The sequence below is a fragment of the Lontra canadensis genome, unplaced genomic scaffold (assembly GCF_010015895.1).
Source record: "Lontra canadensis isolate GAN:19392208 unplaced genomic scaffold, GSC_riverotter_1.0 scaffold22, whole genome shotgun sequence".
NCBI lineage: Eukaryota > Metazoa > Chordata > Mammalia > Carnivora > Mustelidae > Lontra > Lontra canadensis.
In genome coordinates this window covers 2,343,581-2,413,867 of record NW_022631016.1, presented here as the reverse complement: position 1 = coordinate 2,413,867, position 70,287 = coordinate 2,343,581, and the positions used below count along the sequence as shown (strand labels likewise).

Here is a 70,287-nt window from a genome sequence, read left to right as displayed (position 1 = left end):
TTTGGGGACATGGGGAGAGCCAAGGATGGGACCCAGCCAATGAGCCCTCCGTCTTCCACCTGTATCGCATGGCTCAGAGCGTGACACGTGACAGCGTTGGGACACGTTTGTTAAATAAGTGGGTCCTAGGTCATGCGTTGCCTTCTTTTCTCCTGACCTTGCTTTTGGTCCCCGTCTCCTTACTAAACCATAGTGTGAGTGTGTTTGCTTCTCCTGCCCACGCTCCTGACGGTCCAGGCATCCTTTACGAAACTTGTGGTAGCTCTGCTTTTCCTGCGAGCCTCAAGACCATTTCTCCAATCGATGGGAACAAGGAAATAAACTCACTCGAGCAAATGCAGGCTTCAGACATGACATTAGGCTTCGTGTAGGCAGAAGTCAAGCCTGTAGCTTTATTCTTTACCGTGGCTGACTGTGTTCTTTGATTGCTGCGGTGTGACGTGCACTGCAGAGCTTCTCAGAAAACACCACCTGTCTGGGCTCTGAGAGGTTCTGAACCAATCTTGTCCTTCCCCAGGTTTTCCTGCAACTCGTGCCTCCCTCCACCCGCAGGAGAAGAAACCTTGCCCCAGACAGCTCTGGTGTCATCCCAGAGGACAGAGGCTCGATCTCCCCAGGAAAGAGAGAGCCAGATCAGGGTCCTGGGGAGCTGGTGGCTGGGACTCTGTGTAAATGTGTTAGGAGAGTGAAGATGAAAACATTTCCAGGAAATGAACCTCATCAGACGCTCAGGGCTACTCCTTAGCCTTGTTAACACACATTTCAGAGGGGGAGAAAATGAGTCGTTTAGCAAGTTGAGAAAGAAATCATCTCTTCTGGATAAAGGCGTTTTTAAACAGTATTGAGAAACCATCCAAGTGAAGAAACGGTCCTTGCAATGACGGAAAAGCCAGATGTGGCTGCAAGCCAGGGTGCAGGGTCTGAGCGTAGAGAGGAAGCGTCTCAGTGGCGCAGCCGCGGGAGTCTGAGGGAGGCCGGTTGGCTTCGGAGCCGCTCAGACCGGGTGTCACATCAGCACGTTGATAAGAGCTGGGGAAGGGAAGGGGGCATCTTCCGTGGCTTCTGTCTGTAAGACGACATGCCTGCATGCGCGAGGAAGCCTTATACCTCAGAGATGTTCATCTCCAGGGCGCCCACAGGGAGCAGAGGGAGGGAAGCCTTGGTCCCTCGAATCTCCACTGGCTCCCAAAAAAAGTCCCAAATAAAACTAACTACATAAAAACTCTGGGCATGGAAACAGTTTCCAGAGAAACCCCAGTCCTATTCGACCCATAATGTCAGCCCTGGACCCCAGCATGAAAACCCCAGAATAACTGGAGATGGACGCCCCACCTCTCGGAGGAGCCAGAGGTCTGGTAGCCCAGGAAAATGCGACCAAGATTCCGGCCGCGCTCTGCCATCAACACCGGCATCAGGAAGGCACATGGGCTCTGGCGAGCCCGGGGACTGAACAGCCGTCCACCTTACATTCAGAGCTGCCTTTCGGCTATGGCTTTTCATGTTATTTATGTCTTGTTTATGCCAAGACCACAAGGATAGCCTGCAACCATGACCCATTTGCAGGTATAGAGAAGCCGGCTTCATGCGGACTGGGTGAGCTCGCTAATTAATCCCCACATCCTCAACTGGACGGTGGGGACTACGCCAAGCCGCTTGCAGCTGGCCGCAGTGGACACGGCACATGAAGCTTTGTGATCTTAAAGCACTCCGCCATCGATGCAACAATGACATTGTGGATGGAAAATCAATTTTTTCCCTTCCCTCCTGTTAACCTCTGGAGCCATCTCCTCACCTTCCCCGGACTCAGATAACATAACTCACCATGAAAGCCAGACAGAAACGGCCTTGGGCATGACCACAGGAAACTCAAGGCCGTCTCATCAGCAGAAGGCTGGTTTCCTCCAGCAAAGGGCACTTTACCCAATGACCAAATCACCCCTTTCAACTCTATTTATGAATCCTCAAAAATTCCCCAGGAAAAGGGGCGAGTTGTTTCTGTGCAGAACGCAAGCAGAACACAATCTTGTTACACAGGTGCCCAGCCCTGCCTGGGCACAAACTCTTGAGCACAGGCTGGCAGGTGGAGGGAAGTGAGCCCATAGCAGCCACAGGCACTTGGTGGACAGAGAGCATTTTCTTCTTCCAATACTGACCCATGTGGAGCCTGTGTGCTCAGCGTGGGGGTGGCGTGAAGGTTCCAAATCCAGCAGCCTGGGATCCCCAGTGGACACAGAAATGTGTTGCTCAGGGGCCCCGTGAGGACCGGAGGACCTGCCCCAGCCACAGAGTCCTGTCCACGGGAGTAGGCTGGCTGCCTCCAAGGTCATACTCCTTCCTTAGGGTCCCATCCTCAGTGGCAGGAGAGGACAAGACCCGGCCCTCGCCTCATCTGTATGAGCCCCCAGGGGCAGGCTGCTCCCCACCATAGACGTTCATCTGTGCGGCTCCCCCTGCTACGCTTCCCGCCTGCTCATCTCTGTCCAGGGTCTTCTCCCTGGACACGGGCTACACAGCTTCCACATGGAGTCACCGCATCCCTGACTCCATCTTCCCACACCGGGAGCTCGTGGGGCCTCCCAACCTCAGTGTCCTCATCTGAAAGGTGGGTTAATAGCAACGCCTACCTTGGAGCTCTTCCCGCCACACCGGGACTGAACTGGTTAGCAGTTGGTGGTTACTGCACACGAGATCCCGTGACGACGTGAGCGGGTTATAGCCAGAACACGGGACATTTTTCCCCATTTATCAAATGGACACTTCATGTTCTCTCTTGAGAACCATACTGGAGAGAGAGAGTGTGTGTGTGTGTGTGTGTGTGTGTGTTGTTTTTGGCAAGGGACAGAGATTGGGAGCACATAGTAATCAGAATTAGGTGACATGTGATAAGAATTGCATTTTATTTATTTATTTTTATTTAATCAATCAGTTTTTATTTAGATTTACCCAGGTGAGACATTGGCTCATCATGTCTTTTTTTTTTAAAATAATATGGTTGTTATTTATATAGTATTTACAGTATGCTGAGGAAACTTGATTTATGGAAAGTATATTTATGAAGGTACAATTATAGACAAAACACAAAATTATATATAGCATTATATTGCTATTTCATAACTTATAGGACAAATACAGGAAATTTCAAATGCTTTGTATTTTCCCTATACATTCTATAGATTCAATATTTGTAGTTGGTAATTCTATTATAAAATGTTTTGTTGGCATGCAAAGGCATTATTGATATAAATAACCTCTAATTTTACACTGTAATACAAAGTTTTTTTATAACTTAGTAAGGTATAGTGATCTAAGAATTTCATTTTAAAGCCCTCTCTCGTGGTCTTTACCATCAAGAGCAAGACAAGAGGAGAGACTGGAAGACTTTTCCAGTAATCCAGGCGGGAGCAGGTGGAGGTTGAGGGAAGGACCAGGAGGGGTGGGATCCCGTAATCCAGGTGGGAGCAGGTGTCAGACGGGGCTGGGAGAGGTGGGATTAGGGAGAGGTGCGGGGGGCAATGCCACACTTGGCTGACGTACAGCCCACGAGATGACAGAAAAAGACAGCCCTTGTTTCCCTCCTGAGCACCTGGAGAAGGGTGGTCCAGGTCATTTCCAAGGTACGGAGAGAGTGTGGAGCAGGTCTGAGGTGCAGGAGACCAAGGACCCCTCTAGACATGGGGTTGGCAGTGCCCATGGGGCACCACACAGGCAGCCCTGCAGGGGAGGTCCGTGGGCCCCGGGCCACTGAGCAGGCGACCACCTGCCGTCATCTGATCGCTGGTTCTATTCAGAGTCATCAGGCGGACCCAGAGGCCTGGGGGAAGTTCAAGAAGGTACCCCTGACTCGCCCCAGAGCTCATGGCCAGGAGGGACCAGTAGAAATGACAGGAAAGAGATGGCCAGTGAGCAGCGAGGACAACAGGGGGTGGGGGGTATCCGTTATGCCAGCAGCCACACTGGAAGGGGTTCTCCAGCCAGCAGCCCCGCAGCGCCCACAGCAGACAGGTGGAGAAAACACTCCCGGCGCCCGCGGGACAGAGGGGTCTGCTGGTCTTGGAGGGAGCTGAGGGGACCGAGAGGAGAGGCACACATCTTCTCCGAGGCAACTCAGCACAGAAGAAGCAGGATGGGGCGATCATTGAGACCATTGGACTCAACAGGGACATAACACCAAGATGGTAGGATTTGCTGCTTAGAATATGTTCGAACACAAATGAAAATAATCCATCAGCCAGTGAACGGTGCACCTACTAATGCAGAAGGGGAAGGCCGTGCGCGACCAAGCAGACACTTTTGCACAAGCATGCATACATGCAAGAAGGCGGCATGTGGCCTCCGCGTGGGGACCCTTCCTCCCCGTCACAGGAGGGGGCAGATCAGGGGGCTCCAGCACGGCATTAGGAGGCTGAGGGGGCTCCTGTTGGACTCTAGCCATCAGTGGGAGTGGGGTGCTTGGGCTGCAGGGCGGAGAAGGGTGCAGGGGTGCAGTCATGAGAGAGCACGTGCAGGGCTGTGGTCGTGAGAGAGCACATCCACGGGCACAGACAATGGGCTCCCCATGGCTGACCATGGGTGTTGAGGGCCTCTGTGCAGGAGCGGACCCACCGTGTCTGGTCCTGCCCCGCGTGTCTGCGGTTGTGGTGACTGAACTCCCAGACACGGGTAGGCTCACAGGAGATGTGGACTCTTTGTCGAACGTACTGTCGATGTGCTATCTAACCCGCCTCCCAGAGTCCCGCGGACGCAGGGACCGTGGGCTCATGCTCTAACACTTACCTCACCCCTGCACCTGTCGCTGTGCCCCCGCCCCAGGACACGCACTCCTTCCTTGCAGACGGAGCCCTCTGGCCACCCCACGGTCTTGAAGAACAAGAGGCTTTTGCCTTCCTGGTGTCTGACAACCTTCCACTGGCATGGGCTCCAGTCCGGGCCAGGCTGACCCAAAGAATGGCCTGCTCTCAGGCTTCTGGAAAAGCTTTCCCTTGCTTATAAAAAGTCAAGAGTTGGGACTCTTGGGTGGCGCAGTCAGTTAAGTGTCAGAGTTATGATTTTGGCTCAGGTCATGATCTCAGGGTGAGGAGATTAAGCCCCAAGTCAGGTTCTACATGGGGTCCTCCCCATCCTTGTTACGCTTGCTTTCTCTCTCTCCTTTCTCTCTAAAATAAATAAATTAATCTTAAAAAAAAAAGTCAACCAGAGAGAGTCAATTATCATACGGTTTCACTTATTTGTGGAGCATAAAAAATAGCATGGAGGACAAGGGGAGATGGAGAGGAGAAGGGAGTTGAGGGAAATTGGAAGGGGAGGTGAACCATGAGAGACCATGGACTCTGAAAAACAATCTGAGGGGTTTGAAGGGGTGGGAGGTGGGAAGTTGGGGGAACCAGGGGGTGGGTATTGGAGAGGGCATGGATTGCATGGAGCACTGGGTGTGGTGCGAAAACAATGAATACTGTTACGCTGAAAATAAATTTAAAAAATTTAAAAAAATGTTATCTCCCCCCTTTCCCTCTGCCCCTCCACATCTCCCTTTTTAAATAAATAAATAAATTGAAGGGATGGAGAAGCATCTTTCATGCCAATGGGCCTTAAAAGAAGGCTGGGGTAGCGATTCTCATATCAGATAAATTAGATTTTAAACTAAAGACTGTAGTCAGAGATACAGAAGGACACTACATTATTCTTAAAGGGACTATCCACCAAGATGATCTAACAATGGTAAATATCTATGCCCCCAATATGGGAGCAGCCAATTACATAAGAAAACTGTTAATCAAGATAAAGAGTCATATTGATATGAATACATTAATAGTAGGAGATCTTAACACGCCTCTCTCGGAAATAGACAGATCATCGAAGCAGAAAATCAGTAAAGAAACAAGAGCATTGAATGACACATTGGACCAGATGGACCTCATAGATATATACAGAACATTCCACCCTAAAACAACAGAGTACTCATTCTTCTCAAGTGTGCATGGAACCTTCTCCAGAATAGACCACATACTGGGTCACAAATCAGGACTCAACCGATACCAAAAGACTGAGATTATTCCCTGCATATTCTCAGATCACAATGCTTTGAAACTGGAGCTCAATAACAAGGAAAAGTTCAGAAGGAACTCAAACACCTGGAAGCTAAAGACCACCTTGCTTAAGAATGCTTGGATCAACCAGGAGATCAAAGAAGAACTGAAACAATTCATGGAAACCGATGAGAATGAAGACACTTCAGTCCAAAACCTATGGGATGCAGCAAAGGCGGTCCTAAGGGGGAAATACATAGACATCCAAGCCTCCCTCAAAAAATTGAAAAATCCAGAACACACCAGCTGTCTCTACACCTTAAAGAACTGGAGAATCAACAACAAATCAAACCAACTCCACACATAAGAAGGGAAATCATCAAGATTAGAGCTGAGATCAATGAGGTAGAAACCAGAGATACAGTAGAACATATCAATGAAACTAGAAGCTGGTTTTTTGAAAGAATCAATAAGATCGATAAACCATTGGCCACACTAATCCAAAAGAAAAGAGAGAAAGCCCAAATTAATAAAATTATGAATGAAAAGGGAGAGATCACAACTAACACCAAGGAAGTAGAAACAATCATCAGAAGTTATTATCAACAGTTATATGCCAATAAGTTAAGCAACCTAGAGGAAATGGATGCATTCCTGGAACACTATAAACTCCCAAAATTGAACCAGGAAGAAATCGACAACCTAAATAGACCGATATCTAGTAACGAGATTGAAGCAGTGATCAAAAACCTCCCAAAAAACAAGAGCCCAGGACGTGACGGATTCCCTGGGGAATTCTACCAAACTTTCAAAGAGGAAATAACACCTATTCTCCTGAAGCTGTTTCAAAAAATTGAAGCAGAAGGAAAACTTCCAGACTCTTTCTATGAATCCAGCATTACCCTGATCCCCAAACCAGGCAAAGACCCTACCAAAAAGGAGAATTTCAGACCAATATCACTGATGAATATGGATGCTAAGATTCTCAACAAGATCCTAGCAAACAGGATCCAACAACACATTAAAAAGATTATCCACCATGACCAGGTGGGATTCATTCCTGGGCTACAAGGATGGTTCAACATTTGCAAATCAATCAATGTGATAGAACAAATTAATAAGAGAAGAGAGAAGAACCACATGGTCCACTCAATTGATGCAGAAAAAGCATTTGACAAAATCCAGCATCCATTCCTGATTAAAACACTTCAAAGTATAGGGATAGAGGGAACATTCCTGAACTTCATCAAATCTATCTATGAAAGACCCACAGCAAATATCATCCTCAATGGGAAAAAGCTTGCAGCCTTCCCGTTGAGATCAGGAACATGACAAGGATGCCCACTCTCACCACTCTTGTTCAACATAGTATTAGAAGTCCTAGCAACAGCAATCAGACAATAAAGAGAAATAAAGGGTATCCAAATTGGCAATGAAGAAGTCAAACTCTCTCTTCGAAGATGACATGATTCTTTATATGGAAAACCCAAAAGACTCCACCCCCAAACTACTAGAACTCATACAACAATTCAGTAACGTGGCAGGATACAAAGTCAATGTACAGAAATCAGTGGCTTTCTTATACACTAATAATGAAAATACAGAAAGGGAAATCAGAGAATCGATTCCATCTACTATAGCACCAAGAACCATAAGATACCTGGGAATAAACCTAACCAAAGAGGTAAAGGATCTGTACTCGAGGAACTACAGAACACTCATGAAAGAAATTGAAGAAGACACAAAAAGATGGAAGACCATTCCATGCTCTTGGATCAGAAGAATAAACATTGTTAAAATGTCTATACTGCCTAGAGCAATCTATACTTTTAATGCCATTCCAATCAAAATTCCACCGGTATTCTTCAAAGAGCTGGAGCATATAACCCAAAAATTTGTATGGAACCAGAAGAGACCCCGAATCGCTAAGGAAATGTTGAAAAACAAAAATAAAACTGGGGGCATCACGTTACCTGATTTCAAGCTTTACAAAAGCTGTGATCACCAAGACAGCATGGTACTGGCATAAAAACAGACACATAGACCAGTGGAACAGAGTAGAGAGCCCAGATATGGACCCTCAACTCTATGGTCAGTTAATCTTCGACAAAACAGGAAAAAATATACAGTGGGAAAAAGACAGTCTCTTCAATAAATGGTGCTGGGAAAACTGGACAGCTATATGCAGAAGAATGAAACTCGACCATTCTCTTACACCATACACAAAGATAAACTCAAAATGGATAAAAGACCTCAACGTGAGACAGGAATCCATCAGAATCCTAGAGGAGAACATAGGCAGTAATCTCTTTGATATCAGCCACAGCAACTTCTTTCAAGACTTATTTGTGGAACATAACAAATAGCATGGAGGACATGGGGAGTTAGGAGAAGGCATTTGGGGGAAATTGGAAGGTGAGGTGAGCAATGAGAGACTATGGACTCTGAAAAACAATCTGAAGGGTTTGAAGAGGTGGGGGTTGGGAGGTTGGGGGAACCACATGGAGGGTATTAGAGAGGGCACGGACTGCATGGAGCACTGCGTGTGGTACAAAAACAATGAATACTGTTATGTTGAAAATAAAATTAAAAAAAAAAGATTAAAAAATAAAAATAAAAAAAAATTAAAAAAAGATATGTCTCCAAAGGCAAAGGAAACAAAAGCAAAAATGAACTTTTGGGACTTCATCAAAATCAAAAGCTTCTGCACAGCAAAGGAAACAGTCAAGAAAACAAAGAGGCAACCCATGGAATGGGAGAAGATATTTGCAAATGACAGTGCAGACAAAAGGTTGATACCCAGGATCTATAAAGAACTCCTCCAACTCAACACACACAAAACAGATAATCATATCAAAAAATGGGCAGACGATATGAACAGACACTTCTCCAATGAAGACATACAAATGGCTATCAGACATATAAAAAAATGTTCATCATCACTAGCCATCAGGGAGATTCAAATTAAAACCACATTGAGATACCACCTTACACCAGTTAGAATGGCCAAAATTAGCAAGACAGGAAACAACATGTGTTGGAGGGGATGTGGAGAAAGGAGAACCCTCTTACACTGTTAGTGGGAATGCAAGTTGGTGCAGCCTCTTTGGAGAACAGTGTGGAGATTCCTCAAGAAATTAAAAATAGAACTTCCCTATGACCCTGCAACTGCACTACTGAGTATTTACCCCAAAGATACAGATGTAGTGAAAAGAAGGGCCATCTGTACCCCAATGTTTATAGCAGCAATGGCCACGGTCACAAAACTGTGGAAAGAACCAGGATGCCTTTCAACGGACGAATGGATAAGGAAGATGTGGTCCATATACACTATGGAGTATGATGCCTCCATCAGAAAGGATGAATCCCCAACTTTTGTAGCAACATGGACGGGACTGGAAGAGATGATGCTGAGTGAAATAAGTCAAGCAGAGAGAGTCAATTATCATATGGTTTTGCTTATTTGTGGAGCATAACAAATAGCATGGAGTACATGGGGAGTTAGGAGAAGGGAGTTGGGGGAAATTGGAAGGGGAGGTGAACAATGAGAGACATGGACTCTGAAAAACTATCTGAAGGGTTTGAAGAGGTGGGGGAGTGGGAGGTTGGGGGAACCAGGTGGTGGGTATTGGAGAGGGCACAGACTGCATGGAGCACTGGGTGTGGGACAAAAACAATGAATACTGTTATGCTGAAAATAAATTTAAAAAAAAATGAGAAAAAAATTTAAAAAAAAGTTTCTCTCCCCCCTTTCCCTCTGCCCCTCCCCATCTCCCTTTTTAAATCAATCAATCAATCAATCAATCAATCAAGAGAGGGCCCTGCGTGTCTCAGTTGGTTAAGGATCCAGCTCTTGGTTTCTTTCAGCTCAGGTCATGATCTCAGGGTCGTGGGAACACGCACTCAACGTGGACTTTACTGGAGATTCTCTTCCTTTTTCTCCCTCCACCCCTCCCCCATCCACACTCTAAACAAACAAACAAATAAATAAAATCTTAAAAAAAAAAAAAAAGAAAGAAAGAAAGAGTTCAAGAGAGCAGGTCTGTGTTCTTGAAGGTTGAGGTCATAGGCATGGGAGCCTGGCAGCAACCCAGAGCTGCCCACCAAGCCACAGTGCCACAGGAAACGGAGTGTCCTCAGAACACCAGCCACATGGAGTTGAACCTCTCCTTACTGTCTAGGAAATGTGCTAAGTGCTGTGATCACGGCAGCATTGACCTGTCCTCGTGTTACCTGTCAGAGGGGTCCGACCAGAAAGGCAGATACACAGGCGCTTGCTGGGACACAGAACATGGCACAAATCAAGTTAGTCACAGCCAGCACCCAAAGTTAGAGTGCAAAGGAAGATTCCAGATGCATCATAGACGCTATGGTAAGTGAATTTCCATAAGGCCTTTTCTCAGTCACAAATGATATGAATGTATGTGTGTGTACAACGCTTGCATTTTCATGTGGGGGCTATGGAACTGCTTCTGTTTCATACTTATAAAAAAGAAAATTTAAGTTTGACACCATCATAGTAAATGACAGCCATGGTCTTGGCCGATGTAAGACACGGCGGAGGGGCCAAGCAGGTGCTGGGGGCTGCCCAGCCCCCAAGGACAGAAGCCTCAGCATGGAGGCGCAGGCTCCGCACCCCATGTCCAGGAACTTTCTGGGGTACCACACGGCTCACTTTCTCCTGTCGGTTCACAGTGTAAAATAACCATGGGGCCCAATAGGGAGGAGACCCTCACAGAGGAGCATTTCAAGGATGGATTCCACCAGGGAGCAATGTACAAGGTAAATTGAAAACGGGAACTGTAATTGACTTGCATCAGTCATGATCTCCGAAGGTAACAGTGATGACGTGTGTTTTGCCCTGCGGATGCACTGCCGAGCCCGGGACGGCCTCTCTTCTCTGTCATGCATCCACGACGGCCTCATCGCTGTTCATTGGATTTCCGGTGCTGGTGAATGAAGGAGACAGAGACCGGGCATATGAATACAGGACCGGAAGACGCTCCCCAAGATCCCAGGAAATTCTGTGCTTTCCTTTTGTTAAAGCTCTTTTTAAAATTCATCCTATGGGGGCACCTGGGTGGCTCAGTGGGTTAAGCGACTGCCTTTGGCTCAGGTCATGATCACAGGGTCCTGGGTTCGAGTCCTGCATTGGGCTCCCTGCTTGGTAGGGAGCCTGCTTCCCCCTCTTCCCCTGCTCCTGTGCTCTCTCTTTCTCTCACTCACTCACTCTATCTCTCAAATAAATAAATAATTAAAAGCTTTTTAGAAATTAAAATTAAAAAAATGAAATTCATCTTACAGCCCAAACATCAATGTACGTGGGTTAATCTTTAGAAACTGAGGAATGCCACTGGAGGCTTTTATCTCACCGACCGGCCTTCCAGGTCCGGGGATGATGAGGACCCGCCCACTGGACTGCTGTGGGGATCCCGCGAGAGGGGGACAGACGTGTAAAGTGCCCTGTGGGGTCCCTCGGTCACGAGACATGCATCAGCGGCGTCCAGGTACACCGGGCCTGTGGGGCGGGCGCACATCTTCAGGCCTGAGCATGTTGTCTGAGGTGACATTTCATCTCCAAGGGGCACTTGAAATACCGAGCTGTCTAGTCTCAGCTTCGCACAGCCCCGCAGGAGGTCTCCGTCCTCGGGGCACAGCCCCATGGGGTGTGACAGTGTCTCTACACCGCCCAGCCTGTCCATTCCGCACCTGCGTCTGTGGCTGGAACACACATTCACGGCAGCTGCACGAGAACCGCATCTGACTTTAAAGGAGAATCTGTGTCCAAGCCGGGATCTCAGGAAGAGGTGGCTTCCTTGATTTTATAACTTGAAGTGGACTTTATTCCAAAAATGTATGCATGAACACATTTTTTATTACAAAAGTTTTATTTCTCATTTAAAAAAAAAAGGTCAGAAACTCATGTAAGTATAAAGAAGAGACATAAATCAACAAGCATCCATCACTTAATAGGGAGGCACAATTAATATTTTTACCAATTTCTCTCCAGGCTCCTTTCAGTATCTATGTGGGTAAACCTAGAAATACGGCTCCTTGTATTTTTCCCCAGAATCGGGGTCAAAGCATAGAGACGGTCAGTACCCATCTTCTGTCATTCATCATCAACACACAAACCGACTCATAGTTTTAAGTGTTTTTCTGAAATTCGCTTTCTAATGCCAGTATCTTTTCCATTGGGCGGTTGGATCAAAATCCGTTGAATTAATGTTTTCCTTTGAGACCTTAAGTTCATCCATACTTCACCCTCATAAATAATGTGGCAAACACATCTTTCCCTGAAGCTCTTAAGGGTCCTTATTCTCTCTTCTTTCTTATCCTTCTTATGCTTTTCTCATCTTTTAAAAAAACATATAAACAGGAAAAATGCCCCTGGATTGCTCTGGGGTTGAAAGTCAAAATTAGTGCTGTTGCCTTGGGGGAAAGGCCATTTAAGCAGGATTAAGAACGGAGCCAAAATGCAGAGCCTGAGGTCAGAGGGGAAGTCAAAGTCAGAGTCACGTTGAAGGACATGCGAGAGAGACCAGAGACTCCCTGCGGACTTAGAAAGGTCAGTTGCTTTGTGATAACAGAGCTGGCTCTCCAGACCCTACTCACTCCGCCAGGTCTGAGCAGAGATGAAGCTCCGGGTTTCGCTGCACAGACTGTCCAGGGGACACGCAGGACCACAGATAGCACCTGGGGGGCAGGGGTGGGGGCGGGGAGGGTTCCCTCTCTCCTAGCATGGTTGAGCACTTCAGCTCCTTCCTATTTGACTCCGTGGGTAGGATCGCCATGCTCTTGTAATAGGCATCTATAAGTTCATCATTTTGTTTCAAAACAACCCCTCAGGTTTAGTATTCTTTTACTAAAACTCAAACAAATGAACAAAACAAAAGAAAACTGGAACATATTTCCCCAAGAGCAGACCATTGGAGCTGTGATGGACAAAGCCCCCCAAAGCAATGTATGTTCTGCCTATCCAGACACTGAGACTAGTAACCAGACCACGCTCAGCCCGTTGACCTGTGTGGCGTGCGTACAGGGATCGTGACGAAATTACCTTTCACAGGAGCTCTTCCCAAGCGTGCTGCACCAGTGTAGGTAGGAAACGCTAAGTAACCCACTCCATGTCTGCACTGTTAGCTCGCCCCTGACACTGTCTTCTTATGCACTCATGTCCCTGGAGGGTGGGCTCCGATTGCTGCCTGAATGGAGTCATGGATGTTCTAGGCTCCCTGGAGGTCCATGCTCCCTCCACGGGGCTCCACGTGTCCAGCTCCCAGATGGGAAGGAATAAGGTCCCGATGAGCTCCCCATCCTGCACATGGCTCTGCTGATGGTCAATGGCCCAGATGCCCTCACGGCTACTCCAGGTAATCACACCAACTCACACTCCTTGCCTAAAAGATGCATTGCTTCCCTTCTGATGCTCTCGATTTCATGGGTTGGCGTTTGCATCCTTTGTGATCAGCTGTTCCTTGTAGACATTTTTTTTTTTTTTTTACTTACCCTCCTTGTGGTGTAATGGTTTGCATTTCCTGAAGCCAGGGTCAGGTCCTAGGCTACAAGCCCATCTGTGAAATCAGATGTTCCAGCCATATGCCATACAGGTCCGGGACCAGAGAGCCCTTCCAACAGGCAGACAATGCAATTGGTCTGGCTCTGCCTTCTCATAAATGCAGATAATTTTGTGTCTGACACTGGGGACAACGGGACAAAGTGCACAGCAGTCCCCTGGCCCTGAGCATGACATCAGCTTGGCGTGCCTGCCCATGCTCTGGGACGTGGATATGGATGGCACATGTGCTAAAGGTCTCCTTGCACACCTACCGCTTTCACTAGAGAAGGGTCTCACCTCTCTTCTGTTTCACTCGGGACATGCTCCTACTCTCTGATTTACTTCTTCCTAAATTTCTCTTCAAGGGATAGAAAAACCCAATCCCATCTTTAGCAATAGCAGAGTGTGTTCTGATTTACATTAGCGTGAACGTGGCGGTCAACGCCCCACCGGTGGAGGGCAGGGGTCACCAGAGCTCAGAAGGGCTCCAAGAACCCCACAGGTCATCCCATGGAAGTCTCCAGGTGCGTGCTGTTGACAGGAAGACCCAGCTATTAACTTTGACTTTAAGATTTCTATTTCCTTTGGACTGTTAACATCTGGGCGTCGTTGTACTCTCAGACAGCACGCTTTATGGGTCTTTACAGAGCTGTGGGGAGGGCCGGCACACACGGGACTAACTGCCCAGCTCTGTGGACATTTGGGACGGGATGACTCTCTGTTGGGTTGTGGGGGGAGGGTCCGTCCTGGGCATTGTAGACACCGAGCAGCATCTCTGGCCCTTCTCCACCGGGCGTTCACCCCAAACAGCACCCAGTGTATCCAGACAACAAAACTTTCCAGGGGGAGGGCAGACAATAGCCACGCACACCACCACCAAAAGCCCCCAGGGTCCAGGGGGAAGCGATTCATCACCAACGTCCCTACAGAAACATCCACATCCAGTGTCAGTGAGATGTCCGACTCACGTCCAGTGTCAGTGAGAGGTCCGACTCACGTCCAGTACCGGTGAGAGGTGTGACCAAGTCCACACCATTCTTTGTGCAAACGTATCAAGAAATGCCCCCAAGACACCAGCTGAGTAACTCAGACACAGTGTGAATGGCCTTCCCAACCCTAAGGGCGGTGACCCTGCCTCTTGGGGCGCCTGTCACACACCTAGAGCCCTACTCCTCCTCCCCAGCCGGTGTGCTCCCCAGGGTGACCCATGTATCAGGCTGGCTGAATTCACAGCAGTCACCTAGGGGTTTCCTGCAAAGGGTTCTACAGACATCAGCACCTCGGTGACAGATCAGGCAAAACTTGGGCTGAGAAGAGAGCATGAAGGAAAGAATGACACCAAAGGAGACCTGATAGGAAGGAATGTGACCGTGGGAAGTGGCTTTCTTCCTCTCCTCCCCTTCCCCCTCCCCCTCCCTTTTACTTCTTTTTAGGAAAACCAACAGATTCTTTGCTTCTATGCCCTATGGTGGCTGGAGGGTCATCTGGCTTTCAGGGACACCGGTGAGTTGACATGGGGTCAGGCCATGGCCTCCCCGTTGGTGTGCAAGGCTTGCTGGTGTGTCTGGGAGACCGTCACACCTCCTCCTAGTGGGTTTCTTCCTCTTCCCTGGCAGGGCTGACCTCGGGGCCCCTGAACACGGGCAAGCACCTCCATGGTTCACATTCCCACCCACAGACAGTCCTTGGGCTTTCTGAAAACGGACAGTGGGTGCGATCCCCCTTTCATCTTTGTCAGTGGTCAGATGTGCACACTTGATTGGTGCGTGAGCCATGCATGAGCCAGAGACCGCCAGACATGACACAACCCCATCACGTGGAACTCCTGAGGTGGGAGTGACTCCCTGAGATCCAGGTCCCCCCGCGGGCCCGAGAGGGTTACGGAAGCTGCCTTCCACCCGTCCCCTTCAGCCTCTACTTCCCCGCTTCACCCAAGGTCCTTCCCAGTCCCCGTCCAGAAAACACATCTGGATCCAAGCATTCTACGTTGCTGGCCTTTCTGGCTGATTCACAGCCCAGGGCTAAAGAAGTCTGATGCAGTCCCTCTTTATGATGAGTAATTGCCACAAAAGTACTAACAGGTCCACGTTCCTGGGGATCCAGTGGTGCTGAGAGCCGTCTGATCCCCTGGGAGCTGAGCCTGCCAGCGGGAGGTGACTCCGAGGACAGGGCCGCAGTGCTGCGTCCTTCTTGTCACTCTGCACTGCCCCTGGATGAGCACAGGCTGGGGCCGAGGCTCTTCCCTCCCATCTTTGCTTTACTTGGAAACGCCCGCACGCCACCACCAAGAGGGTTAGTGAGCAGGGTGTAAAGGACAGCAGCCGGGGAGGCGGGTCTGGTGTAACAGGGAACGAGCTTCCATTCTCCAGCGGGGGCACCTGGCCACTGCGGAGTGAGTGGCTCTCCGGCATTCAGGCAGTGGGGAAGCAACTGAGTCTGTAGATTTAAGTCAAAGCTGGACGGCCCCATGCAGGGCCTGGAGTCGACTGTCCGTGTGCAGTTAACGGAGGGTGTGGGTCCAGCCTGCAGAGTTGGGGAGCATAAGAAAAGCTGGCTCCCAGGGCACAGAACATAACTCGGCAGGGTACGTTCTCAGAAGGTCTAGCTGGAACGCAGCAGGAAATAGGGCTTTCCTTTTGGGTCTGATGCTGTGTGACACTGACAAGAGCTGAGTCAGGGAGCCTGAGATACCCACAGCTTGGGTTTTTGGGGGAAATCCTTGTGTGACATAAGGCTGGTCACTGACCTCTACCCCATTATCCTAATTCACATTTGAGACCACAAGATCATACATTCTTAGATGCCATTTGTAAGGCCAAAGAGACATTGCTATGACAGAACCATTGGCTGGACCCCCAGTCAAAGGACTGAAGCGTGATGACATGACCGGCGTATCATTTTCCGTGTGGGAAAGGATCGAGTACAGTGTCTGCATTAGGAGTGGGTTATTTTCCATTTGTTATGGTGCATTAGTAAAAATACACTCATAAAACTTAACATTTATTTAATGTTCTGTCATGAGGACACACATCTTGGACACATCAGGGAAGCTGAGAAAGAAATAATTGTACTTATTTTGCAGCGACCTGAATTTAGCATCAGATGTGAAAATCATGACATGAAACTTGGGTGGAGAGATAAAAGTCAAAGCGCGTGCCGAACGGTATTAGCGGCAGATGTGATCTTCAGAGAGGCGACGGCATTTCCTCTGAATGGGTGGATGTGCCCCTCCGACGGGGATGTTAACATGATTATTAATGAAAGTATGCTTTGTTCCCTGGCCTTCACGTGGTCGCAGTATTGGCATGCAACCTCTACTTGCAGGTTTTAAATCGCGCATTATTCCGCCCCATGCCCGCGACGCGGCCTGGGTGCTGCGTGGTGCCCCGCCGTGCAGACGGCTGTTCAGGAATACCCAGATCCATGTGCTAAAGATAAGTGCAGCGGGGTACACGCTTTCCCCTTTTCCTTAATCCAACCACATACGTGCACATACGTGCATTCCTATAGATACATAAATACCTGACTTTCTCCTTCGGTTTCTATGGTTTTCGGCCCCAGGACGACTTTTCTGAGCGCCCACGCCCCTGCGCATAGCTGTCTGCCCCCAGACACCCATTAATTGACTGCAAACACAACTTTATTGCAAAATGACTGCAGCTTTATTAAGCAACTGGATTTACAGGCAATAACATAATCAATATAACATTAATATAGCACATAATTAAATAAGATTCCTACAAGGTCCTGCCTGTATCCCGAAATATACAGAAGTTAATTGTTTTCACCGATGGCATTAACCGGCGGGATTTGAAACCAGACTTGGAAGAACAGAGTCCCCAGTTGTTCTTAAGTAAGTATTTCATCTGGTGGGAGAGGGAACCATCCTCACGACCCACAGGAATCCCGTATCACCATGATTCCCCCCAAGACTCCCTCCCTGGGGGATGACAGCCACTGAACCAGCGAATGCTCTCGGGATGGACTGAGGGGCAAAAAGCAAGTACCAAATTGTACTTAATGGGTTTGCCCACCAGTAGGAAGAGGCGGCACCACCCTGGGCTCTCAGAAGTGACCGTAGAATGTACCACATCTGCTGAAGACGGAGGAATTCACACCCCGCGGCGTGAAACCACCCAGTGATGTGTTCATGTTTCAAATGCTGGGGAATCCCTCAGAACGCGTTTGCAGTGGGCCCAGGAGGTGAAGTACCCTGGGAAGGAACCACGGGAGGCGAGAGCCCTGCCCAGGCACTCGGCCTGAGCCCCCTGCGACAGACAAGCACCGTGGACGGGACCGGTCCTGGGGCAGGAGCGCGCCACCGCCGTACCTGGGCACAGCTCTCACCGCTCAGCCTCCCGGCCCCACAGGCTCGCTCGGGAGCTTCTCGCCTCTGCCCCCCGCAGTTCCAGGAACTTGGAATCTGTTGCTTTCACATTCCATTTCCCTCATGACCACCTGCCCGATCACCAAAAGTGGAAGTTAATGCAAGTAAAACAGCTGAAGTGGGTGCGGCTCTTGTACACAGGAGCGTGCAGGACCATTTAGCCTTGGAGCGTGATGCACGAGGAGACGTGATCAGGGGACGGAGGTGTTCCGGGCCCCTTATCCTCCGGACCCACTCCTTCCACGACGCTGGCGGGCTGCCTGCTGAACGTCCCCACCCTTGAGAACGCCTCGGTCTCAGACGGTGAGTGCGGCAGCTGAAGGCCAGGACACAGACGTCTTACAGACGGAGGCGTGTTACCCAGTAGATGGGGAGGCGGTCCCGATCCAGGAGCAGAGACACGGCTACCAGGGAACATCGGCAGGAGTGAATTTCAGCAGGTCCTTGTAAAATCTCTCTGATGGGGAAGATCCTAGAGCCTCAGTGTTCGAGGAACGTGGGGCGGTTCACCTGCAAAGGGCACAGGGGTGGGGTCGCCCGGACTGCGAGCTCTGTGGAGGTGGAGGCCATGTGGAGCCTCCAGGAGGCACAGGGCGGCTGGGAGCCGAGGAGGACCAGCAGTGGCTCCCCGCCCCGCACTGCCTGCCCTGGGGCCAGTTCCAGCCTCAGTGAAGACCCCTGTCGCTCGCTGGGGATAAAGGCGGATCCCAGCAAAGCTGGCAGCTCTGCCAGGGCAGGACGTGAACCCCGGCTGAATGTGCTGCAGTCCCCCTGAGGCCGCCGAGTCTGCATGGCTCTCCACTCCTTGACTTGAGGCAGGGTCCCCGCCCTCTGGGACGTGTCAGTGCTAACGCCGGGCTCAGGTGTCCTCGTGCAAAGCTCCCCGTGCACTCACAGTGCTCACACAACTCCCCTGGCTGGGATCAGGGTCCACGGCAGGGTCCTCGCGAGGTGCACATGCCTTGGGGGACCCTCCCTGTGCATGCAAAGGGAGGCTCTCTGTGCCTCAGAGTCTGTGGGTCTCTGCACATGGGACAGGGCCAGTCTGGGACAGGAGGCGCTCTCCAGGGAAGCCCAGCTTCGCCCTGACCAACGGGAACAAGGGGGTCTGTGGGCATAAATGATCGCTTTGGCCACTCCATAAACAAGACAAGCAATGCTGACCCTCCTCCCCTGACCCGAGCCTTCCCACCCATCGCCCCTCACACGCACGTGCACACACACTCCACTGACCCGGGTGTCAATACCTAAACTCGGGCCCCATTCCGGAAGTCCACGAGATCCCTCACATCACTGATAGCCATGAGCCGTGGACAGGGCGGAGGGCGCGTCCAGCCCCTGCATCCCTCACCCACCCCCCAGGGAACCCTGTGACCGCAGTGTGTGGTGCCACAGGAAGTTCAGGTGTGGGACAGAAAGAGGCAGAGAGATACAAAGTGGGCACTCCAGAGGAGAGTGGGCCTGGCTCCTAGGGAAGGCAGGCCTGGACAGCTAGGAAGACGTAAGCGACCGGACACATGCAAGGGTGTGGAGACCCTGTTGTAGGTGGGACTCGAGTGGCAGTGTCCCTGGAAAAGAAACGACTTCTTCCCATAGACAGAATGTGGGAAATGACATGCTAGCTTGTCCTATTTGGGCATAAAAGGGCATCGCTAAAAAAAAAAAAAAAAAAAAAAAAAAAAAAAGAAAGAAAGAAAGAAAAAGAAAAAAAAAGAAAGAAAGAAAAAAATAGCATTGCCTACTGATTACAGAAAGATCACAACCAGATTTGAAAAAGACATCGGCCTCCGGATAGAGCAGCTGTGTCCCCAACGGGTAGCAGAGGGCGTCAGGGTGACAGAGGTCCATCTTGGAGCAGGGAGTCCTGTCAGATGGCAGCACACACCGCGGGACGGTTCCAGAATTACAGAGCTCCCATGGCCCTAAAGGAGGCCTCACTGTTGGCAGAGAAGTCACCCAACACCTTCCCCCATTCCAGGGGAGGGGGGCTTTCAGGCAGCAGAGGGGCAGCTAGAACCCTGAGCTTCCCAGCCCCGCACGCTTAATGCTAAGCAAAGAAGAGTCCCGACCTCCCCGCCTCGGGGGCGGGTTTGCGCCATGACCACCCGCAAACCACAGGCGGTTCCTGGCGTCCAGCGATGGCCGGTTCAGTGTCGGGAGCTGCGAGGACCATGATTCAGGTCCAAGACGAGAGCGTCTCTATTGGTGAGTTCTAATCTCAGATTCCCTGTGCCCTCCTCGGTGGTCGGCCCACCCTTGTGCGGCTGACACGCACCCACAGGAAGGCGTTCGGAAGTCCCCTCCTCAAGGCTGCCTAACGGGGAGACGCACCTTAGCTGCCCGTGCTACGAATTGCTTTTAACATAACACGGGCCCCCAGCCCTGACTTTTGGCTCAGGAAAATGAGAATGAAACCCTCGAAATTCCTCGCACAGGTGGAGAGCTCGTTCCTGTATCTGCAAGATCGACCCTCATGCCCTGACCAAGGGGTCAAGTCACAGCTACCTGCCTGGGTCTTCCCCCTCCTCTCCTTCCAGATTAGCATGTTCCTGACATGAAAAGGGCATTTTTCATGGTGTCCAAAATGCGCTGAAACTCAGAGTTAAAGACTTGGGGCAATGTGCAAAGTTGGGGGCAGGGACGTGGTGAGGCTCTGGTGAAACCCATCTCCTGCACCGCAGGGAAGCGATGGCCAGACGGCGGACAAAGCCTCCCAGAGGTCCCTGCGCACCAGAAGCTCTCCAGACGCACAGCTGACTCCGACAACCGTGACCACGTGGGAAACTCGGGTGCCGGGCTCCTCGGCTGGCGCTGCCCACGGCACTGCCTCCAACACCTCACGCTTCCTAGAAAAAAGTGGGGCTCAAAGGGAGCCGATGAGGGAACGTCCAGGCCATGAGTTTCTGACTCGTTTATACCACAGTTATCAACAAGCTATTGGTTTGTAACAGATCTGTGTAGTCCAAGAAGGTCTGGGGTCTTTAATATTTTTTTAAGATTTTATTTATTTATTTGAAAGAGAGAGAAGGAGAGAGAGAGAGAGCATAAGAGGGGACAGGGTCAGAGGGAGAAGCAGACTTCCCACTGAGCAGGGAGACTGATGCAGGACTCGATCCCGGGACTCCAGGACCATGACCTGAGACACCCAGGCACCCCTGGGGTCTTTTTTTTGGTGTTAAAACAAAACAAAACAAATAGAACTCGTCCTAGAAAGCGGAGGAAGTATCTCCCAAGAGAAAATCAACTCCAGTCCCGAAAGATAAGGCTGGTTTCACACTGGGCTAAGAAATCCCTTTCCGCCTCTGTTTGTGAAGGCAGGTGAGGAGGGGAGGGCAATGAGGAGGAAGGTGGGCGCAGGGGGTCCCGGGGTCTCTCCAGGTCTTTGCTTTTCCCGGAATGTGTCTGGAGCTTTCCTCCCTGTGCCCGTCAGGTGGAGGCCAGCGGTCAGCACGCAGCTTTCCTGCCTCTGCACTCCGCAGACACTTGAGAAGACTGCCGGCCGCTCTCACAACCACAGGCGCCTGCTCCCACCGTGTCCCGCCGCGCCCTCCGCTTGCCACTCCCGGGGAACGCTCACTCACGCCTCTGTCTAGGTAGGTGCAGGGCACCCGTCCGTCTACATTTTGAGTTCTCAACCACATGAATAGTAAAAAGGGGGAATGTGATGCACGAGACAAGGTTAACAGGATGCACAGAGAATCAAGGACCCTCAGAGGAAGGGGAGACCCTCACAATGGACGCCCTCGAGGTTTGAGAACACAGAGGTAGAAGGTGCCAGGCAGTAGCCTCCCACCATGAGTAGAGCACAGGGGGCGGTTTTATTTTTCCTTTCTCACTGCTGTGAGATGATAGATGGCCCTGCTGGCCAGGAATAGGGTCACTGCCAGCAATGACCCGCTGTCCTCACACAGTCCTGCAAAGCCACGGCCACATCTGCAGTGACCAGTGTGGCAGAAGGACCACGGGACACCTAGCGTTGCCCAGACTCTCCGAAGGATGTCCTCTCTCTGGCGAACGTGACCGAGTCTTGCCACTAAAGACAGATGTGCTCGGTTCTGCGTTAGAGCCTTCTGGGTCTAGGGAATTCAAGTGTTAATGAACCAAAAAGGGTGATCCCAGAGCCTCTCACTGGCTGATTCCTTAATGGGAAGTAATTCAGTGCAGCTTGGGGTCCCCCCAGTGTTCCTCTGAGTGTGGATCCCCCGTCGATGGCAGAAGAACCCTGATCTGAAATGCAGGTGACTGGGCCCTGCCCCCCGCCTGCTAGAACAGAAAGCGAGACAGGGGCTGCTGGGAAACACGCCTTTCTGATCCGTTTCCCTAAGGCTCCTGCTGCACCCTTCACCCTCAGCAGAGGTTAGAGGCTGAGAGGTGTGTGGGAAGAGCAGGTGGACTCCTCAGCAGGAGGCTCCGAGTTCCGGGCCTCCTCGTGCTCTCCCTGTCCTTCTTCCTGTGCCCCCTTCCCTCCTTCTCCCTCCTTTTCACACATACATACACACACACACACACACACACACACTCGAACAATCTGGACAGCTCCTCTTGGTCCCACTGCCTGTGCTCCCGGAGCTCACCCACGGGGTCGCTGTGGTCACCCCGGCCGTCCCATGCATCTGGAGGCTGGGAGGACGTGCCCACCAGGGCTCAGCCTCCTGCTCAGTGAGGTGAAGCTTCTGGGACCCCCTTCCACCTGTCAGCTCAGGTGCTCAAGTTTACCAGCCAGGAGACCTCCGAGAGCAGTAAAACCCTCCCACCGACAGGCTCTGCAAACCTTCACTGACAGATTCCAGCGTCTAATCATTCTCACTGCTGCTGGAAAAACACCGGATGCTTCCGGGGGCCCTGAAAAGTCCCGCACTGGGCTCCTTTGTACAGAAAAGAGATGTAATTTCCAGCACACTCGAAGTGTCTCACTCTCGTCATCATTATATTATATTTCATCATTAAGCGTCCCCCCCACAAATAAGGTGTTGTCTGCTTAGTAATCTGAGGTTCAATTTACAATCTGCAACCCTACACAGTGCTGAGCAAGGAAAGAGACTGCTGACCTCAAACAGCCTCACGAAGAGGGATTGGGTGAGCAAAGCTCGGGAAACTCCCGGAGGAAAAGCAAATAAACAAAGGGACGTGGAGGAAAACGCCGGCCGTGGGGACGGTGATGCATACAGAATCAGGGGCAGTGGACCGTCCAGCGCCCAGAACAGAAACTCTCGGTCAGGGACTAATTAGTGTAAAAGTACCCCTAAAATGTTCCAAGTTGGAAGAGTCATTCCCAACCTACTTGGAAGTTAGGGGGGAACAAGAGATCTGATGAGAGGGTGGCTTCTGCACTTGCTTGTATCTGAGCCCTGGGAGGGATGCGGGAAGAACATGACGTGGATCTGTCCAGCCGGCTTAGTGACACACGACACACGACACACGCATGGCGGGCACAGCACGTGGACCGCCCCCCAGGGCCACGGAGGCCCCTCTGGGGTGCAGCCCACACTACAGCTGAGATCCAGCCCTCTCTCAGCGGCCTTGCAGGCTTGTGAGAACACCAGACCGCCCTGGCCGGGAGCCCTGGTGTCCAGCGTGGGGTGGAAGGGTCAGCCGCCTCACTGGGGTGTCCGCTATTTTAAGTGGCAGATCTTTCCTCCAGAAAGCAGCTAAATCCTAGCCACGTGTCTGCCACAAGGTGGTTCCACTTAGGAGTGGTAAATAAATACACGCATTTATAAACGAATAAGTAAGAACTGTATGCAAGAGCGGAGAGCCTTAGCAGAAACCCGAACTCTCCCTGCACATCTTCCTCGGAAAGTCCGTTTTCAATTACGCCACACTGAACGTACATTGATGATAATGTGTTTGCATTGCTGGCTTTCATTTTATTTTTTTACAACTCACCGCAGGATAGCGAAGTCAAAAATATACCATTCTGATCAACAGGACACATCTGGGGTGAATCCACACAGAAGCAATTAATTTCCTGGTGGTATTTTTACACTGGGGGCCTGATGCAGGTCCCCATTATACAAACAAAAAAACTCCAGACAGCTCCTGCTGCCTGATAAAAAATAAATCAGATGGCGGAGGGCTGTTTGGCCTGGGACTGCTACAGGCTATGACTTGTAATGAGGCTCCCAACACTAATTATGAAGCTTATTAAGGAGAATCGGACAACTTGTCCTAAAGTGCAGGCTATCATCACGCTGGAGAGGGCGGGCCTGCTCGAGCGACCCTTGGTCACCTGGCTGAGCCAGGACCCGGGTGGCACCACAGGGCTGTGGATCAAATCCCATCAACAGTAGGATTGCCCTCTTCAGCGAATCAGTCCAGATAAATCTGATAGAGGGGCAGGGGAGAGTCCCCACCGCCCGCTGAGGGTTCCACATCGGAGTCCTCCTTCCTGGCGAGCGTCTGCCCGGAAGGGTGCGGCGCTCCATTGTTACACTTACTCCGAACCCCGGATCTTCTCTGGGTCTGAGGGCAGAAGCATGATTTCGATGTGCTCTTTCAGAAGGGTAGGGGAAAGAAAAGATTAATAAAGATGTTATGAGCCTGAACCGCTGTGAGATTTGTTTAATTATTCCCCACAGGACTGCCCCAGCAATCTGCTGACATTTAGCCCCGACCTTGCAAATCCTCGGTAAATATTAATATATCAACTCAAACAGGGCCCGTTGTTTTATTGGTTCACGGAGCTCAGAGAGATTCGCCACAGCGGTAGGAAATCATGTGTGGAAGTGAGGAGGCCGGGCGGCTTTGATGCCACCTTCTGCTGCACACATGAGCTGGGGACAGCAACAAAATGGCAATGCTGTTCCTCTGCCGCAGCTGCTGGACCCTTCAGATGCCTTCGCTTCCCTTTGTACGGCGGCTGGAATCGTCCCAAAACCACGGTGGCAGGAGATCAGAAAGGAGGGAGATGAGGCCGGCAGAGAAACCGCACGTTATTATCGGAAAGGCTGGAAATTTTAATAATGGGGAAGGTCCGCCCTCCAATCTGACCCTCTTGGCCACAAGGGCGTACCAGGACGAGGGCGAGGAAGGGGAAAGCATCCTTCCTCCAGCCCCAGGACCAGCCTCCCGCTCCCTCCTCCCTCACTGTCCACTATCCTCCTGGACCCAGGTCCATACAATTTCATGTGCATATTTGAGAAGGAAAATTATATCCCGTTTTGACCAAGGGTTTGTTATAGGGGTAAAAAAAGAAAGAAAGAAAAAAAGATTGCTTTTAATTTTTCCCCATATGTGCTGTGGATGGTGATATTTGGGGAGGTTGTATTTTCCTTGTTTCAAAGTTATCTCTTATTGACTCATCTCCTGAAAAGCATTCTCAAATTCCAAGAGGCTGGATGTTTGCTGGGGGCCCAGGAGGTCCCCCAAATTCTTGGGTGTAAGAAAGAGGGCGGCGCGGGCCACATTTGGCTTTCAGATGTACTGGGCTGCAGAGTCAATGCGTGATTAATTTTATTCATAAAAATGTTAATCACTTCATTGTGAGATCTTTTTAACATTCAGCGCGGGAGCACCTTTTTAATTTCTCTTGCCCACCGTCTCGCAGATGTATTTAATATTTTCAGACGCCGCTGCAGCTACCCGAGGACCTGGCAATTAAGCATACGCTTAAAATTCAAACAACAGGCGAAGCTGCCTCGGCGACAAACAGGCCAACAGGAAGGGACGGGCCGGGGAGGCGCGCCGAGCTGCAGGGGCCGCGGGGAGCCGGGAGAGCCGTCCCTCCCCGCAGCCCCGGGCGCACCACGCACCCCGCGGCCCCAGCCCCGGGAGCCTCGCCTGCGCCGAAGGGCGGCTTCAGGCCAAGGAGTGAGGCAGGAGTGGGACCAGCTCCTCGGTTTAGGGGACTGTCGCGGCGTTACTGCGGCGCCGGCCCGGACTCGCGGCCGCTGGGGACCCGGGGCCGGCGGCGCGCTGGCGCGGGCGACCGCAGGCTGGTGGGGTGCGCCGGTTCCCCCCACCAGGCCCCCTGGCGCAGCCAGGTCCGTTGCGCCCCCGCATTCGGGCCCTGGGCGCAGGTCGCTGGGTAACTGGATTAGGGGATCAGAGACACCCGCGGCGTCTTCAGAAGCCAAACAGCTCACGGAGGGGGCTGGCCCTCGCGTCCCGCCCCTGGGGGTCAGGCGAGGGCTCGCCCCCGCCCGCCCCCGCCCCCGCCCCTGGGCCCCGCGCGCTTCAGGCCTCCAGCCTGGGCGACCTGGTGCGGCCTGGGAGGCGCAGCGCTGGGGAGAGGCCATCCAGGCCCACAGCGCCCTCCGTGCACCCCTTCTGGGTTGGGGCCACCTCACTCCTCTGACTTCCCATTCGTGATAATTCCAGAATTTTAGGAAGCTCTGGGGGGTGCTCCGGGGGCCTCCTCTGCCTAGGGCCGCTCTGCGACTTGGGGGCGGTGGGCCTCTTCCTCCATTGGAAACAAATGTTACAATATGAATGTTACGACTGCTGTTGGCACAAAGACGAATATGTTGGTATTATACAAGAACACATTTCCTTTGACCTAAAAGTTACTTTTTAAAAATTTCTTTTCATTTGAGAATAAATTAGAACAACATTTTCCTGGGCTCTACAAGCACTGTGGGCAGCAGGCCTTGTGGTCACTGTCCTGACAGGTCAGCCCACCTCCTCTGCCCAGCTCTGGGATCCCTCTCAGACAGACCGTTTTGCCCATTTTCAGAGTCCTTATTGGGGGGGGGGGGGGACATGTATCCAGCTTCCTTCGCTGGTGCACAAAAGGATGCCAGCAGTCCCCCAGGGGACCTTGGGAGGCCTTTCAGCTCTGAGTTACAATTAGAGCCACTGGTTGGTGGACACCCTGGAGAAGACCTGGAAAGTTCGGTGAACCCCACCTGGCTGAGCAGGCTGGAGACCATTCACCCAATGCCAGGGCTAGGATGAGTACTCGTAGGCAAGGTAATGTGTCCAGGAGCATTGCTCCATCCCCAAGGACTTTGGGGGACTCCTTCAAGGGGCGGAGTGCTGCCACCTCCCCCAGGGCACGATTCCTTTATCTCCTAGCTCCTTCTTCTAGCCATCCATTCTGGATTCCAGACCCAGGGCCCTTTTCCTGCTTGCCCTCCCCACCTGGAGCCACATGCTGCAAGCTATGCCAGGACTCTCCCCCAGGATGCTTCCCTGGGGGCCGGTAAGTCATGGGGCCACAAGACATGTGCTCCGTGTCAGGTAACCCAGACCTTCCCCTCTCAGGTCCCTGGAAACCTGAGAGCCCAGCTGACTGGCATCACAGTGCTCAGTCCTGCAGTGTGGCCCATGTAACACGGCTCTGGTGGGAGGAGACCTCCGGAGGTTCCAGGGCCTTCCATGCCCCTACTGCCCACGTGCTCTAAACCTATTCAGAGCTGTCCCCACCCAGCCACCATGGGCTTGGCTTCCTTCCCTCCTATCCAACCTCCAATTTGGGGTAATGCAAGATTAAAATCCCATTCCCCACAGCAGACTGGGCCCTGGCACTTTCGGGAGAGCATTCCTGGCTCCAATCTTTCTGCATCAGTGTCCATAAATCGTTGGTCTCCAGCTGGCAACTCAAGTCCTACCCAGACCCTGGCTGGGAGCAGCCAGGCAACCTCCAGCCTGCTTCCACCATCCAGAAGGAAAGGGAAGAGGGCAGCTAGGTAGGACCAGAACCTGACTCCCCAGCTCAGGAGAAGGGATCTGGAAGAGGGATAAAGGCCAGCCAAAGCCTCCATGTTTGGGGACTGAAGGCCAGTATCTGTCCCATGGGACCCGGGCACTGTGGTCACCCTGTCCTTTCTCTCTCCTTTCTCCTCCTCTTTCCCTCTCGGGCTTCTTGGCTCTCTCGCAGAGCCCCATCTACAAGGACGACTGAAACTTTATAGGCCATGATTCATCGGGTGGCGCGCCCCTCGGAGCCATGGCGCGTCTTACATTAATCAGTGTCAGACCACTAAAACCGAGAGATGAATATGAATTCTCCATATTGCAGGCGAGATAAATGTGCTGGTGAATATAATTGATCGGAGGAGGGAGGGATGGATGGTGGGAACAGAGAGATTTCAGACTCCAGCATCCAGCAGGTCATTGGCAGTGGGACCTGTGCCCACCCCGCAAGTCTTCAAGCTAGGAACATGCCTGCAGGAGGGGGGAATCTGGAAGGTATGAGCTTCTGACCATCTCCTCGTAACCGGCCTGCCCTGGAGCAGGAAGGGAAGCGTTTCCACACAGGATTTGCTACCCTTTCCAACCAGAAGACTCAGTAAACAGAAATCCTCTGCTCCAGACTCAGGCTGTCCTTTCCAGCTCCCCAGTAGAGCAGGGGGCACCAAGTCACAAATACTAATCTCATTTCCATCCCTCGTTCCTACCCCTTTTCGGCTTCAATCTCCTCCTTGCCAGTCACAGAACTACCACCACCCTATGAAACTGTCCCTAGGCATGCATCGAGTATGAGAGCACCTTTGCACAAGCAGAAAGTTCCAGAAGAACTTCTGCTTTGGCTGTAGAAGAAAAAGAGTTTTCTATGTCTACTCCCAGATATTTCAGGAGCTGAAATAGGTGCACAGCAGGTGCTCCCCCTGGGGAGCCCTGCCCCCTCGCACGCACACTCAGGTGGCTGTGACGGGGAGGAAGGCGGTTACAAACCATGCACAAAGAACAAAAGTGATTTTTCAAAGCTTGATTAAAAATTTATCTCTACCTCTTCACTCGAGAAAAACAATTCTGAAGATGGTGATCTGATTTCTTTGCGTGGGAAACTTCAGTCAGCGGGGGGACACACCGACCCTTCAGGACTTCCAGATCACTGGGCTCCCAGGTGTGGGACTCGGCTGGTAAGCACATGCCCGTCCAGCCTCCTGGGCAGCAGTGTTCGGGGTCCCAAATGTATTGGACAGGAAGAAAGGGAAGAGCAGAGATACGGGGTGTGCAAACAGCCGGTGCCTGCATGGGCTGGCCTATTTGATTCCGGGAAGTGGAAGCCTGGAGGCTGCCAGAGCAGGGCACTCTGCCACCCACCTGAATCCCACCTGACGCTTCCAGCAGTTACCCAGGAAGGTTCGACCAGCGCAGACGCCGGAGCACCAAGTCTGTGCTCCAGGAACGCCGTCCCTCACCACAGGAGCAAGACACTCCTGGTCAAAACACACGCATGCCAAGTACACAGGATCCATCTGTCCCCAGTGGTCAGGGGAAGTGCGAGGATCCAGGCCGGGACCTCTGGAGTGGGGAGCTGAAGGTGCAGTGGCCCCTGAAGCCCCAGTGTCAAGGGTAGAGCAGGTAGTCCTCTCCAAATCCCCAACTTGACCTGCCAATGAAAGCACCCTACCTAGGACCTGGCACCCACTCCCCCCCCACAAATGCCAGCAGGCCAACCAGCAGGCCCGCCACCGCACCCCCAAATTACAAACAGCTGGTGGCATCCAAGATCACAGAGAAAGCCCGACCACCTCAAATCGAGGCTCCCGCCCACGGCGACTCCCAGGCCCAGCACCCCAGATCTTGCGCCAGGGCCTGGCCCTAGGAGCCACATCCACGCCACGGTCAGGACCCCATCCCGCTTCCAGCCCATAGAGGGCGCGCCGAGCACGTCCAACGGACTGGAAGCGTCTCCACCTCGGCCGCAGCCCCAGCGTGCCCGCGGGTGCCCGCCCTGCACCCGGCTCCGCGGCCGGGCTCCTCCTGCGCCCCCACGCGCCCCTCCCGCTTGCCCCGCACCCCCTCTCCCCCCCGTGCTCGCTCTCCCGCGGCCTTCGCGCCTCCTCTCGCTACGCCTCCTCCAGCCTCAGGGCCGGGAGGGCCCCCCCTTCTCTAAAGGGAGGGGGACGACGTGCGAGGGGGCAGGGGGTGATGGAGGACGACAGGCATCCGCGAAAGAGCAGTCAGTCCCCCATGGGGTGGCATCTCCACGGCCTCCGCGCGAGCCGCCTGCTCCCCGCCACAGAGGAGCCGGGGCAAGGACAGCGGCCAGACTGTCCCCTTCCGCGAGGCGCCCCTCCCCGCCACCAGCAGCCCCAGACAGCTTGGACCGGTGAGCCGACCTCGGTGGGGGTCGTGGAGGTCCTGCCCTGTATGAGGGACTAGGTTTCTTCCCCGCTGCAGCTCACATCCTCACTGAGGGTTTTGTGAATTTTCTATTCTCAGTGTTCACGAATGGGCAGCATAAAGTCATCTGTGCCCTGTTTGAAATGCAGGCTGTCCTGGTGCAGCCTCGGGCGGCTCTGAGCACCCAGAGGCCCAAACCCTGACCTTGACAGTTCCCCACGGTCCTGGGCCATTTCCCACCCAAGCGCATCCCAGGCCAGCTCCACGCCCTGCATTGTCCTACCTTCTTCCCAGCCACCTCCCAGACCCTGCCACCAGAGGGTTATTTTTCCTGTGCTCTCTGGGTGTGCCCAGTCCAGGGCTCACGAGTTTAAAGGGGGGCCCCTGGGAGACCAGAGCCCCCACTCCTCTTTCTCATCCCGCAAGGCTAGGGCAGTTCCCTGGCTCACAAGCCCAGAGAACTCCTGAGCTGCGTCTCAGCCGCCCATCAGGTCCGTTTAAAAGAGCCTTCCAATCTCTCTCCACGTTTGATTTCACCACGTAACTAAAAAATGCATTCAGAGACAAATTTTCATATTCCATTTTGTCCTCACTCCACCCACAAAACAACCCGACACCAAGATGCACTGTTGAGACAACTAGTTATAAATTGATTTCAAATCCAAAGTTCTCCTTTGGGGACATAATTGGAAATTCTTTTTATTTTTCCCCCATTGTTGCCCACTTCAAGAAATTGGTGTATAAACTGCTGAAACTCAAACTCATTTACCTCTGGAGAAAGGCGTGCCCCCAGATAAATGTCTAAGGGTTGGAAAGAAACTGCCTACAAGAAACTGCCCTACTGATACTAACAAATTCAACAACCACCGAAAGACTGAGAAACACCGGAGTCTTCCCGTAGAAACTCCCCAAGGAGCCTCTGTTCCCAAACCCAGGGGCATCTGGGCCATGCCAGCACTGCGGGATTCCGGACACCCCTGCATACACCCAGCCACACACAGCAGCGGGAGCAGTGGGCATCATTTCATTTAGTTTATTAGACAAAAATATATGATTTAGACAAGTTCGCTGACGCGCTATTTACAATCTGAAATCACTCTATATACAGAAAGAAGGGGGGAAAAAAAGACACAAGCACGTGGGGCATTTACCGAGCGGATAGTCCACCAGAGCCTGGTGACAGCCACCAGAGCTGGGGGCAGAGGCCAGGCTGCCCGGACGAGCCCCTTTCTGCAGAAAGCGATGGATGGGAGTCGTTGACGTCGTGGCCATATTTGTCTTTACACCGGTCTGAAATATTTGTCCTAATTCCTCCCTCATCCCCTCCCTCCCCAACTCCTCCCCCCTCCCCCCGCAAAAGTAAAAGAAGACCCTGAATCAGGCGGACGGGAGGGCTGCTAGGATCCGCGGCGTTCCCTCCTGCGGGGCCAGCGAGCTGCGGGGGAAACACAGCGAGACAAGAAGCACGAGAAGTCAGTGATGGGCGCCGCAGCCCGGCGGCACCGGTTCTGCCGGCCGAGCGCCTGGGGGCGTGGCCGCCGGCCGCGCGCGGCTCCCGGGTCGGGAGAAACCCGGAGCAGCCAGAGGGCCCCGCGCCCAGCGCTGGCGGACAGCGCCCCTTCCGCAACGACTGTGGGACGCTGCCGCCCGGCCCTGCTCGGCCCCCCAGCCCCCGTGCCCTCCTCCCCGCATCCCCGCATCCCCGCTCCGCGCCGGCCCCGACCACACGGAGGGCACAAGCAAACCGCACTCACTTGTCGCGCACGGGCTGGAAGGGAGATTTTAACTGCTGAGCCGGCGAGTCCGGCCTGGGGACGAGGTCTCTCTCTGCGAGGGAGAGGGAGAAGCAGAGCGTTAAGAGACGGGTGTGTGAGTGTGAGGGGCGGAGGGGCTGCTGCCGAAGTGCGCGAGCCTCTCCCCCACCCACTCCCTCCCTCTCACAGCGAGGACAGGGTCTTAGAGAACCCTTCACCCCTCACTAGGCAGGCCTGCAGGTAGAACTCAGCTCTCCCCACCGGGCCCCGGGCCTCGGCCTCAGTGCCCTAATCCAGGCAGAGATCACTGCTCATCCCCGGGCTGGGCTGCCACCGCCTCTCCCCTCCGGAGCCGGCGCGCCTCCCGCCCCCCACCCCGACCATGCTACTCCTGGGTTCCGGATTCCTGGCCCGGGGCGAGGCGGACACCCCCGGGGCGCCATACCTGGGAGCGCGGGGCTGCTGCGAGCAGAGGCCTTGTCACCGTGGAGCACCCCCGTAGCAACAGGGACTGGGGGCTGCGGCGGCGGCGGCGGCGCGGGCAGGTGCGGGCCGTGCGGCGCGGCGTGGGGCGCGCCAACGCCCAGGAAGGAGCGCATGTTGAGCAGGGAGCCCTGCGCGAGGAACGCGCCGTTGGTCCAGTTGGAGAACTTGCCGATGTGGCAGGTGTACAGTCCGTGGCTGGGCAGGAAGGCGGGGTGTTGCAGCGGCGCGCCCGCGGGGGCGCCGTGCGCGCCGGGATGGCCTGAGGGAGGCGGCGGCGAGGCCTTGGGCGCGCCGTCGGGGCTCGTGGCGGTCTCGGCCAAGGACCAGATCTTGGGCTTGCTGTGCGGGGCGCCCTGCAGGCCACCCGACCCGCCGCCGGGACTCAACAGGCGCGTGCTGCCAGGCTCCGGGACCTCTTTGACCAGGCCCAGGGGCGAGTCCTGGGACTTGAGCGCGTCGGCAGCTGCTAGCGGCGAGCCCTGGTCTCGAGCAAGGGCCGTCGGTGCCGCCGGCGCGCGAGGGGCCTCGGCCTTGTCCTCATCATCCTCATTGCTCTGGTCGCCGTCATGCTCGTCGATTTTGTCGATGTCAATGCTCTCCAGGTCTATCTCCTCATCGTCCTCGGCCTTCTCGGGGTCGCCCTCTGTATCGCTTCCGAAAAGGGCTCCGTCCTCCTGGTCCTTGCTGCGCGCACCCCACGTCACCTTATTCTCCTTCTTGAGGCGGCGGCGCGCGTTGGCGAACCAGGTGGACACCTGCGTGAGGGTCATCTTGGTGATGATGGCCAGCATGATCTTCTCGCCCTTGGTGGGGTACGGGTTCTTGCGGTGCTCGTTGAGCCAGGCCTTGAGCGTGCTGGTGCTCTCGCGTGTGGCGTTCTTGGGCCGCCCGGGATCCCCGTACTGGAACTGGCCGTAGGGGTAGTAGGCTGGCGCCGTGTGGGCTGCGAAGGTGGCAGGGTGCACCCCAGGGTTGTCTTTGAGTTCATACTGTGAGCCCTGCAACCACACAGCCCACCGAGGGAAGAGAGAGAGAGAGCAGGGGTGTGGGGGGAGGAGAAAAAGAGAGAGAGAGCGCGATGAGTCCCCAAAACTGGGAAATTGGGGAAGAGCGGCTCTTGTCTGCTGGAGAACATGAAGGCCCCCAGTGCACCACCCAGGGAGGAAGTGACCATCCGAACCATCAGCTGCCTCTAGAAACTGAACTTCACCCATCATGAAGAGGTTGTTTTTTGTTTTGGTTTGGTTTTGCTTTTATTTTTATCTTTATTTTATTTTATTTCATCACTCAAGAGAAGTTCCAGAATCCATGCATTTCCAGAAGACCACAGCGGGAGCCGTGGCCCCACAGAATTTCCCCAGGCGTCCCTCAGTCCCCTCACCCCCACCACTCACAACAACTTCAACAGCCCTAATTTCCAAGTTTATCTCACACTAACGAGAAGGGAAAACCTTTTAACTGCGCTGATAAAACAGTTTCTCCAAACGTACAGAACCTAAAGCCTAAAGCCCCTCCCTTCGACCCTGAGGGGGTCAAGCAAAATAAACCATCTCAGGTTTTCTTTGGGTCCAAATCCACCAGCAATTTAAAATGAAAGCACACTCTTTTTAGCTCCCAAATTAATCTGCATTTAATGGTTCCCCACACTTAAAGGTCGACCATGGTGACAGGTAATTTAAAATTTTAATCCTGGCCATCATCAACAACAAAAACACCATTTTTTTTTAATACAAAAGGAGGGCTTAACCGGTAAAATATTAACACGAGGGCCTAGGAGTCCCGGCTGTGAGAAAGGGAACCGCTCTCCTAGGCCTGTTCTCACTTACTTTATCTCTGAAGTTTGACTGTGACGCGGCAAGAGGAAGCTCGAACTGTTCTCAGGCATTTAGAAGCCGTGATTTATTTGTGATCAATATTCTTTTTATCATCCGTAGTAAAACACAGTAAGTCAAATTATCCCATCAGGTTTTTTGGTAAATAACATTTTATCTTTCTAACAACCTCATTAGGCCTCATTATTACCATAAATTGCCCAGACAGACATTCACTCACAATTTTATCTTTTGACTTCCAAATCCCCAATCTTAACGGCTTGGAAACCCAGGCCTAGAATCAAGAGTTTGCATTTAGGCTTACGTTCTGAGAATCAGAGGGAAAGCACTAGCAGATACTCACACCTTTTGGGGGCTATTTCTATATTGTTTCCCCTTAGTTTAAAAAAAAAAAAAAGAAGAAGAAGGAAGGAAGAAAGAAAGAAAGATCTAGTATCTTCCTTCCCTGCCGCATACAATGGGTGCAGAGTCCCACCACACAGCTCCCTTTCTCTCCTACAAATACTCGTTTGCGGGGGGAGGGTGTTCCCAAATAGCACACATCTGTATTCAAAATCTCTGTTAAAATTTATAATTCTCCAAATAAACATGGTCCAGTTTTTACGTTAGCAGAGGGGGTTTCCAGAATGAGAAGTTATAAAGAGCAGAATATGTATTTGACTAATTAGTTTAGTGGTGGATGCCACTGAGAAAAGGTTGCCCTGGCCAGATTTCGTTTTTGCCCAATCTTTGCAAAATGCACTTTGCACTTTTCTAAGTATTTTGGTTGTAACTGTAAGGACGGCATTTTGGCCTCTTCTCCACCCGGAATTCTTTTTGAAAGGATACCTTGTAAATCTCTCATCGCTTCCCTGGCATCCCCAGCCGCCAGAACAAAATGGGAGCTGATCTTTTTCGATAGCAAGCGATCTCAAAGGCAGCTGGGGCCGCTTTCAGAGAAATAGCCTTTTCTTTCCAAAACTACAAGAAAAAGTTACAGAAAAACACACCAGCCGCTTTTCTCGCTTACAATTGGCGGGTATTTATTCCCTGCCTCTTCTGGGGAGAGTGGGGAGGCAAGGGGGGGTGCCTGCAAATTGCGTTATCCCTCCCGCTCCAGCGCAAGAGGGGGCTGCCTCCCTGGCCCCCAGCGCCCCGCGCGCAATTCAGCAGTGTCCCGAAGTTTAAGCGCGACCTTGCAGTCAGACCAAGGAAAATGGATCCTTTGGGCCGACAGAATGGCGAATGCCCCGCGGAGAATTAAATTTGCAGCTCCCTCCCCCATCTGACACCCACTGGGACGGGAGACTAAGAGGACAGCATTTATTTTAAGCCCAGGGACTGTTTTCTTTAATCCTCCATTATGTAACGCGGAAAGAAAAGTGCTTTTCATTCGGAGCAAAAGAAATGAAAACTTTGGCAACTTACGAAAGTCAAAGCAAACACCGTCTCACACGCCAAAATTATTTCCAGTCCCCCCCGCATCTCAAATTTGCACACTCTCCATTAAGAGACCCCATCCCGCCCGTCTGGTCTCCCCATTGTTGGGTTTATTTCGATCAACTCTTCCCTCTGCAAAGTCGGACACAACTGGAGGAGGTCCACCAAAACGGGAGGAAGCGGGGTCTCCCCCGCCCGGCCCCAAAGCCAGAAAGGTCGCGCGAGCGGGGTCCGCCGGCCAGTCCCGGGCGTCCTGCGGAACCCGGCCGAGCTGCCGGAACCCCGCCCGCCCGCCCCGCCGCCACCGCCGAGCCGGGGGCGCGAGCGACTTTGGCCCCAACCTCCGGCTCGAGCCGCGCGCCCCGGGCCTGCTCCTTCGGCCTCCCCGACTCCCGCCTAGACCCCGCTCGCGGCCCAGGCCTCCCGCCTCCCCCCGGCCGAGCCGCAGGGGCGGTCGCCCGCCCGCCGCCCGGCGATCCCGCCGCCTCCCCCGCCGCCCCGGACCCGCGGGCCGGGCCTCCCGCGCTCCCCTGCCGGGCCGGCTCCGCCCGCCCCCGCTCCCGCGCGGCTCGGCGCCCGACCACCCGCGCCCGGGGCTCCGGGGCCTCCGGGGGAGGCGGCCGAGGCGAGGGCCGGCGGCAGGCCCGGCGCACTCACCATCTGCGAGAAGAGGCTGAGGTCGGCGGCGTAGGGCAGGAAGGCGCTGTAGTTGGGCGCGCCCGCGTACGGGCCGGCCGCCGCGTACATGCCCAGCACCGAGGTGACGGCGGCCGCGCCCGCGCCCGCGCCCAGCTCCGCCGCCCCCGGGCGGCCCGACGAGGCGGCGGCGGCGGCGGCGGCGGCCGCGGCCAGCACCCCCGGGCGCTCGCCTCCGTAGGCGCCGGGCCCCGCGGCGCTCAGGTACTGCGGGTAGCCCAGCTGCGGGAAGGACATGTCCGCGGATCCGCGGCGGCGGCGGCGCCGGGCGAGTATTAAAGGGGCGGGGGCGGGGCGGGGGTCGCGGCCGCGCGGCGGGGGGAGCGGCGGCGGGGCTGGGGGGGGGCGGGCGGCCGGCCGGGCGCGCTCGGGCCGGCCCGGAGGCGGGGGCCGCTGGCTGCTGCTCGGCCCGGTGCTCGCTGGCGCCCGGCTCCCGGCTGCGCCCGGCTCCGCGATCCCGCGCCGACTGCGGCGGCCGCCCTCCGCTCGGCGGCGGGGCTTTCAGACACAATTTGAAGTTGATGCTTTGATTGGCATCCCCTCGAGCGCTGGCCCCGCCCCCCGGCTCCCCTCCCGCCCCCTCCCTGCCTCCCGCCCGCCCTCGCCGGCCGCTCCCGCCCCTCCCGGCTCGCACGTGGTGCTCCGCGCCGGCCGGGCCACCTCCGCCCGCTGTGGGCGCGCGAGCGGGCCGGGCGGCTGGTGCGGGCCTCGCGGCCACGGGCTCCCCGCCGCCCGGCTCCCGCGGCCGTCTGAGGGCGGTCCGCACCGGCGCGCGGCTCTTGGACCCTGGCTTTGCTGCCTCGAAGCCGAGGAGTGTCTGCTCGTTCAGGAAAGCGTCTCGGCGCCTGCTCTTCCGCCGTTGGGGCCGCGGTGCCGGCGCTGGGGCGGTGACAGCCCGCCGGGAAGGGCCTCTCCTCCGAGGCCGCCGCTGCCTTGGCCTCCCCCAGACATCTCGGGCAGAAGTGGCCCCTCGCGCGCTCCGTGCGCCGCAGAAGCCGGCGTGGCGTGACCCCCGGACGCGGGCGTGGCGGCCCCGCGGCCCCCACGAGGTATTCCCGGGTCCCCTGGCCACGACTGGCCTCGTTGCGCTGGGAGAAGCGGGAAGCCGCCGAGCTCTGCGCGCTCTCTAATTGGGAAAACTTCAAGAAAGGGCCGCTGAGAAGCCACTTCAATGGCAAAGCGGAGGCAGTCCACAGTGACAGATTCTTGGAGGTGAGGGTGGGGACCTTTTCTTTGCTGGAAAATCACCGCCGCCGCGCGAGGAAAACGCTCCGCCCCCACCCCGGCGACGAGAGGAACGAAGTGTGGCTCGGGGGCCCCTCGTCTGTCCGCTAGGTGTGCACACGCAGGGAGGAAACTTATGAGGAGAGCGCCCGCCCGAGGCGACGCCGCGACCGGCCCAGGGACACGGTGTCCCTCTTCTCCTTCCCTCTCTCTTCTCCATCCTCAGCCGGCGGGGAGAGCGAGCGGACACTGCCCTGAACCCCGAGCTCCAGGAGGAGGTCCAGGTCCCTGCTAGGGCTCAGACCACTGGTGCACGGTCCTCCTCGCCTCCCTGTGCACCGGACTTCTGTGGGGCAGGCCGCTTCTGCCTTTCCACTCGCCGGCCAGATCCCCGCGGACCGGGTAGGGACTGTGCAGGGGGTACCGGTCCTGGTTCCTGGGGCCACTTTTCTCATATCTCCGAATAAGCGGCCAGCGTCCCCCCTGCCCCCTCCCCTGGTGTACTCCCTGCTGTGAGGGGCTGGCACACTGGACCCCACAGGAATCTCACCCACGCGCTGCAGTGTCAGCCTTGGTGTGAGCCAGTTCCGGTGCGGAGTTGAGGCTGGCCCCTGGGCTGGGTCCTCAGCAGGCTGTGTTGCTGGACCTTGACCTGGACCCCATCCCCTAGTTCCCCCTCCAGGCCCCTGGATCCTGGAGGCCCAGTGACTCTTGCACCATCAGGAAGGCTCTCATTTCCCGTTTTGGGGCCTGAGGACAGACAGAGAACCACTGTCTATAATTAGCAACAATGACGCCCATAATGGTAATTACTAATTAACAGATCTGTAATCAGGCTTTTATTTCTCCACTCAGGTTTTCTTCCTGTCCGTGCTGCCCCTTCACTCCTTCCCCTACCGCCCTCCACCCAACCTCCACTAACTAGCCCTTGCTCAGGCTAGAAACCTCCTGCAACGTCTGGGGACCTTTCCTGCTTTGAAGCAGATTCTGGGGTGCTAGAGCTCAGTACGAGCCACTCCCAGTCCTGGAAGTCAATAAACCAAAGCTTCCTCCTGCTCCCCAGCCCACGACCTCCCTGCCTGCCAAACCCCTCTTTCCTACATCTCAAACAGAGCCATGGGCCAGCCCCAGCACTGTTCAGTTCAGCAAAACTCAGTGTCACATTTCAGGGCGACAGGTAAATACAGATTCGATAAACCCTCTTCCATGACATGGAGGGCAGGCAGAATGTTAGGCCAGAGACCCTTGTCCCTGTAGGGATTCAGCCACACAGATGGATCCTCCTCCGCACTCTCCCCCTGCAGCCCACAGCAGCTCACTCCAGGGCGGCTGGAGCGGCAGAACCAGATGTGGGCAGCAGATTTTGTCCAGAACAACCCCCACCGTCACATGCTGTGCCCTGCCTGTCTCACCTCCATCTGCATTATGAAAACATAGAAGGTTCTAGAAGACAGGGAGGTGAGTGGGAAGGGCCCTCCTGGAAACCATGTCTGGGGATTCCCCAGTAGTAGGAAAATTGACTCTAAAAGGCCTGTAGACTTCCTCTGCGAAGCCCTAGAAAGGTGCCTTAGTGCTGACTGTGCTCATTCTCTGCCCAAGGCCAAGGCTGGATCCCAGCAGAGCCCGACTGTACCCCTGGCTCATCTCCTCCCTTCATTCTCCTTTAGCTTTACCCAAAAAATTGCATGAAAAAAAAACTAGGAAACAATCTGACCAAAAAAAAAAAAAAAAAAAAGGAGGCAGGGGGGTGGGGTGGGGATTGCCTCCAAACCATCCCATTGGAGATCAGGAGGAAAAGAGAAGGATCCCAAACTTCCTGGCTCAGCATCCCCATGAAAGTATCCTCCCACCATCCCACTAATCCTTGTCAGCATCAAATAGTGGGGCTGAGGAGGGAAGGCCCCTCAGCTGTGCCTGAGCCTGGACTTTGGGCCTCACTTGAACATCTGCTTAAGGGGATTCCAGAACTTTCCCCAAAGAAGATGGCCCAGCTCACTTGCTCAGCCTTTCCCAGGTCCTGGCCATCCCTCTGACGGCAGAGAGGCAGGGGAGAATAGGGGGGCCATATAGGGTCCTTTTGGGGCTCAGTGGCACTGGCTGGGGTCAATCTGTGGGGTTCTACCCACCCACAGCCCCGCCACTCTGGATACACAAACAGGGAGAAACCACCTTCACAGACCCTCAGCCACTATCCCTACCTGATAAGGGTGGTTCCTGCAGGCCGGTCACTGGTCTGGAGGCCAGAGCCAGGGGTTGGGCTGGAGGAGCCCCTCCCCTTTCCTTTGACTGGCCAACCACTGAGCCAGAGGCAGGACAGTGGAATCAGCAATACAAAGCCAGACCTAGGGGTCGCTGTGAGGCCAGCCGAATCTGAGCTCCAAGGGGCCTGCATCGGGGCTCAGGTTGGGGAGGGAGTGCAAGGAAACCCATGTAGGGACCCTGGGAGTTGGAGCAGGCATTGGCACAACAGGGCAGAGCTGGGCAGTGGCAGTTGGTCAAGACCTTGTGATTGGAAAACCTGGACCCTCTGCCTCCCCAGCTAGGACCTGGGCCTCTGGGTGCACCCATGGATGGGTAGGGCACCCCAGTATAGTGCAGGAGTGGTTTTGGAGGGAGGAAGGGGACTCTGGTGGGGAGGAGAGAAAGGCCCTGAGAACTTGGTGTGTGCTGGAGGAGGGAGAGTTGGCAAAAATATGATTTTGGACCAACTTGACTTTTAGGCAGGTTTCAAGGCCTGATGAAAAGTTTACTTGCTGGTTGTCCTTTGGTGGGGTGGGGGGGTTAGTTTTCTAAATAGGAGGGAATTGTTACCCCAGGTCTGTAAAAGATCATGTCCCTTTTTTTCTCCCCTGCCCCCAGTGATGGTTAGCGTTCACCAAGCTCCCTACCCACCCCTGTATATTTACAAGAGAATGAAAGTAAACAAACCAAACAGCATCCCCATTTACAATTTTATTTCCTCCAAAAGAATTCTCCACTGATTTTGAGGCTCCGCCTCCCTGGGTCCCAGAAGAAGAGGATGCAGCTGGTGGGAAACTACCCCTCTCCCGGAAGCCATCATGGGGACCTACCTTTGGCGCCAAGGACCCAGCAGGTGTCAGAGACCAGTGTCAGGGATGCAGTGGCAGCCCCAAGGCCTCTTCCTCTGCCTTTCAAAATGGCCATTCCTTCCTGTGCAGACGCGGGGGGGGGGGGGGGGGGGGGGGGGGGGTGGGCAGGCATGCAGGGCAGCAGCTTAGTGCTGGGGCTTGTTGGCCTGAGCTGGCCCGGGCCCCGACCCCGGCTCTGCCCTCCGCCCTGATGCGTGCCTCCTGATTTATGAGTCTTGTTAAATACCCATTAGACTTTGCACCTTTCTCCAGCAGGACCCAGGAAGCCACCGTGCTCCGCGATGACAGACAGTGAGGCAAGAATCAAACATTCCCCAGCGGATGGCCGAGAAGCCCAGAGGAGCGCGGGACTGCGCCCAGTTGCCCTTGGGTTCAAGCCAAGAAGAGAGCCTGGCTGCCCTGGAGGGACCAGAGTGAGGCCCGCGGGAGGAGACGCCAAGAGACCCCGGGAACATCCCTGGAGGAAAACATCCGGAAGCAAGGGACCAGGGACTCGGTAAGGTTGGAAGCTCTCCAGGCAGGGCCCACCACCGGGCAAAGCAGAGCAGGTGCCTAGGCGGAGTGGGGGCTTGGTTCCCTGGACTGCGGCTGGCGGGAAAAGAGCGGCCCAGGCGCGCCGGGCCCCGGGAACCGGCAGGAGTTTCCCACCATGGCAGGTAAAAAAATGGACCGCAGCCCCCTGGCCTGGAGTGCCGCGATGTCGCCGTCCCCGAGTGTAAGAGGAAGTGAATTACATGTGTGTGCACACACGTAAATATTTTATAAACCTCCCCTTAATTAACCAAATCATTTCCATTATGCCTCCAATGTGATCAACAGCAACGGCGTGAGGGTTTCCAGGGTTTATAATTTGATGTCACCAGACGGTTGCTCGGGGGCAGAGGTACCATCGCCGCGCCAGCTGCACGCGTATTTATTTGTTTTTCTACCGCGTTCCTGTAGGGCCCCATTATGCAGCTTTTAATTAGCTTGTGTGTGTAGTTCACCGGTCCCGAATCAGTGCCATCCCGGAGCAAGGCGATGTACATCCTCGCAGTACAGGTGTAGCTGCCCGCCCCGCAACGCTAGGAAACGCGTGTCTGACACAGGAATGCGGGGTCGCCACGCAGCCCACCGGCGGCTCTCCGCAGCCAAGAGGCGCACATCCAAGCCGGCGGGGACTTCGGCGGCTCCCCCGTGAGCACCGCGGAGGCTGCGGGTCCTCAGGCCCTCAGAGGGAGACGGGCGAGCTCGGCTTGGGGGACCAAGTGAGTTTCCGGCCTTGCCCAAGTCCTGAGGTCCTTGCTGCGGCGCCGCGGACCTCTGGCGCGCGTCCCGCTCCGGGCCTGGTGCGCGGGCCGGTCGCGCGGAAAACCGAGCTGCGGAGCAGAGCGCTGCGGCTTCCTGCCGGTCCGAAGAGTCCTGTCTCCGGACCCAGGGCGCACAGCCCGGATCTCCGGAATCTCCGGGCGGGAGAGCCGCCCCCACCCGGCCCTTGCGCTGGCTGTCTCTTCCTTCTTGAAATGACCTCTGTGGAGCGCCTGTAAATCTATCCCTCCAGCCACGGGGGAATTCTTTTAAAGCTTTCTTTTTGGTCAGGAACAAGAGATTGTTCATCTTTAACTAGACCACATAGAAATTATGATTCAACAACAGTGTGCATTTAATTAGAGTAATCTCACTCGAATTTAATTACTTAATGAATTATTTGTTTAAAAGGTACAACGTCTTGTTTGCCAAGTGCGGTGCAGACCTCTGATAAGAACTTCTGTTCTAAGGACATCACAGCTTAAAAGCAGTCATGTGTTAAGGTTTGCATTTTAACTCCTTGAGTGTGGAACCGTTAACTGTTGAGGTACTAGTCCAAGGGAATCTCTGACATTTACCGGTGCAGAGCAGGTTCACAGAGCTTCCATTCTGTTCAGTGCACAGGTCCCTTTGGAAATTAGCATCCTCTCACTTTTGTCCTGTAAGTCTATTTTTAAACTTACTGCATTCCGCTTTTGGTAGGCAGTCTCCTTTTTTCTGGTGCAAGATGACAGCTGTCTACCAGAGGACTCATTTTATTAGTATTTGCAGCGAAGCGGCACAGCCTTCAGGAAAACTCCTGCCCTGCTCCTCTGGGTCCCTGAGGCATCCACAGTAGTGGCAGGAAGATTTTCTGGGCTTATCGATCTTCCGGGATTGGAAGCTACGAAGGCCCATTCTTTGACCTTAACCCTTCATTCCTAAACTGTGGAAGAATTCCACTTCCTCTTGTTTCCAAAAGCAAGCCATGCCATCCTTTCCGGGAGGCTCTGAAGTTGACTTGTCTCCGGGTGATGTTAAGGGTTGACGGAGGCAGCTAATGCAAGGTTCATAACCAGGGGCCGCGGAGGAGGGTGACCTGCTGGGATTCTGACACGATGTCTGTGTCTTCTGTGGTTAGGTTGCTGTAGAAGCAGACAGTTTCTTTTCCTCCGCTAACCTGCATGGCGGACAGAGCCTTCTATCCTGGCATGATGGAATTTTAACAGAAAATGCCCATATTGGGTGAGGGTGGGGGCGGGAAGCCTTTCCCCCTGTCAGTGAGAGAAAATAGAAACTAGGAACACCTTAAACCCAGCGGACTCAATTCCACTGTCATTTTCATTAATATTTCATTAATCAAATAAGTTACCTTAATGCACATTTAGGCATTAATGCACTATGGCCACATAAATATTAAATATTGTGAGTATAGTATCCACCTAAAGAAGGAAGGAGCTTCTAAGAGAAGTACAACTTGTTGATAAGAGTGATTAGCTCTTTGTTTCTTTTCAGAATCCCGGATGTTTATGGCAGCCGTGCGACTTTTCTTGCAATCGGAGTTCTTATGGTGGTTGAATTATTGAGTAAAGTTAATCCCATTCAGTTATGGCTACAGGAGCCCCTTTCTTCCAAAGAATCAGATCAATGCATATTTTAAACTATTTATGAATTTACTTCACATATTCTACCGAGTAACAACTGACAGTAACAACCAGAAAGGACATGAGATAATAACTCAGGAATGAGAATACATTTCTCAGATCTGAGCAAATCCAAAAACGATTTGCTAGTAAAACCCTCAAAGGGAATGATATGTGTGGGATGGAAAAAGGTGAAACACTAAACGGCATATTTGTGCTTGACTCCTGGAGAACTGTTTGAAATTTCGACCAGATAGGATTCTACCTCCCATGACTTCCTAGCAGCCCTCAATCACTTATATTATAAAAGATTTAATCTACCTACTGGAAATACCTTTTAGAAATAGCAGTTGGAAAATACCCACCCACACAGCGTCCTGGGCAGAAAGTGTGGTGCATTCCGGCTTTCACAGACTGTGTGCCTCACGAGTCACTGGGGTGTAGGCTAAACTCGACCCACTGAAGGGACATCTGTGCAACAAACACGCCCAACAGAGGACGCTTTGGGAACTCAGGGGAAGGTTTCTCTAGGTTTGGAAGATATTTTGGTCTAGCAGCATTTTCCAGGACCATTCTTGTGGAAAAACAAAATCCAGGTATGAAATGGGCCTAAAGGGTGGGGGGACTTGAAATGTTCCCTGACTGAGGTTCCCTCATCTGCTTTCACTCCCCTTCTACACTACTGTCCCCAAGACTGTCTCCAGAGCTGCGGGATCTGGGGTTCTTGACTGGGGTTAGACCAGCTACATCCCTCGTTTCCCGTGCACGGAAGACTAGGTAGAGCAGCCCCAGGCCTTCTGGCCCGCACTCTTGCGCCATCTCTGAGTGTGTGTGGATGTTTGTATGTGTACCAGGAGGTGCGGGGGGGGGGGGCGTGCAGGCTCCCCTCTCAGGCACACTTCCAGAGGCTACTTTGACCCCAAGAACATGACACTTAGGACCAAGTTCAGGACGTGTCTTTTCTCCAACCTCTGAGTTCCTGTAGGGGCCGTCCTCTAGCCCCCCAATTCCAGAGCCCCTCTTGATGACTTCATGCTGGTGAAAGCTCCCAAGACACACCCTCCACTCACCCGTGTTCTGTGTCTCCCTCTCCCCTCTAGCCCCACACAGCCTGGCTGGCCTCTAGTCTCCTCGGAGTGAGCTCAGTGATTGGCAGGCTAATCATAGCTCCCAGTTCGACGCAGGCTGGTTGGTAACCGACAGTGGTAGGTGAACTTATGTCGGGTACAGCTGTCCTCGCAGAATACCACCGACAGGGTGATTTCCACAAGGGAGCTGTATGTTCTCACGCTTCTGGAGGCTGGGAGTCCAGGGGCCAGGTGTCTGGCTGGCAGTCCTCTCTGGTTGGCATGCAGATGCCAGCCTACCTCTGTCTTCCTGTAATCTTTTCTCAGCGCCCACACTCCCAGTGTCTCTCCAGCTCCAACCTCTCCTTCCAAGGACACCAGTCAGGTTGGATGTGAGGCCACCTGCCTCCCTCCTTCCCCGTCCTTCCTCCCTCCCTCTCATTCTCCCTCTCCCCCCCTTCCTCCCTCCCACCTTCCCTGCTTCCTCCCTCTCTCCTTCCTTCCTTCTTTCTTCATTCCTTCATTCCTTCCTTCTTTTTCCCCTCTTTTATTTTTCCATTTATTCCCTACTTAGCAAACATTTGTGGGGGACCATGTAAAAAGTGGACAATTTCTCGTGCTATGGGTGAAGGAAAGACAAACCAGACCGTTGTCTAAATATCTAAAGTCCGTGTGTAAGGTCAGTGAGGCAGGTGAAGCTCGCGAACACCTAGTCTGCACCTGAGGCAGCAATGTGAGTGAAGAGGGTTGTGCCAGCTACGTACTTTTGGCCCCTCCGCTTCCCCCCTTCCCTCCCCCGTCATGCTGGGCCCTGCAGACCCCATTTCTGCTTTGAGCCATTGCCCGTGCGCTTTCTCTCCGTTAGACCATGCAACAGGGTGCGGGGAGGGGGTGAGCTGCAGGACAGTTGGGGGGCTGCCCCTTCCTTCTTCTGCAGGCCCCCTCCCTCCCCTCGCCTTCTGTGACCTCAACTTTGCCTGGGGCCGATGCTCCCGAGCACGCAGCAGGGTTGCGGGCTCTCCCAGAGCCAGGCCTCCGTGTTCCGTGGATGGCCAGCCGCAGCCTCTCGGCCTCCCCGCCTGAGTTCAGCTCCTTGGGGCTCCTGATGTTTTGCAGTTTCCGTTCTTCTGTACAGGCAGTTGCCGCCTGGGTCTGCCTCTGAGGCTTCTCAGCCAGCTGATGGGCACGCTGTCCCCGTCCTCATTTGCAAGCGCTGTGACCCGGACTAGCCAGCTTAAACAAGAGAAACTTATCGTGTCCGTCCTGGGGGTTGGAAGCCCAAGGTGGAGGTGTTGGTAGGGCTGGTTCCTGCAGAGGTAGAGGGAAAACTTGCCCTGGGCCTCTCTCCTACCTTCCAGAATGTTCTGGCAATGCCCGCCCTTCCTTGGCTTATGGAGGCATCCCCAGGCTCTGCCTCCGTCTTCTCAGGACCTTCTCAAAGGGAGTTTATCTGTGTCCCAAAACTCCCTTTTCTCCGCACGGACACAGGTATATTGGGTCAAGGCCCACACACGCCAGTAAGACTCATCTTAGTAGCTGCATCTGCGACAACCCTGCTTCCACCTGGGTCACGTTCTGAGGCAACTGGGCTAGGTCCTCGGTGTGTGGATCTTGGGACAGACACAGTTCAACCCATAATGATGCTTGATTAAAAATTCTTTATCTTGGGGCGCCTGGGTGGCTCAGTGCATTAAAGCCTCTGCCTTTGGCTTAGGTCATGATCTCAGGGTCCTGGGATCGAGCCCCACATCGGGCTCTCTGCTCAGCAGGGACCCTGCTTTCCCCCTCTCTCTGCCTGCCTCTCTGCCTACTTGTGATCTCTCTCCTTCTCTGTTAAATAAATAAATTAAAAAAAAAATTCTTTATCTTGACCCTTCTGTCCAAAAAGCCCTGTAGTTCCCACTCATACACTGGGCCGGGACTGACATAAGGGGCCCAGATTTTGGATCAACCGAAGAAAGGGCCCAGTGGCCTGTCACTTGAACCGGACTTTGAAAGGTGACTTAGATGGGGAGAGGTCAAGAGGATGAGCAAAGTCTGTCCCTGTGCTGGCAGGACAGGGCTCTGGAAGCAGGCCAGGGAGGTGGGTGGTCCAGGGGAGACGGAAGGACACAGAGGAGCAGAGTGGGCCGCACCCAGGGGCGGGGAGTGCTGAATTCACTCTCTGGGCAAGGAGGGGATGCTACGGGTCTCCGATTGGGGGCAGATCAGGTGTGTCCATGGAATGTCAAGAGGGATCTGGGTCAGAGCTACAGGACGACGTCACAGAAGTGAAGGGGACTGTGTGAGCCCACCGAGGTCCCAGAGGGAGGGAGGGAGAGGGGCCCGCAGGCCATCAGCATGTGCCAGATCTCTCAGTCCTTCCAGGCACTGGCAGAGCCCCGCTGTGCGAGCACATGGAAGAGACCAGCGTCCAGCCTCCTGCAGGGACTCTGCTCAGAATCACCTGGGGCAGGTGACAGGAGGCCCCATGGGGGGCACCTGGGGCAGGTAAGAGGTGGCCCTGTGGGGGGACTCGGGGCCCTGGCTCCTTGTCCACTAGGCAGAAAGCTCTGCTTCCCTTGTTGACATCTGTGCTTACAGGTGAGATTTTATTTGAACAAAGGGTTTTCCTTCGCTCTGACCCTGAAGAATCACAGAAGCACATGACTGTCAGGATTTGGATTCTGTTGTCTTCAGGTGGTTTGATGAGGCATAAACCTCCAGTTGTGAAACGCGGCCTGCGATCACATCGTTCTCTGCTCAGATCCGATGGTTTTTCTAGCCACATCCGGAGCATACAGTCATGTGTCTTATGACAGAGTGTGTGAGTATATGCCCAATTCTCAGCGGTGTATTAGGTGTTCAATTAAGCAGAAATCTGGAATGATGGGAATGTTGGGGAAAAGAATGCTTTTGGATAAAGGTACTTGTTGTTATTATTATTAATACGGATGAAAACAAGTCACTTGCAAGCCTTCCTTTGGCTTCGACTCATGCAGGCCATAGCTCAAAGGTTGAGTCAGTGGTTTCATCTTGAGAGAAAGACAAACCCAGTGGTTATAAAGCAGAAAAACAATCCTGCATCCCATCAGGAACCTCCTGACTGACGTGTGAAGGAGGATAGTTCACCATCACGGGGTGGGGTGGGAGGAAATGGTGCTTCTGGGTGGATGGTTTTCTTGCTAACTCCGGAATCATGAGCTACGCAAACTGTATCGGTGATTATCACCCACCACACAGCACATTCAGGGTGAGCTGGGAGGCGCTATCTGTGCCCCACAGCATCTTCTCTTAGGAGTAAGCTTTCTCGCGCTCCCACCTGTTAACTCGGTTTTATGTGTTCAGAGAAAGCAGAGAACAGCTTCAACCCCGGCTCCCTCAAGAGTGACTAGTGGAGAATCCAAGGTCTGGTGTTCTGGGCAGCTCCCGCCCGACTTCATCATGTCACTGTGTAACCAGGTTATAAAAGAAGGTCCGCAGACACCCCGGGGGGGAGGCTCCGCCCTCAGGAGGGGTTAGCCTTCTCAGGAGACGCGTGATTTGGCCGCGTGGTGTGTCTGTGTAAATCCACATGTCCCTGCCTGGGGAGCGCGAGGCCACACACAGATGAAAGCCTCTGCTTGTCACCTCACCCTGCCTTCCGTTGGAATGTCGCGGGGCCATAACCCCTACTTGTTGCAAGGATGCGGTCGGCTTTCTGTAAACTTGTCCCTCACCTGGAAGTACCTGCTCTGCTTTGTCACCAAGGCAACCATTTGAGGAGAAATCACCTCTTCAGAACTTGGCGTCTCCCACCTGAAATGCAAATCTGTGAAAGTGTCCCAAAGCTTTAGGAGAAAAAATGTGGATCTCCTGCCCTCCCGCACGCCCCCCCGCCCACCTTCTTCAGTCCGTACACCTCTGAGTGTGGTTCCTCCTCCACCACCACCACCATTCTTCTGGGAAGGAGAACAGTTCGAATTCCTCCTTTTCATGGCTGCCCACACCCAGGGACCGGGACCTGTCACCTGCATTTCGGGAAAGCCTCTCAGATCCAGCCTCACTGCTCTCAAGGCCAAGGTCTTCTTCGATAGCCAGGCTGCATGGTTGCAGGCTGTGTGTCATCCGTGTCCCTCATTCTTTTGTTCCAGGATGCATGGAGTTGTGCCAGCCGCCTTGGATCTGTTTGCTCCCCTGCCAAGATGTCCTCTGCTCCCCTTGTCTGCGGAAGCCCATCTCCATAGCGTGTCGCTTGCTCATCCTCGTGGCTGAAATGTCCCTGTTCAAGCTGGAGAGGGTTGAGCAGCTCTGGTCTCTTGCCCTTGTCTCCTAGAAAAGTCCATGTGAATGCAGCCTGCCGTTTCCTTAGAAGGGGGAGAACTCACTACGTGAAATATTGGATTTGGCCTTGATCTGGGTTTGTCATTAGTACTCATCGTTGCTTCTACGTTTCAACCCTCAGTCTGAGCCCAGAACTGTCTCTTCACTCCCAAACCCATCTTTCATTCCTGGTTTTAAAGTCCAGCTGGAAAACCCACATATAAACCTAGAATTCTAAAACTCTGAAGCTCTTGGAAAGTGTCTTAAAATGTGTGGACCTTGCCTAGAAATCTTTTGATTCATTAGGTATGGGGCTGGGTCCAACTTATGAATTTGAAGTAAGTACGGAGGTAACTGGGACTTAGTTGCTTGAAAAAACACATTTCATAAAAAGGAGTCCTAGATCTACACCCAGTTTGACCTTTTAAACCCAACAAACTTCACTGTGCTCTCTGCAGACCCCAAATCTGACTCACTCTGACACCCCTCCTTCACTGATACCGCCCCTGCGTAAGGGCCTCCTCCTTCTCAGTTCACTCCGTCTCTGTCTTCTTTGCCCACCTGCTAACCTCCCTGCTCTCATGGGCTCACCCCAGTAGGCATCCTCCCTGGAACACCTCCCTCACACCCTGGCTTTTTCCTGTGGGCCCCCCACATCGGTATCGAATCCAAACCTCAGCCGTGAGCTACAGACCCAAATATCCATCTACATGTGACCCTTCTCCACCGGAAGCTACAGATACGCCAAGTGGCTCTTAGTGCCCCTGGGACTCCGTGAAGCAGCCGGACTCCGGCCACCCGGCCTCTGCCTCCGTCAGCTGTCCGCCTTCACTTCTGTCCTGTTCAACATCCATAGGCCCAGTGATGGTGTGTGGAACATGCCTGATGCTCCTGGCTCCAGGGCAGCTCCGTGATGCTACAGTAGATGAGGAACAAAAAAGGTGGTCGGGTTCCTGTCCTCAGGGAGGTGCCAGTGACATGTGACTTTGCAGAGGTCCCGCTGCACCTCTCCTTCTGCCCTGGCTCCGCTAGTGAGGACTCTGTACACCGCCCCCGCCCCCCCCCCCGCGTGTGGGCACACTCAGGGCCTTTTTGGCTCTCAGATTCCATCTTCTCCAGGATCCATGTTGGACAAGAAATTGCATGGTGTCCCTACCCACCGGCACTGTTCCACATCCGCATCGTCAGCTGACTGGATTGTGGGCACGCCTTCCTAAAAGACCTCCTGCCTTCAGTCTGTTTGCATTTTGATGTCTCCCGTTCTGCTGCCAGTGACCTTCTGCCATCACAGCCTGGCCCAGTGATTAGCATCGGCTGCTGGTGACCCCAGAGGTCCCGCTGCCCACATTGTGTTCAAGGTGGCAGGTTGTGTGGCTCCCGTTCCCTTTTCCAATCCAGCCTCAGCCTCCATCAGGAAGCCATGATTCTCCAGATGCCCTGTCCTTCCGGAAGCTTCTGACCCACATGCCACTGAGGGCCCTGCCTTCCTCTTTCTCCTTGCTTTCTTACTGTGATGCATCTTAACAGGTTTTTAATTTTATTGGTAGTAGTAACATGTATAATTTTTTCATTAAAATTTTCAAATAAAACTAAAATATCCCCGGTCAAGTGTGCCTCATATGTGAGTATATTGAATCCTTATTCCACTCCCACGGGTAACCCTGATGCCGTTCACGTGCTTCCTTATCTGATCCCCTTCCATGCTCTAACATGTGTGGCTGTGTGCACTCACGATGGATACGTGTACACACACGTACGTGATTGTGTGTAGTTTTGTAGATGTTTGCACAAGTGAACCCCCGCCCCGAGGAAGATTGTTTGCGACTCTATTTTCCTTAATGCCCCTTGGCCTCTGTTTTCATGTCAGCACACAGAGATCCTCGCTGTGTTCTAAAAACTATTGCTTAGAATCCCAGAGCATGAATGTGCTCTATTTTATTTAATTATCTTTCAATTAAAGGGCATTTCGATGGTTTCTAATTAGTCATGAGTCTGTGTGGTGCTGCGGGAGTGGGCTTGGCTGTGCCTCTCCCCTCACGAGGGTTTCTCCAAGGTAGGTGCACGTTCACATATGTCTGTTAAGGTTTCTGCTGGGGACGGTGTCTCTGTCTCCTCCGCAGCTGTGACATGCAGCCCGCCCAAGAGCTGGTGGGGGAGTGTCCCAGGGTTGGGAAGCGGGCTCCTTCTGTGGAAGCCACAGGCCCAGTGGGAGGGGGGCATTTGCCACACCCTCTGCTGGGTTATTTTTGTCTCTGCTGGGGTCCGTCCCAGTCATGGGGTGGGACAGGCAGAAGCATGAAGGCACCGCTGGGTAGTTGCCCTTTGCATGGAAAGAAGGCAGGGCAGGCAGAGTGCCCTTGCAGGCCTGTGTAAGTCTGAGCCCCACAGGATGCCTGCTGTGGCATTGGTCCCCAGGGCCAGGCCCCCTGGGGTGTGGGGGCGCACTGAGGTGCCCAGCATCCACCATATCAAGTCAGTATGGGCTGAATGCGCTGGCCCACTGGAGGCTGGGAGGGACTATGTCCAGCAGGGGTGGCCACCTGGTGGTCAGTGCCCACTCCGGGGTGCTCTGCTGTGTGGACACAGAGTGGGGGCAGCACCAGGACCCTGAGAGCGGAAAGTGGCAGGCAGATCTAGGTGCCCAGAGTCCCTGTCCCTGCAGCCTGCTCTGTGTCTGCCCCACGGTGGGCTCCTGAGGATGGAGAAGCCCTGTGGATGGAGACACCACAGACGGAACATTTTAGAGCATGTCGGTGACCAGCACGTTGTTTTGGAAAACCTACTGTTTCATTGTTATTCGTTTCAGAAGTGGGCAATAGATCTTAAGGTCTAATTCCAACTTTGAAATCCTTCACAGATGTTTGCTGGAGTCACTGTCTAAAATATAAATGGTTGAATTTTCATTGAACTTCTACGCCATGATTTCTTTGTTTCACTGTTTCAGAGTTCTCATCCTTCCTTCTGCCCTTTTGTCTATACTCAAATGAGTAGACGGCTCTTCTCTCATGAACTAACTTGGGGGTCTGTTGGTGATGGACGCATTTGGATGGTAAATTCATAAAAGCCCGTCAAAGGGAATTCTCTTTTTTTTTTTTTTTCTTTTTCAGGACAGGTGTCCTCCGTTGCGTGTCTGTCTACACCTGCTGAGTGACCAGCAAATGTGGGGTGGAATTAATGGTCTTCATAACCCATGGCCACACCTTTGAAAGGTCAGTTTTGAAGCAAAATGCTATTACAGCCATGCAGTTGACTTTAGAAAGCATAGTTATGGTGCCTGGCATGGCCCATGTGCCTGTCTTATGACTTGAATCCACTGTCTGCTTGCAGTTCCTCCTTTAGGGAGACCAGCGAGGGCTTGGGGAACAGAGACAATAAACTGGTGAGTTAGGAAGAGAAGGAATGGCCTTCAGAAGCCCCCCGGCCAAGCCAGCTGGTGGAAATGGTCGGACCCACACACTCACCATCCTTTTTCCCAGTCTCTCCCTCTGTCCAGGCTGAGCCCATGGCGGCCCTGACTTCAGCCTTGGCACGAGATGGGTTGTCTGAGCTCACCGTGACCTTGGAAGTTAAACCACTGGATAATTCTAGGACATTCTGGAACATACACCTCGATACCAAAACCCCAAGGATGGTGAAGTATTTACTGCTTTAATCCAAGTTTCTTCCCGGTTGGCGTATTGTTCTCCAGAATCTTACTTGGGGATTCATGGAGTGTTCTGGAATTCTCCTCTGAGATTCAGTAGTTACCTAATACTTTTGCTCATGGGGATCATCATCAAATAACCCCGCAGGAAGACGGCGTGGCTTCCGTTGAGAGCTCTCCCATTTGCTGTGGACTGGCGTCCGAACAAGGTGAGGGACACTGCGGCGTAGAGTCTCAGGCGTGGATTCTGTAACTGAGGAGGCAGGACCTGTGTGGCCACATCCTGACCATGTGGGAGACCCCAGTGGACACCTGCACTCAGCTGGTCATTTAAAAACCGAACGGGGGCTTTGTAGAACACTGAAAATGATGTAAAGAGTGATTTTTTTTTTTAATCACCTTTATGTGTGCTGAAAACCTAAAACCTCAGGGACTTACTGCTATGGATTCTTGGCCCCAGCTTCACCCAGAAGATGCCAAGGGCACGCAGTTTCTCCCTTAAGTGGGGTTGCATAAGAGATTGGAAGAGTACTGACGCACAAGTATTTATTAAGTGGCGACCATGAGCCAGACGTGGGGCCGGGCCAGGGATCCAGCATTCAGGGGTTGTGTGGCAGGAACGTGAGGTGGGAACAACCTGTTTGTTGGTGTCGAGGACTTCTGAGTGCCCGATGCCCTGAGAAAAGATTCAGCACGTCTGGTGCCTCGCATGGAGAGGTCACCCAGGGTTACCCAGGACAGGTTGTCAGAGAAAGGACTAGTTCTGTGAGTTCTGAGTGTCCCGGGCAGCCCTGGAGTGGACAGCCAGGGCTTGGCCCCAGCTCTGCCCCCGCCAGAGGCCCGGGAAGGTGGGGCGTCTGCAGCTGAAGGAGCTGCCGGTCACGTCCTCCTCACACCTGTCTCCCCATCTGAGACTGTGGCACCCGACTGGGCAGGGCCCCCAGGCTGCCCTTGGGGCACCCTCGCACAATCCCACACACTGGGCAGCATGAAGTGATAAAAGTCCATTTTCTCACAGCTCCAGAGGCTCCCAACAAGAGACCCCGGGGTCTTGCTCCCTCCAGACACTCAGGGGAGGACCTGTCTTGCCCCTCCCAGCTTCCGGTAGCCCCAGGTTTTCCTAGGGCTTGTGTCTCCATCATTCTAACCACTCCTCATGATCTCCCGGCCTTCTGATCTGTGTTGGTGTCTCTTTGCCTCCATTTTTCGTAAAGACACTTGTCACTGGATTTAGGGCCCATCCAGAGGACGCAGACTAATCTCCTCATACCAAGATCCCTTGATTGGTTGCAACTGCAAAGACTTTCTTCCCAAATGAGGTCATGTTCACGGCCTCTGCGGATTAAGATGTGGACACACCTTTGGGAGCCATTGTTCAACCCATGACAGGACCTGACACCCAGTGCTTTGCATCTCGGCGGAGGGAGTCTGACACAAACCCACCATGAATGGGCCTGCATGTACAGGAAGCTCTGGCCCATGGAGACCCACGGGGCCTGCAGCTTGGGGTCGTCCTTGGGGTGGGGGCGGCAAGGAGAGAATGGCATGAAGCCTGGGTTTCTGGACGATGGCAGGAAGACGGTATTGGAGAGGCCTTAGGAAAGAGCCGTGGCCCGGGGCCCCATCAAGAACATCCAACCGGTGCACCAGGACGGCACACTCTGAGACCCGACACCAACGTGTGAGAGTCACAAGTGATCATAGTAAAGAGGGTGAAACCACCAGATTTTCACGCAGTCTCATTAAGGCTCCCCCAGGGACAAGAGAGGAAAGTGGAGCTTTAACGTCCCTGTACTTGCTGTCACCACGTAGGGACCTCTTCTTCACGCTTCCGCAGTCAACAATGACGTGAGCTCCTGGGGCTGCTCTCACGCGGGAATGTGGAAATGTGTCCTAGCTATTCACAGCCTCTGGCCAAGTTGGGTGCTGTGGGATGCACTAGACTCCAATCAGAGCCAGAGCCCACAGGGCAACAGACGGTGACACATGTCCATTGTGTCCATTGACACCGTGCAGAGCCCGGCACATGGAACCAGGAGTGCACAGCTGGTGTTTGCTACGTTGGACCCAGTGAAGGGCTGGGGAGCTCCCTCCCATCTCCCAACTCTGCCTTCACTCACGTTGTCCTGTTGTCGGGAAGGCTCTGTCCCCATGGCCCGAAGACACCCTTCTCCCACCCCCAGTCCCACTGCACCTTCACCGACCACTTTCCCCGTGGAGAAGGGAGAACATTCTCCCCTGATGGCGGCAACCAGAGCCGCCGCAGTCAGCCAGCTTCCCCCAGCCAGGATCTGGCACAGACACGGGGGGGGGGGGGCTAAGTCAGGGCTGTTCTCCAGTGAAAGGTGAAATGGCAGAGCGCCCTACCCTGCCCCGGGGTGCCACTGGTGTCTCCCCGTGCCAGACGCGTACCAGGCTGTCCAAGTCTTTGCCGTCCAGACAGGGCCTCCGATTCCAGTGGACTCAGTTCTCCTTCTCGACCCCTTCACTGAGTACTAGATCTCTGTTGCGACGTCGGTCGTCATCTACTCTTTAGTGATCGGCAGAAATGTGATTGTATCCCTTCACGGACCAGCAACAACATACTGGACTCGTTCAGGCTTAAGCCGAAATGTCACTCTTATCCCACGGAAGAAGCCTGAGGTGGTGCAGTTTGGGGTTTGGTGAGGCGGATCTGTGCCATCATCCATGCGGAGGCTCCTCCTAGTGCCCTGCTCCGTCCCCTGTGGCTGCTTGGGGTTGCCTCACAGCTTCAATCTAGCTGCCGCTGCTCCAAGCATCACACTCTCACCCAAACACATTCCAGCAGGGAGAAACACAGACCGAAGAAGAGGAATGTACTTATATCTGAGAGAGGGATCCTGTTCTGGAGTCCCCTGGCAGAGCTTTCCATATGGCCCCATGACAGGTGTGGGTCCACGGCCATGCCAGATGCAGAGGAAGTTGGGGCATCGAGCCAGGAATGAGTCGTCCTGAGCAGCTGCATGTCCCAGCTGTGGCCAGAACTGGACATATTCCTCCCCATGGTGGCCCTTATGTCTGCTCTCACATTTCCAGACTCTACCTCTGGGAACAGGATGGTGCCTCTTACTTAAGGGTGGATGGGGCTCTGTGACTTCTAGAGCTGAGAAACATGAACAGAGGAGCACCTTCAAGGGCTGGCGTATGATTCAGGGTGCAGAAAGCAAGCTTCCTCCAGGCTGGACACCTGGGTTAGGAAGGTGAGAAGAGGCCCTGTGTTCTCCATAAGGGACATGTGATGTGAGCGAGAAAGAAACCTTTCCTGTCTGGGTCACTGTGAGCCTGGAAGTGTGGGTGACCCATCCACTCACCACCATCCCTGACTCAGAATTCCCAAGCTTCAGGACAACTTCATCCCCTTCAATAGGGGGTATTTTCCATTCTATTTTCTCCAGCGGAAGGTGCAGGCTGTCCAATCAAGCCCAGCTCCCTTTCTGGTGGAATCTTAAATTGGGGGATGCAACAGACTTTCTGGATGTTTGCCTCTTCAAGCTGAATGTGGCAGTACCACAGTTTTATGAATTCTGACCTGAAGTCTGTTTCCAGATATGGACGAGCAGAGCTCGTGGAGAACGGAGAACAGGTGTGGCTGTGTGACACTAGGGACACCTCCTGGCTTAAGAGGTCCAAGAGTCCCCTTATGACCAACATGGGACTCATCCATTGGTGGGATGTAGCCGATGACTCATCGTTCACTTATTTGTTTTGACAATGGGCAAACTCCTCCACAAGCACTTAAATAGGGAAACATATGTTTGGTTATTTAAGTCTTATTTTGCTAGCAATTTAGACTTTGGTGACTTTCTAAAAATATCAGGTGACGGTTGTGTCAAAACGAGAATCTTCGAGTGAGATCTGAGGGTCACCGTTTCTTCTCCAACTTCGTTTTCATCAATGATGGATTTGGGGGGATGTTTACTTTCTACGGGAAGGAGCAGCTGCTGGGACGGAGGCACATTCATGGGCTGACAGCCCGAGGACGTTGGAGGTTTTGACAGGGTAGAGGGTACCCCTTCTGCACGAAGCCACACTCCTTCTTGACACCTGTCTTGGAGGCGAGGCTGTGGCAAGACGGGCTGATGCCTCGGGCAGGATGTCAGTTGGGCATTGTCTCCCCTTCAATTACCCAGAAGCCCATAGAAAATACAATAAAATAAAATTTAAAATTTGACATGATTCACTAAGTTAGTCATCACAAGTTTGCATTGGATTCAATTTTGAAGCCATTGCCCAGCCCACCCACGAGGAAGGAATTAGCTGTGCTCTGGGATGCCACGGGGCGCATTCCCAGCTGCAGGGCAATCAGATGTCCCCGGCGGGCAAGACAGAACCCGCCAGGAGGGACCATCTCACTCCACTTTACAGAGCTTCCAAATGTGTGCCCTGCTATAAGGTGAGAGGGAGATACTCTCAACGCCCATCATGTCCTGCCATTGGGTCCCTGTACTTGGTTTGTGAAGCCACCGTCATGCTTAATAGATGGGTGTCAGGGTCGAAGCCACTCTTGGAACCAGACTTTCCAGGGGACACAGTGTAGAGCTGTGCACAGCGAGCGAGGTTCAGACTACCCAGAAGGGATTTACATAGTGAGCCAATAGTCAATTAATTTACTCAGCCGAGAATGCACCTAAGTGATAGCCTAATGTCTTGAAAGAGGCAGTGCCCAGAGCTGTCTGTTAGACTCCCCGGGCACCACTCATTGTTCCAAAAGCCCGGCAGAGTGGTGGACTTAATGAATTACTGACATTGATTTTTTTTTCCCCCTCTCGGTAAGAATAATGTAGGCATATTTAAGAAAATATAGAAAATTATAAAAAGAAAAATAATCTATCATCATAGAATGTTCCAGTGGACAGTGTTGTCTGGACTCACTCCCAGGAGGCGGGCTGGGAGGATCATCTGGGTCAAATGGGGGCCTGGTTCTTGCCAGACGCCAGGCAACAACTGGTCATGTTCTTCTCCAGCTGACTTCTCAGTGACCCCAAGTATGGCCCCACGGCGTTCCCTTCTTCAGGGGAGTATCTCCAGAGTTTCAGGTCTTCAGGGGAAGAAGTGACAGCATCTACAGTCTAAAGGAGCAGAAATTGCCCAGCGGGCATGGCCTCCCACCAGAGGCTTACTTGCCTTCAGAGGTCCGTCCATCCTGCATCTCGATAAGGTCAAGAAATACTCGGAGCTCTGTCTGAAATTAAAACACAGCCCATGCTAACCTGACATGTTCAACAGAAGGTGTCATTTCTCAAGGAACCGCTGCTTAGTACCACTGACAACAGTTTTGGTGATGGTTTCCTCTGGGCACTGAGAAAGGGGAAAATAACTGAATGGGAAAAGTTACTGTATGCTATTATCATTCAATTATCACTAGTGCTTTACTTTTTTTGAGATGTTCTACCTCATTTAATTCATCCGGACCATAGTGGGGGGGACGCAGAATGCTGCTGGCTGAGTGGGTGAGGAAAGGGGTTTCGTCCTGAGCTGGGAGGTTATAGGCAAACGATCAGGTGGAGGCTCAAACCCAGGTTGTTCTACTTTTTAGTTTTTTTTTATTTTTTCATCAGAAATTTGATAAACCCTAAGATAAAGGATCTCTCAAAAATAAACCATCGGATTTGGCCTCCAGTGAGAAGATGCGAAAAGGTGTTTTATTTCAGCATTCGGAGGACTGACGATTTCCTATTCCAATTTGTCGTTACAAAAACACCAGATAGGGGCTCCTAGTCTCGCCTCCGGATCTATGGTGCATATTCTCAACCCTCCGTTAGGGCTCACGCTTGTCCTGAGGCAGGTCCCGTGGGATGGGAAGGGGCACCGAATCTCCCCCACGTTGCTCCTTGGAGGACCTAGGAGGTAGGAGCCCCTCAGAGGCCGGTGGCCAAGAGGCCCAGAGGAAACAGCATCAAGAACCAAAATTGACGTCCTGGACCAGTGCGACAAGAGGGACGGGAGTGCAAGTGGGGCAGTGTCCTTGTGTGCCCCAACCCCTCTTGCAACACAGCAGAACCACCTTGATGTGGGAGTCACCTACGTTAGCCTCTCCTCTTGCTGCATCAGAAGCCTAGATGCTGCAGAAAAAGCTATTTATGGGAACTAAATTTCTCCTTTGAAATGTGCCCAGACAACGGATCAGTTTCTCTCCCAGTGCCAGTTGGAGGACTGTCTAATGCCTGTTCGGCGAAATTTGATCTTGGAGTTGATGATGAAGCGGTAACAAGGAAAATCCTATTAATTTACGTACGGAGAGCTACGTGGTGCAGGCGCAGGACATGAGACCTTCTCCAGCACGTGGCCTTCTTGGAGGAGAGTGGGATAAGCCAGTGTGGGCAGGGTTTGGGAGAACTGCCCTCAGGTGTGAGAGTTATAGTTTGAGATGCACAGGCCCACAAGGGTCCCTGTCATACCGGGTCACGGACAACTGAGCCACGACAACCGTGAGGGTGACAGGCTGTCTGGTTTGCTCAAGACTTTCCATGTTTTCCCATTGGACGTCTTGAGTCTTGAGAGCTCCCTCCTTCCTGGGAAAAGGAGGCTGCTGGTCATCCCTTGTATCCTGCCAAGTGTGGACAAGTCCTTAAAATCTTTCTGGGGAAGTGTGGTTTCTTTGTTTGCTTGTCTGGTTGGTGGATTGCAAATGAATGCTTAGGAGATAATTAGCCTCTTACATCCCATAAACTGATGTCACCTACCCAGAACTCTGGCTTCGGGCCTGGGGGCGGGGGTCTGCCCAAGGGAGGTCTCAGTGCAGCACCTGTCGGAGGGAGGTGTGGTGGGAGATCAGAGGGAGGGGGGGGTCCGGCAAGGTGGCCACTCCGATCGAAGGTTTGAATGCAGGTTCAGCAGCAGCCCACGGGGGAGACCGTGAGCAGAAAAGAAGCATGCGGTGTGGCCCACAGTGAAACTCGCTCATCTCACTCCCAGGCGTCTGAGTCATGGAGCAGCGGGCCGAGCCGGCCGGGAGACACAGCCTCGGTGTGTTTACAGAGAGCCTGAGAACATTCTGTCTTCAAGCAAATGCTCTTCAGAGTCCTCAGAGTTCGTTAGAGAGGGGGAGAGGATTAAATGAGTTCCTCTGAGATCTGAAGTGTCCAGGAGCAGGATCCCGGGTTGGCTCTGTTTTGTCAGTGTTGAGCGATGTCTTTGATGTCTAGTGCGCGCTGATCGTCTCGTCTTCCTGATGCAGGTTCTCTGCTGCAGTCGACAAGGGACGGTAAACGAACAGTGGGGCTTTAATTGCATATAATTACTCGGTGTGCCAAAGTATTTTACAATTGAGATAATTTGCCTGAAAGTGTGGGTATTTAGTGAATAGAATTTATGGTAATTCCCTTATTTTCCCCCAACTGCCTAGTAATCTTTATAACAAGGAAGTGGAAGGACAATAAGAATCCCGAATTGAAACAAAGCCATACATAAAAGTGCTTAAAATGTATCTGTTTGTCTTTGTTTCAGTAGGAATCCACAACAAAGTTAATCGGACCAACAAGGATCAATAGAAAAGTGAGTGAAGATTCGCGTTTCTTTGAAGCGGGTAGAGGCAAGGAAATAATCCTTCCAAACAATGGAGGCCTTTAATTCACGGGCTGCAGCACTGAGAGCCATTGTGAAGTGGGATTTGCTGGGTTTCAGGTTTTAATTTGAACTGTACAAGCAGGTGCAGCCAGGAGGCCGAGCCCCTGCTCCTACACTCCTGCCACGCCCGGCAAGTCAACCTCCCTGGTAATCCTGCGCTGGGTAATGGAGACGCCGGCCTTCTGTTCTGTTTTGTTTTAAGCTGCTACGATGAACGCAATTCCTATGCACGCTGTCTTTTTCACTTGGCTCCGTCCTCAGCTACTTCTCTAACCAGGGAAATGGGAATGAGGGAAGGAGGAGAACCAGGGGAGGCAAGCTCAGCTTCAAACCCGGAAAACAAAACTTCACTAAAAAACATTCTCATTTAACCATAATGGGATGTAGACTGAAACATTTTCGGAGCCACTGGGGCAGAAAAATGCTTCTGAAGTGAAGGGAGCTGGCTTTCCCATCTGCCACCACCCAAGCCATGGGACCATTAGGAGAAGTCCCCCTGCCCTTTATGTTGTGTGGGTATTTTCCCTCCCAGACTCAGACACACTGTCCCTTGTAATTCTTGACTGTAGATGATGGATAGCGAGGAGAGAACTGAGAGCCTGGCTTGGTCAGGGTATCACACGGTGGGGGCACTGTGTGCGGCCGATGGGAGACACTTAAGAGTAGGGGATGTGACCAAATGCAGGCTCTCTCAGGTCCGGAATTTCATCTCACCCAAGCTTCAGAGATGCCGCCCGGAGTCAGACGCAGGTGCTTCTGGGCATATAGACTGTGCTCAGGAGCTCAGAGCACAGAACACAGCAAGGGCCACATGAGAGGTGCAGCGCTGTGAGCTGCCCCTAGGCTCTGCTGTCTCCCCTTATCTGGAGTCTGTCGGGACATGGGCTTAGAGCTGCTCTGGAGGGATGGTGTGCGGTCCGACGTGCCAGCGACCATCAAGGACAAGCTGGACAGCCACGTGCAGAGGTTCCGAGGACCTGGGAGCGGAGGGGGAATGGGGGTCGGCCGGCAGCTTTGGTCCTGGGAGCCGTGAAGCCAGTGTAATGCGAGTGGAGGTTCTGGGTGGTGCAGGACACACGTGCAGGGCTGAGGAATTCGCCCACCATCCTTCGGGCTGTAAGGTGCTCTGAGGGCCACCTCAGCTGGGAGCAAGGTGGTGAACTGGATGTGTGGCTCAGGAGAGGAAGGGCCGGGGAGGTGGGGGGAGGGTTCTGCTGGGACATTCCAGGGCAGATCAGACCCAAATTCTCCTTTGTCTTTGCATACCTTCCTGAATTTGGGCAGATTATGTATATCTCCTCTGAATCATAACTTTATTATTTAAAATGGAAATAAAAAATAACCTTCTTTCCAGTTCTGAGAAATGAGTGAAATAATACATGGAAACTGGTTACCCATTGTGCCTTCGGATGCTCACCTAGCAACAGTGTCTTTTCTTCTCTTATTGCTTGTGCTACCAGTGGGCAGACTCAGCTTGGGAAACCTCAGCAGAAACATGGCGGTGGGTACGTCTGGACGGTCAAGGATCCGTGAGATAGGAGGCCGTTAGCCATCAAGGTCTTCGTTTGTCTCATTTTTCCTGGCATGGTATAGGAGGGCGCTTCGTTTTCCGAGCATGAATCAGCTGTCTGGGGTTGCTGCCATGTGGGGTTTCTCCTGCTCTGATGACTTTGCAGCTAAGCCTGGCGCTGCAGAATGGTCCCTGGGTGGGACCTTTGAGCTCTTTCATCAACTCCACCAAGGTCTAAGTGGGGTTTGCCAGCCCATCAGCCCAATGTCTCCCTCGGATTCTTATGTCTCCTGGTAGCTCCTCCAACAGCTTGTGTCTTTCCAGCCTCCCATGTTAAGAATTAAAGTCAGTGACATGTTGCTCCAGTTTTTCCAAACCGTTAGAATTCATACTTGTCACAACTCCCTTGGTCACCCTTGTTTGCAGAATGACCTTAAAAAAGTCTTCCTTTGGGGCTTTTATCATTTTTTAATTTCTTTTTTTTTAACTAAAATTCAATTAGCCAACATACTTAGTTTCAGATGTAGAGTTCAAGAATTCATCGGTTGCATAGAAGACCCAGTGCTCATCACATCATGTGCCTTCCTTCAAGCCCATCGCCCAAATGCCTGGGGTAGTTGGGTGATGGCGCTTTTATCGTTGTAAGGATCACACCAGACTCTTTCCTCCGAGGCACCTCTGGGCTGAACGGTCATCCACTTTATTGAGTCCTCGCAGGATTCTCCTGGGGAAGGCAGGTCCTTCTCAGCAGGGCCTCCCTGGGCTCCTTGAAGAGCCTGTGGATCCGACGCCAGGGTTCTCCTGTCGCACGCAGTTACCTGATCTTCCATTAAACTGTTTCATCTTCCTTTCTTTACAACTGTCTCTGCCATTTTCTATTCTCATTTGAGGCTAATGAGACATGGTTAGTACCATGATTTCCCTTTAAATGGGAGATGTTTCGTGGGGTCAACCCTGCCTCTGGGGTTCACGCAGGCAGGCCTTCTCCTTGGCCCTCAGGGGGCCTGCATTGCATGCACCCTCTCTCCGCACCTCATGCGCCATCTGGGGTTCCTGGGAAGACTTCTGTTTCTTTCTAAGGGTTGTTTGTTTGTTTGTTTGTTTGTTTTTTAAACTTTCCCTCTTCAGTCAGCTGTTAAACATTTCCTAGATTTAAGTCTGCCCTTTTGAAACTCTGTTTCTGTGCTACCTCGACAGGAACCCCCAAGTGCTTAAAATATCCAATCTGATCGTGTGCTGGCTGCTGATCCTGGCAGGACCCCATCAGTCTTGTATACCTGCTGGGTCAGAGGGCCTGAACACCCCTTGAACAGTACGTTATGCATTAGATTCTCGTACTAGTCAGAATAGTGGATGGTTTTCTTAGTGCTCTTGAGAACACAGTGCGGATTCCTGCCAGAGAGGCTGATGATCACCCAGGAAAATGCACGGAAAATGTCTCCCGCCTCCGCTCCCGCCCTTGCTTTTCTCCAGGTGCCGCGTTCCTCAGCTAATGGACTGGAGGACGTAAAGAGAGCCGGGCTGTCTGCGTGCAGGCCCAGGAGCCGCCCCCCAGCTCCCCGAGCCCTGGCATGTCGGGCAGCCAGCCTGAGTGGCTCGGGGGCTTAGACCCCACAGGCAGCTCTGCCGTTCGGTGATGCAGGTGTTCTCCCGAGCACAAGGGGCTGTCTTAGGGCCGGAGAGCGGAGGTCGCATCTCGGTTCCAGGCCTGGCTTCTGAGCCTCCTGCTGCGGCTGTGTGAGCAGCCGGGCAGAAGGAGGACCCCGGGCTGTGGGTCCGCGCCTGTCTGCCGGCAGCACGACTCCGACTTCCTGTCCAGTGCAAATGAAAGACTTTTAACCTTTCCCCCAGTCCACTCAGCTTGGGTGCAAGAAGCCCGAGTCCCTTGGAGAACATAAGACTGAACATAGGGAGGGTCAGTAGTTAACCTCGATCCCACGTTCCGCCTGGCCGGCTGTTGGCGCTTTGCTCTGTGCTCGCCCTCGCTTTATCGCTCGGCGTGAAAGTCCACCTAGTGCCTTTATCCTGGCCCATAAAGGGTGCAGAGGGCCCCACCTCCTCTCTTCCTTGCGGCGACGTGCCTCGTGGAGCGGCCTGGGACGTCCGCTTCAGCCAGCACGCAGGTCACACTGTGGTCCCAGCGCAAGGACAGCCGGCTTTGGGGACGCAAAGCATTCAATGTCCTTAACACCATGCCCAGAATCACATCATGGGTTTGTGAGTTTCACTGATTTTTCACATTTACTAGAAACTTGACTTTTGACGTTTCTTTTTTAAATTTATGTATTACAATTTTTTTTAGCAGACTCTTTATTACAACTCGACGGTATTACTTTCAGAAGGTGGTAGTCAGCTTCAGCAAAGGCGAGGGTGCCATCAGGACACAGAGGCTCACCCCAGTCCGCACGGGACGGATGGCCCCTCAGCCATGTGTGTCGGGAGTGAGACAGCCACGTGTTCTGCTGGCCACATGCTCTCCGGGCTGCGTTTGCCTCTGGACTGCAGCTTGTGTGGACAGTGTTACGTGAGAGTCTTTCTTCCGAAATGTTCTGGGGTTGTATACGTAATCACCCAAAGTCTCTATCCTCCTCCCCTAATAATGGCATCTACTTTTCTAGCCAAACAACAACCGCAAACATTCTTTATAGACCACGGCTGGGCTGGACAGGGCTGGCTACATCATTTGCAGGACTCACTGGAAAATGGCATTGCAAGGGCTTTTGTTCAGAAATTATTAAGAATCTCAAGATGATAGAGGTTAGTGTAAGCTGTGCATGAAGCCCTCTTGGGGTGGGGTCGTGTGCAAATGCAGGCATGCGTGTCTGTGATGCTGGTCACCGTCAGGGCAAAGCTGACAGATCCCCCCTCAACCAGGATCCCCTGTCCCCTCCACGGTCCTAATGCCAGTGTGGGTTTTCTCCTTTCCTGAGTACAAGCTAATGCTTCCAAGAAGGTCTGCCTGCGGTGCCTGTATCCCCCTCCCCAATTCGGAAGCCCAGCCTTCCCACCCTCTCTCCCATCACCACCAAGAGACTAAATGCTAAATTAAGAAGAATTGTTCTGGGATTTTTAACCCCCTGGGAACTCTATGGGTGTGTTTAGATGACTTCTAAATTTTAAATGCTGTACTCAAGGAAATGGGCTGGTCAGACATGTAGACAGAGAGGAATTGGTACAATGCTATACCAGGATTTAGCTGGATGGATCGATGATCCCCCCAAGCTTTGTTGGCTATGCACTTGTCTTTCTCTTCTGCTGAGTGCTTATGAACCCTTATTATAGACACTCTATAGACCTTATGTAATAAAATAGGCCTTATTATAGACACATTCCAATTAAGGAATGATAAAAATCCTGGTTAAATGTTCATAAAGCTGGGGGGCGCCTGGGTGGCTCAGTTGGTGAAACATCTGCCTTTGGCACAGGTCATGATCTTGGGGTCCTGGGATCGAGCCCCACGTGGGGCTCCCTGCTCAGTGGGGAGCCTGCTTGTCCCTGTGCCTCTGCTTTGCTTTTGTTTTCTCTCTCTCTCTCTCTCTCTCTCTCTCACACACACACACACACTCACTCTCACTCACTCTCTCTCTCCGTCACTCTCTCAAATAAAATCTTAAAAAAAAAAAATGTTCTCAAGGCAGCAGGAAGTTTCCTGGCCACTTTCCCAGTTATGTCCCAGCCCCCACTGGACCACTCTGCGGCACAGCAGGAGAGCCATGAGCATGTGGCCCCTGGAGCCGGACTGTACCCGGCTTCCCTCCATGGGAGCTTACTTCGCCAAGGTCCTCATCCTGGCCCTGCACCATCTGCCGCACCTGTGAAATGGGCTTAATGCAGAGTCCTGCTCTGTCGGGCTGGCATGAGAAGGACGTGTGCCAGTACTGCAGGAGAACATCTACTCCACGACGAGCTCGAGAACGTTGCTACTTTTGCTGTTATACAGAGTGGATGCCCACACATTCCCAGGGCTGCTGGACGGGAACAAGTATGTGCTGGCCTACATGAAAAGGGAAAACTTTCTTTAGGAAAGACTAAACCCATCCTGCCTTCAGATCAGACACAGAAGCAGCAGGTTCCTTTGGAAATGGGAATGACAGGAGGAAATGCAGATGAAATAAGACAATTAATACAGAAAATTATGGGAGAACTTTGGGCCACAGGCTATGAGATGCTGGCAGGTCTCAGTGGGGGCTGCACCCCTCCTTTGGCTCGCTGAGGCTGGTCTGGGGCTTGTCATCTTAGTTTGCAGGTTTTCTGCCCAAACCTCACATCCTCCACTGTCCCTCGCCCACCAGGGCTGTGGCCATAGGGGTCCAGTGGAGTCACTCACGAGGCATTTTACTAATAACACCTTCTCCTGGGCTGGGTCCTTTTGCTCTGTTTTCAGGAAGTTAATTCCAGATAAATACCTTATCTGGTACCCAGATAAATACAAACAAGACTTACACCGAGATTTTGTGCCATTCAGCGCATGTGATTTTGGCTCTGCAAGTTTAAGAAGCTGCCTTCACAACTGCTTTCCAGAACTTGCGTGAGCGCCTAAAGCTAGTCCTCTGTCCCTGTAACCTTCATGTGTCCTTCTGGCCTGTTGCACCCTCTCCTTGTCTTTGGACTTGAGTTCCAATAATTAAGTCCTTGAGAAGGGGACACAGTCATCCAGGGTTCCGGATCATTCCACCGAGGAGAGCGGAGGGACTGGTAGCAGCTCTGCAGCTGGGGTTCAGGGACTCCCCTGGCTGGAATGTTCCTAAGGCTGTCCAGGACTGCAAAGACCAGTTGCCTCTGCACTTGCCAACTTCCTGAAGACAGACTCCCGGGCTGTCTGTCTCCGCCGGCAGGGCCCAGATTCCCGGCTGGCTTTGCCGGGAGACAGGCTATCAGCCGCCAGGCAGGAGGGAAGAGATAATAATGACAAGGCAAAATAAAAAATGGTATTTATCATGGCTCCAGTGTCACCAACCTGTTATTTTTATTGTTCTTCAGAATAATGGGATTTATTAGGGCCATTTATCCTCAAGTCACATGGAAAATGCCGGGTATGAAGGATGAAGAGCCAGCTGGAATACCCAAAAAGCTCAGAAACCTGAAAATAAGTTGCAGCACTCCTTTTCAAGTAAACCTGTCTTTCAAAACTTGAAAGCGCTGCCCTTTTAAGGGAGCCTGGACTCCGGTGATGTGGCAAACAGAGCCGAAGTCAAAACTCAAACAGCTCAATTTGGAAAAATGTGAAAATTACATGGCGTTGGTGAGATCCCAGACACAAAATAAAATAAAAACAGCTGTGGACAGAGAACCCCGTGTACACGGTGGACGGCCATTTATCTTGGAAAGTCGAAGGAGAAATTGCCCGCTGCAGTGACCGCGACTGCGTTTGGGAAGGGCGCAGGGCCACACACCAGCCCCTGTCCCTCGATGCTCCGTGCCTCCCGGGAGCGTAAGGGGCGCTGCTCCCAGGAAGCAGGCCTCAGATGTGAGCGTTTGGGGGACTTTACAGAGCGTCTTGCCCTAGCACAGGAAACGGGGGATACCGAGAGTGTATGATTTAAGTGTCTCGTTTGGACGTCTGGCTGCAGCCCCCATGTGATGCGCAGAGCCCTGACGGCTGGCGCTCAGGTCACTCACAGTCCCTGAAAGGCTTCGTCAGGATGATGTACTTGTCAGCGCTAGTCCCTTTCCCTCTAAAACACACTGGGATCGGGCAGAAATGCTGGCCCCGGAACATCATCTTCCCGGAGTGGGGTGGCTGCCCTTTCCCATCCCACCCCATTTGGGGCTCCCGAGTCACAAGTTCACACAGATTCCTGGGGATGCAGGAAGCCAGGATCACAGCGACGGGATCCTGGGGCATCTCTGCTGCACCGTGCTTCCCGAGACACTGCTGTCTTGAGTTACGGCTCCTGGGGCCATTGGAAAACGTCAGAGTCCTTCTGCAGATCCACCTCAAACTGGAAATTATCTCCACGGCTGGGATGGGAATGATTTCGTGGGGCCTCTGTGCATGAACCCGCAGCAGGGCCTGCGTCTCCTTCCGGGAGAGCCAGCCGCCTGTCGGGTTGCCCAGAGTGGCCAGTCTCCGTAGCCCAAGGCGCCTTGGCTGAGGTTACCCTCAAGTCCCAATTAGAAGAAAAACACTGCCTGAGAGAAAACACAAGATAAATATGACTGGTCTTACTTTAATTAAGTTTGATCGAAAGTTATTCCGCATCCAGGGAAGCCAGAGCCAATTTTCACAGTGTGGTTTGCAAACCAAAGGCAAGTCGTCTAAGGCTGGCGGAGAACACGGTCCCCTCAATCTGGCCTGGGGTGAACCGAATTATTCCTTCAGGCAGTTCACATAGAAAGCAAATACTCTGTGGTTTCTAAGTGCTCAGACTCCAAATTGTCTTCTTTTCATGTTCCCGGTGGCTCAAATTCTCCTCCTTACAGGGAGGCTGGTCCTGGACAGGATTCCAATCCTCCAGGGGGGCCTTCCTTTGTGTCCAGTGGGAGATCTGGGTTCCTGTCTCACCCCCGTCTGCCACCCTTCTCTCACCTGTCAGCCTCCGTCCCGGCCCCGGGGGGGCTGGGGTTTGGTCCGTGGGCCAGAGAAGGGAGTGATGGGGATGCTTTGAAGATGACATCATGACAGTGTCTACTATTACAGAAGACAACAGCTTCTGATTTCTCCACATTAATAAATTATGTGTGTGTGTGTGTGTGTGTGTGTGTGTATGCTATCTATAGACTATATATATATACACCCCCACACACATATATATAATTTATTAATTTGGAGAAAATATATATAAAATAAATACATTTATATATGTATTCCCTCTGCTGGGGATAGGAAGGGCTGGTCATAGTTTCTTAAAGTCCCAATGACAGTCAAAGCTTTTCCACGAAAACATACATGGTTACATACTAACCATCCGGCATTCAATTCCAGGACATACTACAATGACCTCATGTGGCAGAGGCCACGCTGGCCAGCCCACGGAGTCTGGAGTGGGTCAGGCTAGCCAGAGCCGCGCCAGGACAGCCTCCTCAGCAGCGGGCCCCTGCGGTCCCTCTAGGCCCCGGGGACGTGGGTCCTTACACTGGGAAGGAGACATGCCAGCTGGGGCACAGCCGGGCTAAGTGGGGACACAGGCGTGTTGTTGGCGTGTTGTGGGAACTTAGGACGCTGTTCCAGGGAGAACAGGGGCAGGCGGCCCGGGCTGGGGTCTTCGCCTCCTTCTGCATGTCTGTGACCCATCTGGAGATGGGCTGCCCAGTCCTGGTGCCTCTGACCACCCTTGCAAGTTTGGGTTTGGGGCCTGGCTGACCCGGGTGTCCCCCTGCAGCCAATCCTGTGGGAGGCTTCCAGGACCCCGAACCATTCTCCCCCCTTCCCGTCCAGCTCATCACACAGCACGTCCTCCAGGCTGCTTTCCAAAACCGCACCCACGTCAGGGAGCCCGGGCCAGGGATGTCCAGGCACAAGGAAGCGTGTGGGCTTTTAGACGCGGTGAGTCCTTCCCCACATCAGTGAATAGCATAGACCGTCCGCGGCAGACATGCTGTCATGGAGTCCACTTTCTCTTTCGATATGCAGCCTTTCGAAGACAACATTTAGTAGGAACTCTCGGGCTTTATTTATTTAGGAAATCACCCCCTCATGTGTGCAGCAGGCAGAATTCTCAGACAGAGCTCAAGACTTCCCGCCACGCCCCAAGGTTTCTCCCAGGACTGTGAATGCGGCGCCTCTCTCTCCCATGACGGGAATGCTCTGTGGCACCGAAGACACTGAGAGAGGCGGCCTGACCTCGTGCCGCAAGCCCCCTAACGGTCTGAGCTTTCTCCAGCCGCTTGCAAATCGGGAAGTCAGGGAATCAGGAGCCCGAAGGACTGTGTCTGAAAGAGAGTCAGCGGCTGAAATGGAGCCCGCAGTGGCTCCCGGGGACAGCCCGCCAGGAAGCGGGGACCTCCGTTCCTCCTCCGCAGCGCAGGATGCCACCAGTGACAAGGCAGTGCTGAAGTGAGCTTCTCCCCAGAGCCTTGGATGAGGAGCTGGCTGCAGACGCCTGGGCCCACAGCCTTGCGGGTGCCGCATGGCCGGACAGGAGGGGGACACGGGAGTCGCTCCGTCTCCTGCAGCCGTTGAGGCAGCCACAGATGGTTTCCCGAGTTTTGGTGGTTTGTGGGGCTGTGCTGATTTGCAGGGTGGGCAGCCCTGGGGACGAACTTCCTGGCCGCCACCCTCAGCCCCCAACCCCCCGCCGTCCCATGAGGCATCTCTGGGCCTCAGGTCCCTCCTGCGGGGCAGAGGCAGTGTAGGCCGCTGTAGGAGACGGCAGAGAAGTTGAGCCTGAACCGACCTGTCTGAGCCTCAGTGTCTCCTCCGGGAAGTGGGACCATGAGAACGTCGGCATCCAGAGCTGTGACATCACATGGCTCACTGTGGCCGAGGCTCGAGGCCGGTGTCTGCCAGGTACTGAAGGCTGCAGAACTTCTCGAGTATCTTCTGTTTTTATTCTTCTAGAAACTGTAAAGCAATTCCTTAAGTGAATTTAGGTGGCCTACAGAAGAAAATGATACTTTTACCCACGTATTTAAATCCTGAACGTTCTTATGAATCCTAATCATTTTGTATTTGATTTTTCTTGATAAGCTACCAGAAATCAGAAATAAATATGCTTGAAGTATTTCTTTCTGATATTATAAATTTATTTTATTTCATGCCTTAGATAGGATGATCCCATAGTTACATAAGTGACATACATCAGGACATTTTTAAGAGTAAAAGGATAAGTTACTTCACAGAATTA

General features: G+C 53.3%; 2 protein-coding genes across 2 annotated transcripts; one reads left to right on the top strand and one right to left on the bottom strand.

Moving 5' to 3' along the window:
* Window positions 1-31,000: 31,000 nt before the first annotated feature.
* IRX1 (iroquois homeobox 1) lies at window positions 31,001-36,465 on the bottom strand. Its single transcript, XM_032861847.1, has 4 exons — window positions 36,132-36,465; window positions 32,183-33,221; window positions 31,738-31,810; window positions 31,001-31,418 (listed from the first exon to the last, which is right to left on the bottom strand). Exons 1-4 carry the CDS (start codon window positions 36,405-36,407, stop codon window positions 31,361-31,363), a joined length of 1,446 nt encoding a protein of 481 aa, XP_032717738.1. The 5' UTR covers window positions 36,408-36,465; the 3' UTR covers window positions 31,001-31,360.
* LOC116870286 (atherin-like) lies at window positions 36,406-40,789 on the top strand. Its single transcript, XM_032861928.1, has 3 exons — window positions 36,406-36,442; window positions 36,717-37,219; window positions 40,760-40,789. Exons 1-3 carry the CDS (start codon window positions 36,406-36,408, stop codon window positions 40,787-40,789), a joined length of 570 nt encoding a protein of 189 aa, XP_032717819.1.
* The last annotated feature ends 29,498 nt before the right edge of the window (window positions 40,790-70,287 follow it).

Excerpts from the sequence above, each read along its gene's own strand:
- IRX1 (XM_032861847.1), bottom strand. The coding sequence starts at position 36,407 with ATGTCCTTCCCGCAGCTGGGCTACCCGCAGTACCTGAGCGCCGCGGGG. Across the intron at positions 33,222-36,131 it reads TCAGCCTCTTCTCGCAGATG|GGCTCACAGTATGAACTCAA; the intron begins GTGAGTGCGCCG and ends GTGTGGTTGCAG. Across the intron at positions 31,811-32,182 it reads CAGCAGCCCCGCGCTCCCAG|AGAGAGACCTCGTCCCCAGG; the intron begins GTATGGCGCCCC and ends TCTCCCTCGCAG.
- LOC116870286 (XM_032861928.1), top strand. The coding sequence starts at position 36,406 with ATGTCCGCGGATCCGCGGCGGCGGCGGCGCCGGGCGA. Across the intron at positions 36,443-36,716 it reads GCGGCGGCGGCGCCGGGCGA|CGCTGGCCCCGCCCCCCGGC; the intron begins GTATTAAAGGGG and ends CATCCCCTCGAG. Across the intron at positions 37,220-40,759 it reads GGCCCCGCGGCCCCCACGAG|GACCCAGGAAGCCACCGTGC; the intron begins GTATTCCCGGGT and ends TTTCTCCAGCAG.